General features: G+C 42.0%; 3 protein-coding genes across 8 annotated transcripts in view; 2 read left to right on the top strand and 1 right to left on the bottom strand.

Moving 5' to 3' along the window:
- The window catches only part of cbarpb (CACN subunit beta associated regulatory protein b), a 15748-nt gene extending 14365 nt beyond the window's left edge, over positions 1–1383 (bottom strand). The window contains exons 1-2 of one of the 6 annotated variants that reach the window (XM_080878420.1): positions 1217–1383; positions 147–347 (exon numbers count right to left, since the gene is read on the bottom strand). The gene's annotated coding sequence lies outside the window, so the exon portion shown is untranslated. The other 5 variants (XM_080878421.1, XM_080878425.1, XM_080878422.1 and 2 more) reach the window with 5 other exon arrangements.
- A 1437-nt stretch (positions 1384–2820) lies between these two features.
- On the top strand, positions 2821–12260 carry atp5f1d (ATP synthase F1 subunit delta). The gene is made up of 5 exons (XM_080878427.1): positions 2821–3053; positions 3771–3924; positions 4820–4908; positions 11812–11941; positions 12129–12260. Exons 1-4 carry the CDS (start codon positions 2937–2939, stop codon positions 11932–11934), a joined length of 483 nt encoding a protein of 160 aa, XP_080734553.1. The 5' UTR covers positions 2821–2936; the 3' UTR covers positions 11935–11941; positions 12129–12260.
- A 20054-nt stretch (positions 12261–32314) lies between these two features.
- On the top strand, positions 32315–60903 carry midn (midnolin). The gene is made up of 8 exons (XM_080876895.1): positions 32315–32615; positions 34858–35086; positions 36743–36830; positions 36942–37004; positions 47696–48238; positions 49464–49587; positions 49867–50181; positions 57102–60903. Exons 1-8 carry the CDS (start codon positions 32540–32542, stop codon positions 57362–57364), a joined length of 1701 nt encoding a protein of 566 aa, XP_080733021.1. The 5' UTR covers positions 32315–32539; the 3' UTR covers positions 57365–60903.
- Positions 60904–72089: the final 11186 nt, after the last annotated feature.

Genomic DNA, 72089 nt, shown 5'->3' with positions numbered 1-72089 from the left:
GAGCTCTTTTCTGCCAGCCCATCTAAAGCCCTGCGTCCACTGTCCAAGCATGAATAGTTTTACAGAAAGCACATCAGTCTGTGGTCAGAATGCTTTCCTTTGCAGTACTGTACCACATCCTGCTTCCTATCAGACAGTAATCTTACCCTGGTGGAGGGCAGTACGCAGCAGCAGCAGTAGCAGCTCTGAATGTGTGTGCCAGGCTGTAGCTCAGGAGTCTCCTCCTCAGCTCCCTTGCTGCATCCTCAGCCACCACAGCGCACCCAGCCAACTGAGCCTGAGCAGCGGTGTTCCCCCTCAGGGCCGACCCACTGGCCTCAGAGCAACAGGACGGTAGTGCTGCATGGCTGATAACAAACACACAGAATGATGCACATTGTTCAAGACACAAATAGTAGGGATTTCGTATTAATGAAACATCTTCTTGGGATGTTCCTAAAACATTAAGCATCATCAAAAATTAGTTACAATTTAAAATAAATGCAATGAAAACCTCTCCCAGCACGTCTTTGGTAACAGGAAGTAAACAACAGATATACTACTTTTATTGACCTGCACTCAAAAATTAAGAAATCCATGAAGGTAAGCTGAAAATCAGAGCATCCTCACACTTTACTGAGGACTGCTTACTTTTGCGTTGTTGCAAATCCCGATGATAGCAGTATTCCCATAGCAGATGGCAAGACACAGGTGTCCCAGCAATACCAGTCAGTATCCAGTCATGCTTAACAAAATTCAAGCATTACCAAGTGCAATACTGCTATCATACAGTGCATCGTTTTCACTTTAATATTTTTAATCTTTAAAAAATATTAACTCGTTTCCGTCCTCCATAGAACAAAGCATGGATATCGTTTTATTTAAATCATGTAATAAGTAGTTTATTAAAATAGATTGCCGCAGTAGAAAAAGCATAAAGAATGCTGTCTCTTGTAGCTACAAAGGGCAATATTTTTCCCTGGAACAAATTAATGGGGATTTTCTCTGGCAGATGTTTCCTACTGAAGGTTTGAGCGATAACAATCTCGCTCTCTTTTTTTTCTAAGTGTAATCACATTATCGAAGGAAATGAAGCCCACCCTTAAAAACTGGTTAGAAAACAACAAAGCCGTTTACATAGATCTTGGTGTACAGAGAGGAGAAAGGCAGCTCACGATTTTGAATTGGGTGCACGAGCACACACAAAAGTAGGCACGCGGCGACGGTAAGCACTCACCTACCCAACTATCCTGGTCCATGCGGGAGTGGAGGGGCGAAGTCAATAACGCGGAACTCTTCCGTGATCACTTTAATGTGGACTTTAAGGCTAAAAGTATTTATGAATGAAACCCCACCGCTTAACACACGCCCACCACCCAGTCAGAGGCGCATCACGTGACTAAAGGAGTGAGGTAAAGCCCAAGTGACGGATGTCAGAAATATCCTGAAGCACAGTTTAGTCTCCACAGCTGCGTTAGAGGAGTCAGGGAAGCCCGAGTGTCTCTGCTCTGTGCTAATATAAACCATGTCACACAGTCAAGGAAACGTGTCTCTTATGCTTACTTATTCTTTTTTTTTTCTTTTTTGGCAAATGCACTCACTGAACCTCTAGAGTGAGAAAAATTATTGAAGCATAAGTAGGCTCATATGATCTCATTTACTCGCGCCCGCGTGTGTGTGTGTGTGCTTGCGTTTGTGGAACCCTGCGAGTGGAATACTACAACTAAACTTTATCCCTCGGCCAAGCTACCGGTGGGTTTCGGTGATTTACAGTATTTGCCAAATAATGACTCGTTGGCCTTTAATCGTCAAACATGTGGCTGAGACAGTCATATCTTTCATTTTGAGTCAGTAAGAACTGTCCTCTCACAAGGCAGAAGTTGCAATCAGTTTATAGCAAAGGGACTTTCATATATCCAGATAAAAGTCTCACTGACACTGCAAATATGTTTTTTCTAGAACTACCTGGTCAAGAGGGCAGCACAAATTCCAAAAAATATAACATAACAGTTCTATGAAGATATCATAGTGGCCAAAAAGGACTGGATATATTATAATCAAGGACACAGAGGTAAACTAATGCAGGATCATTAAGATACTTACAAAACGACCGACCCATTTTTATTTAATTTTATGTATAACCCTTCATAAATCATACTGACTACATTCTGTATATCAATATATGTAAATATGTTTGACATTAAAAACACACAGAGACACTGGCAGGCGTTTACTGGCGACACACCGGTTTGCAGGCTTTTTACAGGGGTTTGGCGCCATCTCCTGACGCAATGGGGATTACATTTATTTGTCAATAAATACTGATAGATGCATATATTTAACAATATTGAACGATAAATATATTTATTAATGAGTAAATATGGAAAACACTATTTTTCTCACATTAACCACTCTTCCCCAATCAATCTCGAAATGTTTCCCCGAGTAACTCCAGCAAGAATACCAGCTGAAAGGCTGAAATACACATTTAGCACATTCAAAACAACCTCAGTTTATCCCAGTTCTATACATGTTATGCTAAATATACACCATATTGACTGTGCTAAATCAACAGTAAACAAATATACTACAAAAAAATCAAATAAAACAAACCGAATAAATCTGTTTTACTGTGTGTTACTGCATAGTAAAAGACAGGGTACCTTACCCAACTAGAACTGAAAGCATACGGGACTAAGGAGGTGATTCAAAGTATTTTTAAACGATGGATAAACTGGGAGACCTTTATTTGTTAACGCAATTGGGTTTTTTTTTTTTGTTGTTGTTGTTGTTTTCCCCCCAAGACTACACTACCCTGCATCCTCTACGTCGCAGCAAAGCCTGATGGGTAGCCTCCCGACGTCCTTGTCCTACCAAGCGCACACTGACTGCCTTCACGCAAGGGCTTGGGGATCCCTGTCATTCACTCGTGCTTCACAAAAATAACATTTTCAAGGATGATGGCAGCAAGATTTCTCCGCCGTGCTCTGCCTGTGCTGAGGCAGACTCGCTGCTACGCCGAGGCCGCCTCCGGTGCCCCGCAGATGTCCTTCACGTTCGCCTCACCAACACAGGTACTAGGCTAACGATAACGGCTAGGCTTCTCAGGCCCAGCTAGCTTAATCGGCTCACCGAATGGATTTTTTTTTTTTTTAATGAAATGGCACCTTTGGGGTCGTGTAACAGATTGGTGCCGGTCCTTGGCCTCGCTGTGTCCCCGAGCAGTACATGCACGGTTGCATTTAAATTAGCGTTTGTGTTTGGAGGTTAAGCTGGTGTAGCCTAGCCTAGCCGTCATTCACCGTATTTGACAAGCAGTGTGTGGTCCTTTACAAAGCATTGCTCTCTTCACGGTTACTTAAGACTCCGGATCCATTTTTTAAAAACACATTTACATTTTTTAGGAGTGCAATAAGTTTCAGTGACACTATTAAGGAGCCCTTGTGTTTTAAATACTAAACTGTAACCTTGAAGTGCATGTCGGTGGGACGAGCTTGTCAGTGCAGTTCACTTCACATTCTGAATGTGAATAAACAATGTTTTTGACCCAACAGGTAAAGTCAAGCGCAAAGACAAATTTGTTATATCATGATGCGTTAATATGGATTAAAAAGACTTGTGGTTATTGTGATGCACTGATCGTTTCAAAAGTCTGGTTCTTAGTTTTGCATCTGGATATTTACTTAATTGTTTGCAGTTAATGTGGGTTGAAGCTCTCTGTTAAAGTGGTGGTGTAATGTTTCATTTTATTTATTTTTTTAATTTAAAAGTGTTATTATTGTGTGTTGCAGGTTTATTTCAAAGAGGCCAGTGTGAAACAGGTGGATGTCCCCACGCTTACCGGTGCATTCGGTATCCTCCCTGCCCACGTACCCACCCTGCAGGTGCTCCGGCCTGGTGTTGTCACAGTCTTTAATGATGATGGCTCTTCTGCCAAATACTTCGGTAAGATTTTCCTTTGGAAAAATGAGTGAATGACTGCAGACAGACCCACAAAGAAGGATCAAGATCCTACTTATCCAATTAAAGAGAGAGAGATTGTAGTCATAGTAATAAATTTATTTTGGTTTTAGTCTCATTTTTTGAAGCAGAAAAGAAAATTATCTCAAAAGTACAAAATTAAGAGAATTAACAGATGCCCAGATATAATGACCATTGTTTAATCTTTAGTGGTTTTAAATTAACCATTGTGGCAATAATACAGTTTTATCTCCACTATTGCACCCAGTAACACTGAATCTCTCGGTGGAAGAACTACCATCTTATCGAATTAATATGATGTTATTAATGACTGCTACAGTGAAGGCTTACACTTTATTGTGATTACCCACTGGTCATAGATCACTTGTTTTGTACAGTGTGAGCATTTAACAAAACACTATCAGGCTGTCTACTATGAAGCGGTTTGTAGCCTGCGTCCAGCATAAAGGGAAAGCAACTTGTGCCGCACTACAGTCAACCATGTTCACTTTCTTTTTTTTGGGGGGGGTAAAGATCTGCTTTCCTTTTTTCCTTTTTGGCTGTTGTTGATGCCAAAAACAACAACAAAGTGTTTTATCACATCTAAACAAAATACTATTAATGTGGGAGTGCACTTGGCTGACATTACACCTGAGGAGAACGTTACAATTATAGATAAACCAGCTAATTGTATGATGGGATTAAAAATTTGAGAATCTGGTGAGGTGATTAAAACTGGTCGAGAGAAAATTGTAAGAATCAGGGATGCTATGGGGCTCTTCCACACTGCATTGAGTATAATGGTACATATGTAGTTGAGGTGACTACAAATTCCATGTGGATACTTACACTGTGTGTGTGTGCGTGTATATATTCACAGTGAGCAGTGGGTCCGTAACGGTCAATGCGGATTCTTCTGTGCAACTGCTTGCCGAGGAAGCTTTTCCCCTCGATCAGCTGGACATTGCAGTAAGTATAATGTGAACTTTGAAATTAATGTGTGTGGAGCTGCTACACTGACCCCTCATTATTATCAAATGAGAGAAAACAGGAGGAGATTCCTGACTGGTGGTTTGAATTTGAGCATAATAGTCGTTAGTAGGGATGGGTATCGTTTAGGTTTTATCCGATACCGGTGCCAAACCGGTACTTTTGAAACGGTGCCGGTGCTTAAACGGTGCTCAAACCGGTGCTTAAAGAATGGAGAACACAAAATTGGTCCAAAAACCTCTCATGTTCAGCAGTTTTTTTTTGTAAAAAGATAACAATGTTAGCCTTTTCTGCAGCTAGAGGGCATATATGGTATCACTCTTGGCTGGAAGCAGTGCTTAAACAATGGAAAAAACACAAACTTTGTCCAAAAACCTCTCGTTTTCCACTTTTTCTTTGGTCATTTTAGCCTTTTTGGCCAGGGTGAAGGGAGTATCTGCCATCAAACAAGAAGACCGCAGCATGTAGCTATGATGATGTTTGCTAGTTCACCTTACATGCATTAATTTAATAACATGGTTAGCCTACTCAACGTAAATTATACACGAACAACATTAAGCTACTCACGCAGAGAAGAACGGCTGCTGCTGCCATCATCATCCGTCATCATTTCTGCTACACTGGCAGGGCTAGGGGCCAGGACTGTACTCGTCCGGTTTTTGGGGGATGTTGCTAACTCCGGGTCCGATAACAGTTACCACACCCGCAGTAGATGTGCACGGTGTGAGGTCTCACAGCAAGCTATCAAATACAGCGCATTTTTCGGCTTTTAAAAAAACCGCTATGCGTCGCCGGGTGTTTCATCGGATTCAAGGTGTTACCTCCTTTGACAGTATCACAGTATCAGCTTAAAGCACTTGTTGCAGGCTGCTGAGTTTGCATCTTTTGCTGTGAAGTACAGCCAGACTTTTGACCGCTTCGCCTTGGGCATTTTTAATCTGTAGCTCTGCTCTAAAAGAACGTACGTACCTGGACCCGCCTACTATCCTCGGAAACGTAAAATGATTGGCTAGAATCTAAAGTGTATCACAGCTCAGGAAAAAGAAGCACTGAAATAAAGCACCGAAATGTGCGCTGCTTTTCGGTCTGGTTACTACCGTTTATGTCAGAACCGATACCGGTACCCATCCCTAGTCGTTAGTCTCATCATCTTCAATTTTCCCCCTCTGGAAAAATTCTTTTGTGTGTCGGGAGGGGACGATGCAGCGTGAAGAGGTGCAGGTGAGATGATTTTTATACATGGAAAAGAACTGGATGATGTAGAACTACAGGTCTAAGGTGAAAAAACGGCAAAGAACCAGCAAATGTTAAGATGTGATACTGTTGCAGCTGCTCAGCTTCAATAGTATTAAGTCCATGTATGTTATCTGTTTACTGTAATACTAAATAATTCATCACTCTATGTAAACTTGTTCTATATGTACGTGTGTTTATGCCACATGTGCATTATGGGTACGTTAACCTCCTCTGGCACCCTGGGTGATACCAAGACAATTGGAACATGGAACAGATGGCCAAACGCTGCTATGAACTGTCACTTTCGGGGTTCTTCACATATCTTTTATGAGGTTCAAGTATGAGCTTTGGTTGGGCTTCTCAGTCACTTGTCCTAAATCCACTCTTCTCTCAACTTTTTTGAGTAAGTTGCATCCTGATAGGTGAACCAGTTTCTGTTAGCTCTCTGTAAGGGCCTCTCTATATTTGACTACTTTAATATCGATCTGACTTGGTCTCACTTAGTGTTAGATTTTTATGCTGGACTAAAGCTGTGGGAGCCTTACATACACACAGTTTTGTCCAATCAACAGAAGGCTTATCCTGATTTTTTTTTTATTATATATAAATTTGAAAGGGGGAAAAAACCCTAGAATATTTTGGTATTCTACATTACTGAGTGCAGATTAATGAAGCCAGATTCAATTCTCCTTATATATAATATGCTATAATGCACTAGTTTTCCAAAACTGAACAAGTCTGAATACCGTTACCATTTTTATCCCCATCTCTCAAGCTCTAGCTGCACATCAATGAATGACTATTTTAGCACACAGTGTACACAAATGTACCCAAGAGAAATTACACTTATGCAAGAATGCGTATGATAGAAAGCGTCATGTTAAATGTGACCTTCACTGTGACATTTCATTCACAGTGCAAAGAAAAAGCCTTGAAGGGTATGGTTTGTGCTATTCCACTGAGCTGAGTATCTGCCCTCCATTACTCTGTTTCAGCAGAGTGTTGTGGGAGTTTCCTGCTGTAGCACTGTAAGCTCTTCACTATGCTGTGTAAAGTGCCTCGAGGTGACTCGCATTGTGATTTGGTACTTGAAGAAGATAATGCAATAATTGACTTGAAATTCGATTGGGAAGCTGAGTGAGGATACTTCTGTGTGCACCAAGAAGTCTGCAGAATGAAACAGATAAAGGTAATGTGTTGTATCACGTAGGTGGTCTTTATAATGGGAAAACGTCAGTCAGTGGCTTAATGGGTAAATGTTGTGCTTTGAAATAATAAATGCCACAAAAGCAAGGGTCATTATGAAACTGTCACCACTGCAAACCAGCTCATATTGAGCTTCACAAGATTTCCCAAAGGTCAGTATTTAAAGAAGCTTCATTGATTGATTGTGTGACATTGCACAGGTGATCCTATAATTGCAATCCGCAGCTCTGTATTTACTTTAATGACCAATTATCCAATAGGTGCATTGCTCCCCTCATATCTCAGACTTTTAACAAGTTATAAATAAAAATGATCAATGTTTGTGGCATGTAATGAGTATAAAGTCAGCCTTTGTGTATAAGGACTGAGATTCAGTCCGACACAAATAATTGGTATTCATTAAATTGCCTTCCCATCAAGCTTTTTCACAATTAGGGCTGCCACAAACGATTATTTTGATAGTCGACTAGTCACCGATTATTTTTGCGATTAGTCGACTAATCAGATCATCATCCACTGGACGTAAAACTACAGCTTATATAACTATCATTAGCTTACAGCTTTAAGCTTTTAAGGTGCTAACTAAAAATAAAGACAAGATGATAGTTTATTCAATTTTAATGAAATTTGCAGATTGTTTCGGTAAAGTTTAATAAACTCCTTGCTATCTAAAATATAACAGGACACCGGAGTAAATTCTCCAGCATCTCACACTTCTGATAATCAGCTGTCTGCTTGATGTTTATTCAGCTGTGTAAAAACTATAACTTTAATCTCAGCCAAACCGATTTACTCAGGAACAAATAAAATACTGAAAAAAAAAAAAGCCAAACAACAACATTTTTAATTTATCTAAGTGACTCATATATATTTAACCTGAGTCGCGAAAGACGGCGGTGGGTTTGAAAACAATTTGCCGGGAGTCCGGTGTTCTCACGGCGCTAGTGACCTAGCCCCCGGCTAGCTATCGAGCTAGTGGGTAACAGACGTCTCCGAAAACGTCGGAGCGCTTTTGAAAATATGTGGTGTCCTGATAAACTGAGCCGATATTTGAGGTTTACACAGCTACATTCTCGCCTGAAAATATGTTAAACGTTTATTTTGTGACCCAGAAAGAATAATAAGAGTAATATTAAAACTAACTAGCTACCGCCATTGTTGGAAACTAAGCTGGGCCGCGCTATGAATTCTGGGACACAGCTACTTCTTCTTCTTCGGGGTTTAACGGCAGCTGGAATCCTTGTACGTGCAGTGCTGCCATCTTCTGTTTCAGTCCGTTATTACACTCTTAAATCCTGCTATTATTCCTGCGTCTTTTGCGATCTTACAAAGCTTCAAACGACACGTCGACTATTAAATCAGTCGTCGACGATTTTGATAGTCGACGTAATCGTGACTAGTCGACAAATCGTGGCAGCCCTATTCACAATATAACCCCCCCCCCCCCCCCCCCCCCCCCCACATGTTTGAACTGTATGATCACTCTGTGCTCTGGTGTTAATTCACTCAGTATTTTTTGAAATTGGTTTCATTGAAGACAAATATGTGTGCCTGCTCTAACAGTTTATTTAGATGTTAGAACTTAAATAAGTTGTTTAAATGAACAGGTTGCTGTTTTTGCTATTTCTTTACACTCTGAATTGCTTTTGCACTCTTGAGTTTTGCTTCTGATTTTGTGCAGCAGCTATTTTTGTACCTGAATTGTCTTTGAGCATTGTAATCCTCACCAGCTCTTTTCTGTTTGACTTTGGATTTAGAGCAGGGCGATATGGCCAAAAATATTTATCACGATATATATTTGAAAATTTGCGATAACGATATAACCGACGATATAATTGATGCGAGACAAAATACAACTCCACAACATTACTAGCGCAAAAAGACAACCTTCCATTTATTTTCACTTAAACAAGAAGCTGGTTTTTATGTACATTAAAGCTTTATAAAAATGTAACAGTGCAAATGCAAATTCCTTGCTGAAAGTTTAACCAAAAGGCATTTCCAGTAGAAATGGGCTGACATATCCTGAGCATAACCATGTATAATATCCACTGAAGTGCTTTGCAACATTAAACTGCAGTGTGCAGTATGTATTTTTCGGACCATAAGGTGCACGGGATTATAAGGCACATTAAGCGAAACAAAGCAGTCAGATAAATCAAACTTTATTAAACTCATTCTTCTTGCTTCCTCCACTTCTGTACCATTGATTCATTAATGTTGAATTCTCTGGCAGCTGCTCTATTCCCATGTTGTTGCAGTCTATTAATGACTAACCTCATATTGTGGATGGATTATCTCAGTTGTTCTCCTGACTGAAGTTTGGTCCGTTTACAACATCCTGCCATGCGATTGCATTTGTCTCTAACCATGAAGAACCTTCATGTTAACTTTTATAAGTGGAAAAGTGTTAGTGTTCGTCCTCCAGCTTCACTGCTTATGTTATGCTAACATAGCTGTGTCGCTAGCGATCACGTAGCACATCATTATATACCAGCTAGCCCAACTTCAGTAACCCTACAAACGTCACTGCTGTTTAGTTTCCTGTCTTCATTTATGTTGGAAGTGATAGCAGAACTGTACGTTTGATTTTTTTCAGAAATCTCTCAGTCAGAACATGCTATATCATGCTTAGGTAACTAGCGAAACTAGCGAGCTAACTTCCGCTAGCTTCCTGCTAACGTCTAACTCCGTTAAATGTAATAACTTTAGTTTTCATGGATGCCTGGAAGTTAAACTTCATAGTTACACCTGGTAAAGCAGCAATGCTGATCGTTTTATTAAAGATGAAAGAATTTAGACAGTTTTTAACTCTAAGTGATGCTGCAGTGTTGTTTGACCTGAAGCACACGGAGTTTAGGACCCAGATTACTCCCAGATTTAAGAGCATCTTAGTCCGACAAATATGACAATAACAACGGCTGCTTGCATGTTCTGCAAAAAAATGTGCTTTGTCGTGTATCTGACGGACAAACACCAAACCAGTTCCACATCACGGAAGTTGCACCATTTTTACAAACCAATTCTGGTTCATCTGTTTCACTCAACAATCGGCCATGTGCGTATGAAAACAAAGGCACTGCGCATGCGCGTTTTACTCCCATTCTATCGCGATATTTCATTTTCCTATCGTTGCCTAACATTATACCGGTATTACCGTGAACGGTATAATATGGCCCAGCCCTATTTGGATTTTTACTTTTTTTTTTTTTTTTTTTTTTTTTTATGGAGCTGGATAAATAAAAGATTGTTTTGTTTTTCTTCTCCTTTTGTGTATGAATAAAGTTTGCAGCTGCAAGTCAGGAGACCAGGTGTTACACTGTGAGCTCAAATGGTGGGAGCCAGTCGTTTGTTCTTAAAACGCTGTCAAAAGCTGTGCAAGTGAGAAAGCTTTGAAAGCCTTGTTTTAAAATAGGTTTCCTTTTCTTTTCACACTCTTTACTCTTTAACAGTGTCACCAGTATTGACACAGTGGTATTCATAAGTGGGTTGTCAGTTCTTTGTCTCTTTTATGCTTTAATGAGGTTTTTGTGATGGGTATCTATATATTCGATTTGTTCAGGCTTGTATCATTCCTAATTATCCACCCAGATCGTGCTCTTTGACAGCAGAGACCATCCTTTGATCCCACGCTACATTATTTTCTTCTGATTTGATCTGCTGGGTCATTCGGCACCTCCCAGCTGATGATTATCCATCAGATCGGCGTTTCAGTCGGACGTCAGTGTTGAGTCCTCTTTTAAATGTCAGTCTTGTTAATGCTAGGCTGCGTTATCATGCACTCGCCTCGAAGGTGTCGCGTCTTTGACCTTGGGCAGTGCCAGAGTCACTGTCAAGTTGACTTCATAGCAGTAAATGAGTTAATTTTTCCTCATCGCCTCCCACTCTGGAGTAACAATGCACATGGGTCTGGTCTGTTAATAAGGAGGGAAAGGTCAGTCACTGTTGAGTTAAAGCAGATGTGTCAAATCCCTGCTGGGAGACCTTTAACTTCCAGCTATGTTTGGCATTTCTCGTTTCTAATCGCGACTGTGACAAATGGCGCTTTCAGAGCAAAGAGGCAGTGGGGATTTTCCCTGCTTGTCTTTCTCCTCACTTAAGACTAGCTCTTTTTTTTTCCCCATCTTGATATCCTGACATCCCAGTCATCCTCAAAGGGGTTTGTTGGATGATTTAGAGTTTTGCATACTCTATTATGTTTTTTTTCTTTTTTTTGAGGGTGATGACCTGTCTTGAAGTATTTTCATAGTCACAGATGATGAGGGTGTATTTGATATTGCACACTACTGTAATAATGTGGTATAAGATGGAAAAATAAATAATCTATAACTGTTTCTAAAAATATGCAGCTGGACTTTTGGTTGTTATCTTATAGTGTTGCTTTTTTTTTTTTTTTTTTTTCTTTTTAAATAGTCACACGTTCTATTTTTCTATTTTCAGGCAGCCAGAGCCAACCTAGAGAAGGCCCAGGCTGATTTGGCTGGAACAACTGACGAGGCAGCGAGGGCAGAAGTTCAGATCGGCATAGAGGCCAATGAAGCCATTGTCAAGGCTCTGGAGTAGACTTGTGGTACGACCTTTCAACTCCTCTAACATGAGCTGTTTATTGTCCTGGAATTTGTTTGGTTTAACAGGATAATTATGCAGGACTGCATACAATTAATAATATCAAAAGTGGAAACGTTAACAGGTAATTACTGACCACTAACAGCATTAGGTTTTATTTTCATCAAGCTCTTGTTTATTTTCCCTCCTAGGTAATCTTTTCTGTTGTTTGGATGGAAATCGACAGCCCATCTGTGTTTCCAGCTCAGTCACGTCGGCGTCCAGAAGACTCCATGCTTACTTTGTACAGGGGATGAAATTAAAAATAAATTTATTTGGAATTACTTGCTGGAGGAGTTTGTGGTGGTTTCTCATGCTGCAAAAATGCACATGTGTAGTATTTTTGGTGCACAAAGACAAAGTTAGCAGTGTGTTGCAATTACATGCTATTATTAAATAGTTGTCATGTGTTGTGGAAAGTGCTTCACAAAAGAAGTAGTGTGGGGGTTTTCTAATTCATTTTTATAGTGACTGATGACTGTAATGAATGTATTCTGCCACTTGAGGGCAGCAGACATCATAGGTAGTTCAGTGTTTTGGATAATCAAATTTTTCCTCTACTTCCCAGCAAACCACAGTTTCAGGGAAGGAACTGTCATATTTTTCATATAAGGCTGGAGGAAATTGTTTACCGTAAAGCCTCAAAAGAAAGGGTCTCTTGAAATATTTGTGGTAGCTCCTGGATTTGAAAGTGTAGTCATTTTACTGTTGCATTGCCCATGTGTGGGTTTGAGTTATTTGGAAGCTTCTGTTGCTTCATTTAAATGTGTTGGCAGGGCTTTTTTGTTGTGAGTGATGACTTCAGGCTTACATGACTAAGCCAGGAAAAGTCTGTTTTTTTTTTGGTTTTTTTTGTGTGTCCCTTCATTGGAAAACTGGGCCTTTTTCTTGTTTCATAACCAGACTCACTCCAGGAGGCGCTGACCTCACTCACGTGCCCACTTAAGGCTTTCAGAGCATAAACCACAACCGGTTTATTTTGAATGTCAAAACTCTTGCAGGCTCTCAAGAAGTGTGAGTATGGTGCAAGTAAAAGTATTTACGCAGAAATGTTCTAATAATTACTAATATTTACTAGGTATGTGTGTTTTTAAAGGGATGTCAAATGCTGTCATTTTTCTGTAAAGCAAATTTACCTTGCCTTTAGGTATAAATAAAGTTACCTTACCTTACCTTACCTTACCTGTGCATGGTGAAACTGCTGCGTAAGGTTCAAAAGCAGGAACAGGAAGTTTTATAAATCATTTCCAGTACAGAATAAAAATGAGGAAAGACAAATTACACAATTTTATTTCAAAACTGTCATATATTTGTTTTTAGCAGAGTTGACGTAGGCTGTGAAGACTTTACTTGGCTTGATTAATTATGATATTTTTTTTTTTTTAGAAAAGAAACAGTCAACAAAACCTCACACATCCTGCTCTTTGTTCTCCTTTCTAATCTGCTGTTTTCATCAAAACCTTCTCATCCCAGCTGCAGACACACACACACACACACACACACACACACACACACTCACTCACTCACTCACTCACTCACTCACTCACTCACTCACTCACTCACTCACTCACTCATGAACAATATACAAACTCATCAGTTAGCCTCAGGGCTTGGAGACATCTGAGTAACACTTCAGACAAACAAGATGAATTGGTTATGTCAAAACCACCACTTCTTAATTCCAGATTTATAATAGAGGATGTTGAAACCAAGAGCTGCACCATCATGTCTGTGTTCTGAGATTTTAAGGCTGCTCGTGCTGAAAAGTGAAGCAGAAAAAGACAGTGTGCTTTCCAAGCGAACTCGTTTCTCTTGACGTGTGCTGTCGTGCAGCTAAAACAGCTGGGTGTTCCGTCGTGTCTGGAGAGCTGTGCCCTATAAATGAGGAACCAGTTCTTTTGGTTCATAGTGCTTCCAGTTTTAGTTTTGCTTCAAACTTCTACTGTATGAGTTTGTAGTGAAATATTTTGAGTTTCACAACATTCACTTCTTCCTCAGCTACACACACTACTGAAGTATCTCACAAATGAACTGCCTGACCCAAGTGTTTAAGTGCTGCTTGGTGGTATAGAAACATTAAAGTGCAGCGCACTGACAAAGGACGACGAGTATCCAGTGAGAGCCCTTACTCAAGAGCCATTTGGTGGTGTTTCAGAGCAGATCAGGTTTGTGATAGTAAGTCAGTGCACATCTCCCATGGATCGCCACGTACTGTAATTAAAAGATTGCACTGTCTGCACCCAGGAGCGAATAACATGATACACACTATGACAGTCCACGGTGTCATGTTTGAGTGGTACTCGAACACAAAGCAGCTGGAAGCTTTGGGAGAACTCACTGGGCTGCGTTTACTGAGTCAACCACAGTGGCAATAAAAGGGACCAGCCCATGTGAATCATTGTGTTTAGCAATGATGTAATTTCTAAAGTGCTTGCTCCAATGCAGTGGTGTTGTTTGGAAATACGGCATTGTCAGCTTGATTCATAAAGAATTACTGTGTAACAATCTGTTTAAATAATCAGGACCATTTATCAGGAAAGAATGGCTGCTGCTCTTCATGTGGCTTTTGAATGGAATTACTTCACTTTTGGTTGTTCAAAAAACTTGCACTGCAACTAACTATTGCCGTTGGGAAAATGTAATATCTACAAACCAAATGCAATTCCCATCACCGTCATCCGGTAGCTCTGTTTACTTTTAATTTGCAAACGTTAGCAGGCTATCGTGCAGTCTGATTAGTTGGAGAACATTGTAAACTTTACCTGGAGCATGTTAGCTGAGCAAACCGCTCTCAGCAGTTAATGATACATGCAGCTTTGTAGAGCTGCTAACATGCTGTAGCTGCGAGTGATCTGGTGTCACACTTTATGTCAGACTGCACAGCATTTTTATCTCTTGCCCTCGTCTAATGAAGCGAGTGTCCCAGTTTTCTTTTTTTTTTTTGGCTCAGGCTCAAAAAAGTAAACATGTCTCACAAAGAATGTGTCGATGTAGCCCGTGGATGCATCCCTACTGAAATTTAAAGATCAGCTGAAGTAGCAGTTTTATAAATTAAAGTCATAGTCTCAGTATTAGTAACTTGTCCTTCATTGCCTACGATTTATCCAGGATCTGGTTATCATGTTCTCTTAGGTGGTGTCCACAAGTCACTAGCTTTGTTGAACTGAGTTATGGACTAAATTCACTATCAGAATGTTGCTTTGGACCTTTGGCTGTTTGATCACATGGATACTGCAATTAAAAGAGCAGCTTTAAAGAAGCCCAGAACAAATATAAGATTGAATAACAATGACATAACATAATTACTTTTGAATGTGCCACCCCATAAAACAAGCATGGAATACTTATGCTTGTGTCCAAGCATGTGTCATTGTAGTAATGCGGCTAATAGGGTGAATCACAAAGCAAATGGAAAGAGTCGAAGCGCAAGATTTTCTTTATGTACTGGCACAGGCTCCAGCATGACACACACTGGCTGTGACACGGTGTGAGATTTTCCTTGATGACTTCATGCAGGCTTAGTTCCCGGCTTTGTGGATTGGGACATGAGCGACTTTAACCTCATCAGACTTGAAACGGAGTTGAGAGACTCTCAAACCCAAACCCTCTTCATCTCTCTTTATATCGATGCTCTTATTAGCCTCATGAAATCACGGGACACACTTCACATGCGCCACCATTGACATTTCACTCATCGTGTTAATGATAATTCATGCAGCCGACAGTGCTGGGAGAAATATTAATTTATCAGGCTCGATAATGAAAAAATAAAACAATGTATCAGGTGAATAATAAGGGAGTTATGTGCGTAAGAGGGGGAGTGACAACTGAGACACTATGATAAAGTCCCACAAATGTTGCCTTTATACAAGAGGTATCACATCACAGCTTGAATTATTCATTTACAGGAAGTCATCTTCAGCAGAAGAAACAAACTGCAACAGGCTATTTATAAGTTGTTTTCATGTTGCCTGTGCTGTATAGTTACCAGAAGTCTTATATTAATTAGTACTTAAATTGCAATTTTGATAACTTGGAAAGTAGATCCTTCCCAGCAGCAGGTAGCAGAATACAGGATATTAAGAGCGCCTGATGTGTGGAGGCAAATGAGAGACCTGTGAAGGAACCGAGAGGAAATTAAAGGTCTGGAAAATTTAAACGCTTTGAGCAATGAGCCAGCTACGAGGATGTCAATTTTCCACACACCAAAGTGCACTAAAATTACACATATCATCTAGTGTGCATAATCATCGGCCCTGGAGCTAGCTTTAATATACAGTAGCTGTTAAATGGTACAGATACATAAACACATTCTTGTAAGCGAAACCTGAAAATTTCCACCTGTGAGATATGGTCAAGCATGGCTAAGTGTGTATCAAGGGGGCAGATTGAGGCTTCGCAGCACTAAGAGAGAAAGAGAAGCATCCAGAGAGTGGAGCTGATTGAAGTGCTGACCTTTTGGTGGGTCTGTGTAAAGAGGGGGCCTGCAGACTCTCAGTCAGCTGTCAGATACTGCATCCAGCCTGGTAGTGGGAGTAGGGCCCTGACACCAGCCTCCCACCACTTTGCCCTGTTTGTGTCATCCATTCCTCCATTCTTACAGCCTTCCATTCCACATAAACACCCACCCACCCACAAAACACACACGCAGGCAAGCGCTGCCGCAAACACTCACCCAGACGCAAACATCCACACAAACACAAATATATTTCTGCCTGTGCCAGCTAGGTAACATTTCTACAAATAGAAGTGTGGGCATTTGGGAGAAAAATTGCAAAGCTGCAAACACAGCCTGCTGTAGAGGTGAGATAATCAGCTTTGTGGTAACAGCAAATGGCCCCCTGAGTGGCAAGGCAGGTAATCATTGCACTGAGTATTTCTGTGGGAGAGGGAAAAAGTGCTTTTCTGTTCTCATGCATGTATCTATGCATATTCACACAGAAATGAGCAGCCAACTCAAAGACACGCAGGTATAAAAGTATCACATACACGCACCTAGAAGATTAATTAGTGCGTATACAAAAGGACGATACGGTCGCTGGTCTGCCACTTATGGTTTCTTTTTTCTTTTTAAAGAATTCAAAAAATAACTCAAAACAAGGATGTATTTGCGGAGCCGTGAAACATCCTGGGCCATACCAATGCAACAAGACACAAAAAAGTCTGTTGTGCTCAGAACTGCACTCACTTACTAAAAGCAGACCAGGTGGGGCACATTTACATGAGAGGCAAAAACATGCTGTAGATTTGCTTAAATTGAGCTTGGAGTTCTTCCATATCCCCAGTCTGTTTCGAGTTTAACATCGCTTTGATGATCTTCACTGAATTACTCATTACTGAAAAGAGACATTTACTCTTTCCTTTTTGTCAATTCAAGGCTCTAATTAGCAGATTTGAGTGGTTTCATGCACATTTTACAGCAGTATGCATGAATAAAAACTAAAAGATGCAATAGCTGTCAACAAAAGGCAATGCAAATTTAATCTTCCCTTGAAGAATAAAGAAAAAAGTGAAGGCGGCACATCTGTGCGTGTCTGTACGAGAAAATGTGAAGCTCACTTTCGCTGGGAAAGATGTGTAAAATATCTGCCTTCCTGCTGACAGTGAGGACCGTGGCTGTTTGGCATTCTAACTCGAGGTGTCACATGCTACAAGGGAGTGCATCAGCTGGGTGGGACCCATCTTGTGTGTACAGTACAGTACAGCCTGAACGTGTATACCTGTGCAGATGAAAACGAAAGATTTCAGAATCTCATAGTGAACGGTTGGACCAGGTTAAACCACACACGCACAGACATATATATATTGTTTCTATGATGCTAGTAGTCTGGCCTTTTGTGCCTCTGCTGAAAACAGACAAATCTCAGCGGTTAGTCATGGGGCAAAAAAAAAAGAGCTCCATTTTAGGTCCAGTCTGGCTTTACATTTCTCGTGACTCAATCTAAATCACCGACAAAACCCAGACGTACACATGATGCATGTCTGACTGCTGTTTGAGGAAGTTTGTGGAAGAACCCCAGTAAGTGTACATATATAAGTCACCAAAATTGAAACAAAAATATTAACTAATATGCTTTTCTAGTCAAGCTGCTTCTTTCTCTTTCTGATTTTATGTATGACAAATGGACTCGTGAACGCTGAGTTTATGAGCTGCCAAACCAAAAACTTGAGCCTTTCATGAGGAAACAAATGGTTAGCGGTATCAGCAAGAAGGATGGAAATATTGCAAGGCCAGTGACTGAGCCAAGGAGTGGCCATGGACAGCACTAATGTGTGCCCACCATCTGACCACCCCACACAAATAATGTTGTTACAAAGTTAAAGAGAGTAATTCCTACTTCTCTTGGCTTTATTGTAATTTCTTTAAAACTGCTGTATCCACATGAACACCTCTTAATAGCAAGCCTTCTATTTAAAATTGATTAAACATAATCTTTTTTTTTTTTTAAATGTAGGACTGCATGAAAAGCTTACTGTTGTATACTCCATGGTGTACATGTCTGTCGTACCTGAATAAAAGATGAAAGTAGAAAAGAGTAAGTTTAAAAAAATGACTACTTGGTCAATCAAAGAGACATCAGTTTCTCTGCCACACCAATATAAATTATATTCTCAGTCTGCTAACCACATCAAAATTGTCTGGTTGTATCACTGATACTGAGACTTTAGCCGTTGACAGGACTCACCTCAGTTTTGGGCCACTGTATTATTTATTAAGCTAAAGCTTTATGTCAGTACATAATTTGTATTAGTCTATAGAGGTCTGAGTTATGGTATGCCTTAACTCATATATCTAATATTAGCATTCATCTAGCTAAACATTATCACTATTATAATTATTGCAAAGATTACCACATTACTACAACAAGAATTGTTGGATAATATTACTTTACATGTTCTGGAAGCCTAGTTATTGCACAGTAATTGCCATAGCAGACACACTGATCACCTTTACATTTCATGTAAGAGTAATGATACACCCTAAAACCCCCACAGGGCAGGAGTAGCCATGAACAAGCTACCAGTTACACGCCGCAATCCTAGCCTAGACACTCAGTTCTTCCCAAACATGGGACCAAATACTGATCCCTGAGTGCAAATATCATCAGATCGCTCCACTGTCCTTTTCCATGGTTGGTCACTTCTTTGGTGACTGCAATTTTCCTTTTAGAGAGAATCACACACTTTCCCTTCTCTTAAGATCACTTACTCCCATGTGGTGCGCCAGGCCCTGTCGTGTGCCTCCTGGGGATTTTTCAAGCACATTTTCCTGCAGACTCTCCTCAGCTGGTTTAAACTGCTCTGTTGCCTTTTTCCAAAACATCTAGTGGATGTGCCTGGGCACGTGAGGATGCATTCACACACTGGTGCACATGAGCACACACACACTCATCATGAAAGTGCAGCTAGTTATTTGTTGTCCTTTCAACTGCACAGTTATACTCTTGCGCATTATGTGTGTGTGTGTGTGTGTGCACGCATGTGTGTGCGTGCGAGGCTGCACAACATGCCAAAAGAGGAAATGAGGCAAAGTGTAAATAACACCAGAGGAGCACCTCCGGGTTGCCTTTCCTTCCTCTTGGGCTGTGTTGAAACCTTCATGTCATTGCATCTGCTCTGCCACCTGTGCTGTTGTGAAAGTTTCCATCTAACACTGTATTTCTTTAAACTACACTCATGATGTGACATTTCCTATATGCAGATTTAATGAAAAAAGCTGTGTCATTTTAGCAAGTGGTAACTTGCACTGGCAAGGAAGCTAGCATGTGCCATGTACATGTAAAGAAGGCTAATCCATTGAGTCATATGCAAGTTAGGCTGAAAAGGAAAAACAAACTTTAATTTTTTTTAAAGTTTAGCTAGTTTGTCTACATGCCCTGTGATCTGATGCCACACAGCGAGGATAGTCAAATGTGTTTGGAGTTAAATTCCCCACCATTTTTTTCCTAAAGAATGAACACTTCAGATATGGTGCTCTCTTATTACTTTGGAATGATAACATACTACTTTCCAATCTGTGTTGTCTTCACACATCATACATGTACTATTTTTACCTATCTGGATAAATCACAAGCTTCATGTCCTTGTAAGCTTTGCACAACAAAAGCAGGAATGCAACTGATAGAAATTCGATAACATCTCAAATGCTTTTTTAGATGACACGATGAGTGCGTCTTCCTCGAACCTGGACCAGATCAGCTAATCCATCAGTGCCGGTTGACACTCGCTTCTGTAGCCAATGTGACGGTCACAAGCATGTACACTGAGTCACTGTAGGAAGATATGCCAGCAGGCTAGTTTCCACCTTGAACAACCAGAGAAGCTAGAAATAATCCCCTAACATGCACAGACCAACTTTGGCCCTCAGCACGACCTGTGAGGTGAATGCAACTATAAAACCTGTTATGGTCAGTGAGTAATGACACCACAGACTACAAACAATGTATCTGAGATAGTACAACAGTGTCATGATTATAAAGTACAGTGCTTAAACAGTTTATATTTGAACAGTTTTTGCACAAGACGTGTCATTTTTGACATATGACCCAACATATATTATACTGTTACTGTTACAAATCGAATGATGTCCATGTAAATTCCCTGTGACCCTCTGCTACTCTTCTCTTTCTGCTTTACCTTCCTGTACCCTTTCCCCACTTTAACTCTAGTATCGTTCCTTCTAAGTTTGCGTTTCCAGAGGCATTTGGATCAGCACAACAATGACTGAGAATGTAGACTGCAGAAATCCAAAAACACAACATCCTCTTTTCTAAATGTCACCAAAAACCAATTTATTGTAATCCTGCTTTTGATTTCTGTGTTGTACCTTGCAGCCTATGTAACTCTTACTGCATGAGCATGTTCCACAGGCATTCATCCCAGGTCAGGCATACTCTCAATGTAGCTAGTGACTGATTCCACACGTGGAGGCTTGGGAGGTGTGGTTTTCCATGACTCCAAATAGGCAACGTGCTTTTTGAATCACTATGGAAAGGTCAGAGGGTTTACAGTGCAGAAGCACATACCACGTTTGATGAAAAAGCCTTGAATGATTTAACAAAACATCCCCTAATATTTGTCTGACGAAAAGAGAGAGATTTTTTACCCTGATATCACATATTTACCAGTATGTTAAATGAATAGCTGGACATTTGATAAAATACACTAATCCCCTTTTACAGGTCTTAGACCATGGGTAGCAACTGGTTAGCTTAGAGTGGAAACACTCTAAGCTCTCTGGTTTGGTGCGTGTATTAGTTCATTCATTGCTCATTTACAAACATGTCATATTTAATTTCTTTAATTTTGCAAAAACAGAAGTCATAAAAATGTTAATCTGATGTGTAAACTCCACATTTTTCTGCTTCTTTTCTGTTAATTCCAGTTTTTTGTCTAAGCTAAGCTAATTATCATCTGGTGATACCTTTTGGCAGTAATAAAAAATGCTGGCTGTTTTTTTGTTTCTTTGTTTTTACCACTCCCTTTGGCAGAATTGGCGGAGTTCATTTGAACTGGTTGGTTTCCTGGTATGGCGCTGGCTTTTATGCATAGTCCACAAATTTTCAATACAGTTAAGAGGTATGTTTGGAAAATTAAAGGTGAGGTTTTCAAACCTTACAACACTATACCAAGTGTTAAGCATGGTGGTGGTAGCATCATCCCCTGGGGTTGTTTTGCTGCTAGTGGTATTGGTACATTTCACAAAGTGCCAGGAAGCTAATTATTCTAATATCTGGCAAGCAGAGTGCTTAAATATCCCACTAAAATTACCCCAGAAGCTTACTGATGGCTACCAAAAGCATCTGGCTGAGGTTCAATTTGCTAACCAAGTAATATCGGGTGTGTATGTATACTCTGGATCTTGTGTGGATTAGAGAAAATCCAAAATAAATGTAAACTTGTCCAGCCAACACTTTTTAAAGTCATTAAAGATGTGTGGTGTACAATCATTCCACCTAGGAAAAACAACAGCTCAAGTCATTAAAGTTATTAAAAGGCCCAAATTACTACAACATTTATGCCTATCATAAGCAGATGTAAACTTTTGGTTACAGCTGCATGTACTTGAAATATTTAAGCACTTTCATCAACCTCTAGTTTACTGTTCATTCTGACATCTATGTTTAAATGCAACACCAGCTTGTTAGTTGTGAACACATACACCACTAAAATAAATTATTTTTTATTTTAACATCATATTAAAATATACACTTTACAACAGTCAAAAAACAAACTAGCATTCATTAGAAACTATGAGATAAGCTTATTTACAACAGACTTGTTTTACACTTATTTACTGTGCCTTACTGGAGACTTACAGCTAGAAATGGGAAATTGGTTCCGATATTTATTAATCTATGTGCAAACATGAATTTATAAGGCAAAAACAGAGTTTGTATGACTTCAAAGTAACTATTTGGTATGACCTTTAGTCTTCAATATAACCTGAATTCTTTTAGGCGAGCTTTCTTGTAATTTGTCCAGCAGTCTTCAGGAATAGTTCTTCTGGCTTCTTGAAGAACATTACAAAGCTTGTCTTTGGATAGTGACTGCCTTTTGTTCCACATTACTTCTTGACAGCCACCCTTTCACTTCAGACTTCAGTACACAGTAGATGGATCAACTGAAGGTCCAGATACATCTCTCGGGTCCTGTGTCAGTTGTTTGCTGCATTTTCTTTCCTATTTCTTAAACACACAATCTTCATTATCATCACTTGAGTTATTCTTGAATGATTCATAGTTCATTGTTAAGTGGCTTGAGAAACAACAACAACAAACTAACAATAAAACCCCCAAAACTCTGACTGGAAGAAAAATGTCTAAAAAAGAAAAACATTGAAAGACCTTCTAAATACATACATTACACAAGACAGTCTGGCTATTATTAATAATATATTATAAAGAAATGAGGGATGTGGCAAGACTGTACAATATGGTCAATGATTATGATATTCTTATAATTCAAAGATCAAAATCACTAATAATGTTAGAGTCAGGAAGCTGGAGCAAAGGAAGTTACTAAATGTGTTGTTGCTCTGTCAGTGACAGAGGTTAAACATTTATGAATAGTCATTAAGGTTATTTTCAAAGGGCTACTAATGATACTGATTATCTTTGTCACATCTAGATTTAGACAGTTTCCACTTATTTCTTTCTTTAAATAGCACACAGAGTAACTTGAGTGGAAACAGCTTACAATTTTGTTCATACTACTTGACAAATATTTCACAACCAACAGAACATTCAGAGGCTTGAACTAACTTGCTATCCTGATTATATTAAAAAAAAGAAGAAAAAAAAAAATCTTCATAGGCATGTACTATGTACCAGTCAAGTCCTGCCTCCACCCCCATTTGTAGTCTGAAATTGCCCTTTAAAATGCCACTGAACTTGGCATATCACAGCCAACCCACTATGAAATGTGTCTGATTATATAATTTTTTCACAAACGCTCGTGGAAGCTCAATAAACACATCTTTAACAAGCAGTAGTCAACACTAGACACGTCAGCTGGTATAGTATAAATAGATACAACTGACTAATTAACTGTGAACTCATATTTGGCTGACTGGCTGTATCAAGTAGTATCAAAGAGAAAGAATAGACATGACTAAACACAGACAAGGATGAGGACTGGTGGAGCAAGTGAGGTGAGGCTAGTTGTCATTAGGTTTATCAGATATGCTGATGAAATAAGTTCAGGACTCTGGTGAGAGACAAGACTGCAATAGCAAACAGCGGGGCTCGTATATGACCTAATGAATTCTGTCTGCTCTGCTTATTCCTAGTCCTAAATGGCTATTTCTGACTGCTGCTGGTTGCTGTCATGGAACCAGCAGCAGTCAGTTAGTGCAATGGGCTGGACTAATGCTACTGCCAAGCATTGTCTAGCTGTGTCTTGACAGTGATTTATGATCCCTTGTTTTAGGCAACCAACAAGCTGTGGCTACTGAGCAGCAAATGTAAGAACATGTTCCACTCTTAAAACTCCCACAAACCCAATATAACAGCATTGCTGATGCATGTGATTTAAAATGATATCAGACTGAGGCAGATAGATTGGTTAATAGTGATCGCTTTGGGAAAATCGCATCTCCTCCCCTGTCAGAGTGAAGTGGAAATCGGTTAGTGTGGGAGCAATGTTCAAGTGAAGCTGGAAACTTTTTATAAGTAGTCAAGAGTTCAATGTGATATCAGTAATGTGGTACTGTGCAACATCTTGAGTCACTCTTTAAAACATCTGCAAATATAAATATAAATACAGTATATGAGGTGAAAGGATGGCTTTTAAAGTCCGACAAGCTTGAAAGTATGATCTTCTTTATTGTTCGGTAGAGCCTGTACTCTCTTAGTCAGCTTTCTTATAATTTATTTAAGTAGTCTTCATGAATAGTTCTTCAGGCTTGTTGAAGGACATTCAAAGCTATTCTTTGGATGTTGGCTGCCTTTTGTACTCTTCTCCTTCGTACCCTGTCAAGATGATTCCACACTGTTTCAGCAATGTTGAGGTCTGGGCTCTGGGGAACCTGATTCATGACTGTTTTTCTATCCAGGTATGCTTTTACTGCATTGGCAAGTGTGTTTGGAATCATTTTTATGCAGAAAAATGAAGTACTTGCCAATCAGACTGTTTTGGAATAAGGTATCAAAATCTGATGGTATTTTTTTGGGTGCATAATTCTAATCTATCTATCTATCTATCTATCTATCTATCTATCTATCTATCTATCTATCTATCTATCTATCTATCTATCTATCTATCTATCTATCTATCTATCTATCTATCTATCTATCTATCTATCTATCTATCTATCTATCTATCTGTCTGTCTGTCTGTCTGTCTGTCTGTCTGTCTGTCTGTCGAATGACTGTTGAATAGAACTGCAGTTTTCACCTGCCTTTCAATTTCCTCTTCCTGTTATTGTACCTTGGATTGAAACTGTCAGTGGCCACAGACTGTCAAAGTTTGAAGAAAAAGAACCTTCCTGGTTCTGTAAATTCAGGATACACTGTATATGATAATGACAGTCTCAGGATAGCCAGTGCGTGGGTTGTGGAGCTGTCATGCCTGAACAAATGCTGCCACGGTCCTGTATAGGGTTAAACTGAAACCTCGCCTTTGATCATTAGTTATATACTGTGGATACAAAGGGTCAGAACAACCTTCCCTGTGTGACTCATTTCAGCTTCCAGCTTTCCACCCATACACAGTAAATATTTAACTACACGTCATTGGTGGCATTCTGCAGTCAGTGTCCAAATGCACCTCTTCTCCGAAATGATGCTGGCATTTCATTGATTTCAACAAAGTATGCTTGAATTTTTTCTGGTGGGAAAGTGGGAGGTCATGGTAGCGTCTATTTGCATGTTCATTTTATGATTTTTCAGTAGAAAGTCTGGATGGAGGTTCCCTTCATTGAGATTGTTTGGAACCTGTTTTAAAATTCTAGCCTTAAGTTTACAGAGACCAATCGGGACAAAGTACAGTGACCTTACTTTTATGGAATTAGTGCTGTTATCGTGAAATACAAAGAGAAAGAGAGCAAGAGAGAGAGCGCGAGACGGCCAAGAGGAGGAAGAAAACGGGGCAAGGTGGGGGGGTGGCAAAGCCTGGAAAACTGGGGCGTAGTTGTGGAAAAAAAGGGGGCGGGGGGGATAAAATTGCAGAAAGGGATGAGAGGGAAGGGGGCGGTAGAGCCAGAGGGAGACGGGAATACATGACGTTGTCAGTGGGGTTGGAGGGCTATTTTGAGAATGTAATACGAAGAAAGCTGCTGCGCACATCTCTGGGCTGACGTCACAGATGAGATCAACTCTCTGTGCAGCCTGCCAGCCCGATCATGTGGCCCTTAATGACCTTCGCTATCAGTGCTTAAATTACTGCGTATCAACTGCAAAGCAAAACCAGCTTCAGGGGGCACTGTAGCTGCTGCGTAGAAAACAACAGGAGAAAGTAAAGAAAACTAAAGTAGAAAGAAGAAAAGACAAGAAAGAAGACAAAAGTCCTTTTTATGATAAAACAAGTCGGGTTGGGGGGCGTGGGGGTAAAAGCAGAAGAAGAGAGAGAAAAACTAATTAGCAAGAGTGTGAGTGGAAGGACCAAGGGTGGAGAACAGAAAGACAACGGGAGAGATATAAAACAATGCAGCGCCAGCCAAGATTGAATTAGCCTGCAGCTTTGGCTACCCCTAAGTCTAGGATGGAGGAGGATTAGTGGGCTGGGATTCTAGAGAGTGTGTGGGAGTGTGTGGAAGTTTTCAACCACGTGGGAGGAGAGCAGGGCGATTTGGCAAGTTCGGAACTTGCTTGCACCAACAAAGGAAATGCCTGCATCTGGTATTCATCACCAGTGTGTACTGTACACACACGCACACACACGCACGCACACACACACACAAACACACACAGCTATTATCTCCTATCTGGGGTTTTTTCTGTGTGAAAGTGCTAGGAGTAGTAGTGCACATCATAACAGGTTGCTCTTAAACTGATTTTGTGTCCCCTCTACACACGCTGACCTCAAAGGGTGAAATTTTTACAACTGATACTACTCAGTGAATGGATAGAGCTCTTGCAAAAGTCATATCTTTGTTTTACCAGAAGTAATACGCAAGAAGTCCGTTCTGCATTGCCAAAACCACCTACCCAACCACCCACAATCCCTGCCCCGAGTCTCTCTCTCCTACACTCACTCTCACTCTTGTTTTTTTCCAGTCGCTCTCCCTCCTTTGTTCTGCTCTGTTCTATTTTCTGCACTCCACGCTAACACATAACCTTTGTCGGACCACCAGTCCCTCTAGCGCTACGCCATAGGCTGTCAAACAGACAAATAAACAAACAGATACAACTAACACCCTCCCAGCCTGGCCGAGTTTCACAACTATAAAGGTTCTTATCGTGCCCGGCTTGTGTCCTGTGGGTGGATTTCATTAGCTTATTTAGCACATTCAGCCCAGTTCCAGCCTGTCCTATTGTGGGCCTTTTTAGTGTGAGCAGACCAGCTCTGTAAAAAGCAGCAATTATCAAGTCTACTTTGCGGGGGTGTTGAAGTTACACCATTTGGATGAGGTTGTGCAGTAAGTGGTTGACAGGCCCAGATCTGGGCTTTGGAAGTACAGTACAGCACCACTAGTGTCCTGTGAGTCGTGCAGCATCTCGACACAGGACAGACTGTGAACAAGACTAATGTTTCACTGCACACAGACAGAATATGGAACGAGGTGTGAAGTGTCCTGTTACAAACTTGATAGGCTAAGCCATAACAGTACATCGTATTTTCTCACAGGATCCATGTGGAGGCTCAGATCGCAGCGATATATGATTCACAATAATATGCTACTACAAGGCAATGGTTTGAATTGTTGCATATTGCGTAATAATTGCAGATACAGAACACAGACAGTGCTCCCATATGAGTATTACCTCTTCCTGTTGAGATTTTCTAACTTTGAGGTTAAAAAGAATTTTATTTTTGAACCAAAGCCACCGAATTAACCGTACAAACAGACTCCACAGGAATGAGGAAGACAATTACACTTAACTATCACTTGTTTATTACATGAAATAGTCTGCCAAATCATGCTGATCAACCCACTGTAGTATCAAAGTGTCCCCGTGACAAGATTTAAGGAAGAGTATTCTGGTTACATTACTTTCTACACAAAATATGCCTCATTCGTTTTATGTTTCACTTGGGAATGCACTGACTCGTTATGGGGTGACCAATGTGCTCTTAATGATATACAGAAGCTAAGCACAAAGAGTTCAGAATGTTACTCATCACATATACATGCACTCCATCCTCTCTGTGATTAATGTGCTGTCTTTAGAGAATGAATACGGTGAGTTTGATTGTGAAATGTTTGGATTTTATCCAGTCAGTCTGCCTCTGGGCACTGTTCAGGCTACAGATGTTGCATTTAGTTGTTACTCACTTTCTCACTTACTCACTCACTCAGCAGTGCTATATATTTGATAATACACACCCAAGTTGATATTGTGGTTCTTTTCATCTGGTTTTTTTTCTTTCTGACTAGTCTGCAAGTCAAACTATCAGCTTCCTGAAAAGTTTCAACAAAAAGTTTTTTGGACAAAAGTCGGGAATGTCGTGACTCTGGAAATGGATGTCTGGTTGTTTTGTCCTTGGCCTGGCTGTTCAGAAGTTACTGTAAGCTGTGACTAAATCTGTCTGAAGTGACACTTTCTTTTCTTGTCCCTTGTCATTGCATGTTTTGCACAATTCTTTCTCTCACTCTCATTTTTTCTCCTCACACTCTCTCTGGCATGTTGTCTGCTTATGTGTGGAAAGCAGCAGAGCTCAAGATGTGTCATCAATCATCTGCGCTGTGAGCCGGGAGAGCGAGCGAGCAACACTTCAAACAGGGCTTCTTCTGCAGGTGTGGGATCAGAGACCCCATCCACACCAAAACCCATCCCACTCAACTTCTAACCCCTCTGTTTTTTTTAACCCCACACTATATCTGAAGTACTTGTGTAACAAGAATCTCAATGCATTTAACCACTACTTTGAGTGATCTAGCTATTTTTGTAGCGTAATCCCAGAGGTACTAAAAAGTATCTGTAGCAAAGTCCAACTAGAAATGTGTATTTCAGTGTGTTTTCTGCAGATAAACTATCATTTTAATTACTGCAAAAAATTCCACCCCACAAATGTATCTTGACCTGAATCCATTTTTTTTCAATATAATGCATTTAGTTAAAAATAATACTGAAACTTGTGAACCCTAACATGTTATAAATTACCTCTCATATCAAAGTACTTGGCTTCTTTTTTTGTTGGTTTTTTTTATAGGTCTAACACGTCTTTTGACCCACAAAGGTCGTTATTTGTGCGTGCAATGCACTCACTGGGCCAGTGACAGAAACCGCTCAAACTTATGAGCTATGGTTACTAAGGTTACTAAGTTCCTATTGTGGCCCAGAGTATACAAATATTGTATTGATTGTAATTTCCAGTTAAAAGGAAACAATGAAGTGATATTACACTTCACGGCTTTCATGTGGATAAGTTCAGACTAACTTCCAGGCTTCCAGATGACGTGCAGCTGTGTTCTTGCTAATTCCCTCTTTGAGTCGAATATCGTCAACTAGAAGAGCTCAAAAATGCTTGTAAGTGATTATAAGCAGCTATTAAAAACAAATCCAGTTATTACAATTTTCTCCCACAAGAAGTCGTGTACATTTACGTCCTTGCACCCCCTACAAGTCCAGGGTCAGACTTATCCAGTTCAGGGTGAATGTATGAACTGTTAGTATTCGTTTGTACTATAAAACCTTGGTCAGATTCAAATGTTCACTTCTGACTGCACTGCACTGTAAAGAACAACTGCAGCCTACAAGTGAATGGATAAAAGAAAAAAGGAAAACACATTTTCTCGTCTTTACTTTCTACATCAGTTCAGTAAGTGACAAACAATTGTGCTTATGCAATTTTGCTCACTTCTATTCGACAAAAGATGCACCTCATCAAGAATAACATGTAAATACTTTAATTTTAATTTTTTCTCCCTGATCATATGTAATATTTGTGGCACTGGGGATCAAATAATTTGTACTAATCTGTTTTGTAATTTTTGTACTTCCGAGTGGATGAGTTAGGCATACATTTTTAAGCCATAAGTCATAGACACTCCTTATCGGTAACATTCTTCCCAGCACTATTTGAATCAGCACGTTTACATGCATCCTCGCTGAATGTGTCAGCTTCCGGTGCCACTGTTGCGAATGTAGCATGGGGGTGGGTGGCGGGGTGTGTCTTTCTAACTCACAGCCACTTAGGGTGAATCAGGAGGAAATGGTGGCAGGAGGAGAAGAGCAGCAGCAGGCCGAGTCCGTTGGGCATGGTTCATTTTTCTCCTAAGGCAGAGGGCAGCCCACGGGTGACTTTGATGGATAGGAATGCTGCTCACCCACACACACAGACACACACACACACGCCCACACATGTCCCACACGCTGACTCTCTCACACAACAACTTGCGCGTTTTGGCTTGCACATGACCCACACAGACTCATTGACTTCTACACATACAATCGCACACGGTCTGCTCTGTCCCACTAGATCTGATATTGGATGTGAAATATTTACGACCCACCCACACAGCCTTCCACCCTTGTCAATAAACTCTTCCCAGAAGTACGTGTGATGCATTATCACGGAGATGACCACATGTGGGGGTTGCTCCTGTATCCTTCATCACTGGCTTGTCCATGTGCATCGTAATGCAACATGCGGCATATAGTGTAACAGATTTGGCTTTTAGGCTGCACAATGATAAATTCGTGCATTAATGCATTTTTTTCACTTAATCACATTGTGATTTGTCACATTAGCAAAGATAGAATGAGGAAAGATACTACACTAGTTGATGCAGATCAAAATAAATGACATACTCAACGAATGATCTGCTCTAGATACTAAAGAAAAACAAAACATGCCCTTTAATTTTTTTAAGAACAAAAAACACCTCCCATTTTATAAAACAAAGCCAAGATCCAGATTGGAGAGAGAGCTGCACCTTTGTCACCAAACATGTCAGATTGTGAGCTCAACTGCCAGGGCTAATTTGGGCAAAGAGGTCAGAATGTTCTGCATCACCTGAGCTGTGTTGACAGCCAGACCTGCTGACGAGCACAGCCGAGCCATCTCATGCCTGAAAGAAGGACTTAAACTCCCAAGCGGCCACAGTGACAAACATCAGCGCACATTAGCTCCTTCTCACCAAAAGTCATGTACAAACAGATCCATTAATGTGCAGCTGCCATCAAGTCCAGCGTAAAAGCAAGCTGAAAAGTGAAGCGTTTGACCCAAACAAAGGGTTGTGTTTCAAGTTAGTGAGGGAGTTTAACCAACTCCTTTCACTTTGCTCTACTGAGTCAGCATCTTCCAAAGAGAAAGAACAAGATGGAGACAGATAAGGAAGAAGAGGGAGCTGTTGGGGCCAAGCAAAGACAGGCCCCTTTGTCTGCTCATGTAGCCTCTCGGAGATAATACCAGTGTTTCTTTTGAACACAACAGCCTTTTCTATCTCTATCACACACACACACACACACACACACACACACACACACACACACGATGATGATTCAGGTCTCAGACGTTGTGATAATATGCTGGTGGGGCGCAGCCTCCCCTGCACAGTGGGAGTGTGTCTCTGTAATCAGACAGACAATCTGTGCTGGTCCTGAAGCAGAAAAGAAGGACAGTTCTAGATTGGTGCATTTAGGTATTTTCTGATGGCAGAGTCAGGCTTTTTCTTTTCGCTTCTTTTCCTTTTTCCGTGTCAGTGAAACATTGCAAAACATGTCTTGTCCTTGAGGTGGACCACATTGTGATCATTATCACAGTTCTAACCATAGGGACGTAATCACTGCGCAGACATATTAAAGCAGACTGTCCTAATCTACCAATATCAACATCCACTAGTGGAAAGTAAATTTACACACGTACTTAAAAACTAATTTGTCTACTTCCTTCTTTTTCACTTCAAACAGACTTCAATTCCTTTATCTTAAAAGCCATAGCCAACCTAGACTTTAAATATGTTTTTTAAGTTACCTATGTAAAATTATATCAATAGATTTAGAGTTAGATCCAATAATTACAAGCAACAATAGCCTATAAAACCTAATAAGATACCATTATGAAAGAGGCAGTTATGAATAATGAGTTTCAATAGTTGTTAAAAAGCAACTAGATAAATGGATAGTTACCAATTTGAATACACTTAGTTTATTATTACACTTTAGCCGATTTTACGTCTTAGTGTCTCTGCTCCAAAGAGCAGCAGCCCGTAGAATAAACTTCCTACATTCTTGTATAAAACAGTCATTTTGTACATTGTGCGCTTCAAGAATCCGCATTAGGTTATCAGCAGGGCATTAATTCCTCAAACGGGACCAGTGGTGTTTGTTTATCGGCGTACGTGTGTCGTATCCAGGGAGCGTGTTTACCTGTTGCCCGGTGACATTTTCTCTATGTCGTCAAAGGTTGGCAACACCTCCAATATCGCCAAAGATTTAATTTCATTGACTCTTTTTTTAAGGTGGTAGGTCAGTGGCTGTCCGGGTTTCGTGTCTCTGTCGGTGTATGCTACCTTTAAAAGTCGTTCCTGCTGCTGGGAGCCGCTGTGCTTGACACAGTTGGATAGCTTTATCGGTTAAGAATTGCGTTATAGACGCATTCTTTCCCACAGACGACAGCAAGTTGGACTTGGTGGCAGCAGGGAAACGAGGCCACCTTAAATGACATGCTGACATAAGAAGAACATTACTCTCCACCCATATCCGAGAAGCGTCAGTTAAGAGGAGTCTCACCTTTCCGACTACGCTCTTATCGCCAAGTAAGACACCGGTGATCTGACTATACACGAAAGCATCTCGGGACCTGACTGTTCCCATTATTGGCCAGGACTGACGAGCCCGGGTCTGCAGCGTAACGACGCGCACGGGGCCACCAGAGAATTTACTGAGACGTTATTGTGGATATTCAAGTGTCTGGATTTATCTCAGAGTTTTGTCGCTGTGTGGGTTTACTTTACATGCCAAAACTGGGGCAAGAGACGGGAACGCAGCAGACTTTTCCGCGAAGCTTTACAGTTTTCGCCACAGTTCTTGGTGAGTTCACTTTATTTTTTATTACGACTGATCTGTACGTTATGTTACGGGTGATGTGTTAGTAAAGTTTGACACGCGCTTTATGTGTTGGCGAGAAATTGATTAGAGACGAGTCAATTGCGGATCGATAGAAGCGTGTCAGCTGCTTGTATGAGACAATTGGGCGTAAATTCTGAGGGACAGCCTAATGTCGTGTTTATTGACGATAGCAGAATGTCATTGTTCCTGTAAATTATAATTAGTAGAAGACAGCAAGTCGTTGGTAATTATCTCAGATTAGAAGGAGAACGACAAATCTTATCAAACGTTGCTTTATGGTGACTGTCGTACTCAATACGAGTAAAAGCTGCCATACTTTAATGCATAAGGTTTTAAAAACTGCATGTTCCAAATGTAACCTATTTATACATATATTTATATATATATGCCAGGGGTAAACTATGAATCGTTTGCATGCTTTCATTGTGAAAACTGATTCCGTTGCCACTGGGTGGCGACCGAGTATTTTTAATGTTTTTTTTTTATGGTAAAGTGCCTACTTAGGTTTGAAGAAACTGCAGAGGTAAGCTCGCTGTGTAGGCTTTATGGTCATTTAAATATTCTTAGTCAGTCTCTCTTTGTGAGTTGCTCTGGTTACTTCTCTCAGGGATATTGCTCTCAGGGCGCTTATTGGTCACCTCAGACTTGAGAACTCGTGCAGCAGCAGTCCGAAGTCTGTGTTACATGCATATACTGCAGCTTACCTGACGAGAATAACCTACTCGTGTCCAGCGTGGATTAGCGTAAGATTCGCGATCACTTGAAGGGTTCCTGCTTGCTTCTGAGGTCAAGGGGGAAAGAGGGTGGCGTCAGCACTATTAATGTCGTTACAGTACATCTGATAACTTGGAGCAGAGGGATCTGGTCTTTATGCCAAGGGTTTAAAAATAGCCACGTCCAAGTTGGTGTTGTTGGTTAAGTAACCCGGGAAATATAAGGGAAATAAAGCGAGTCCTGATCAAAAATCTACTCTCACGGTGTCGAAAGTTGATGATGAGCTACATATGCTTAAATTAAGCAATCAGTTATATATTCACACTGTGTGCTGCTGTCAAACATCTCTTCAAAAAAGGCGTTTTTGGGATTAATGATGATCGCTATTTTCAGCCTGTTGCACAGTTCCCACACGATGAGACCCTTTAAACAGGCGGTACTTCCAGAGATGATGCACTCATCATCATATTTGTCTCTAAATATTATCTATAATTGGTGTATCTCGTGAAACGAGAATTCAGGAATGATTCAGCCGTGATTAACTTAAAAAACAAGTCATTTTTACGGGGACTGTCTTTAAAGCTTCCAGTAAGCTGTAGAGGCACACGGCCCTCGGTGTAGCCCTTTATTTGAGTATACTGTGATACTGTTGCATATTTTGCACTGTGCTGTAATTTATTATGAATGGCCTAAACTCGCTTGGCCTCCACGTGGGTGTCGAGCTCATCTTCCTATTGGCTGAGGTCATCGGCGTCCTGAAGGAGCTCTCCTGTGATTGGTCGGACGGCCTCGGGGGCTGTGGGCGTACTTTATCGATGGTGGAAGTGGGATACTTTGTGACAATGTTCATTGTCGATATTTCAGTGGGGCTGCCGTGGGTATGAGTGCGCAGCGGAGAGCCTTTTACTACAGCCGCAAGAGGCTTTGCAGCTCCGGATCGCGTGTCCCATCATCCAAAGCCCGAAAAAGCTCATAAAACATCCGAGAGGAATTTGTTGTTATACATTTTTTTTCTTTCTCAGACATTTTTTTGTTTGTTTGGTTGTTTTTTTTTTTAAAGGTAACTGCCTGCGTAAATGAGCGTCCGTGCCATTTTTTGCTGACAACATACTTGCGTTTCTGTGTGGCATTTGCCCGTCTATGTAGCATTTCGAAAGACTTGCTTGCACGCTGGAAAGCGCAACAAAGACAAAGATCACACAAAGGGAAACGCGACGCTTGTGTAGTTAAATTTCCTCGGGGGATATTCTCATGATATTGACCGGAGAGACGACGGACTGGGTTTTATTCTGACTCTCGGAGAGCGAGAGAAAAAAAGGGGGCACCAAGAGGAAGGAAAAAAAAGAGAGAGAGAGCTCTGAATGCTGCCTTTGATTTGCAAGGAGATCAAGGGACTTTAGTGGAAGCGACGGATCTGCTTCACTATTCTTTTCACCCTTTTCACTCCCCGGCTCTGCTCGTCTTGTCTCCCCCCCTTCTCTGAGCACAGGTTATCGGATGGACCAGCATCCCAGCGCCCGAAGCTGCACCAGTCGCGGGGCTTCGTCCTGCGAGGCCGTCCCGACGGAACCCTCCATGAATCTGTACATCCACTCCACCACCGGCACACGCTTCGAGCTCTCCTTGCCACTGGAGGAGACCGTGGAGGGACTGAAGAGGAGACTGTCGCAAAGACTCAAAGTCCCAAAAGAGAGACTCGCTCTGCTACACAAAGAAACGTGAGTAAACACGAAAGAAATGCATTGCAGTTGAACGTGTTTAGTAAACGTGGTGTTTTCGGATAGGGACAATAATTACGCATACTTATTTCTTAAAGAGCCAACCGGTACTTGAGACGCTGACATCATAAGCCGTAATGTCTAGGATAGTCCGCAGTTCAAAATGTGCACAAACCGACTTTAGGTGCGCCCACCCTCCTGGGTTGAGGTAATATTTTCCAAACTGCACTTTAACTGGTTAAGCTCACGGGAGGCAAAGGTATGCCCGCTTTGGTGATCAATACGTTCAAGGAAACTATTGACCATGGGGGTGGACAATATTGGAATTATGGGCTGGGACTCACCAGTCACTGGAACAGTATTGACATGCAATCTGCAGACTTGCATTGATTCGTCCCCCCTTCTTATAAAAACTGAAGCATGACTGAATTGCTAATGCTGTGTGAGTCAAACATGTTACACATTAATGAATAAAGTCACACAGAAGTGCTAACCTTGACTGTATTTATACTGCTACTGCACAGGTGTGCATTATTCATGCGTGACTTGGTACTGAACCGAAGGTGGATATGTCTTGTGGTTGGATGTGAATGTGAGCGTGCAGTTGCATGACAATAGCCAGCAGATTCAGGAGAATAACAGCAGTTTGTTTGCGTGAGGTATCAGACGGCCAGTTTCGCGAGGGCTTGAAAAACGCTGCTGTTTAAGCAGAGCTGCATGTGTGAGAGAATAGATAAACTCTTTATTATTCAAAACGAACCAGAACCTGAAGCATTATGAAGCTATGAAATGAATCAGGCACAGGTTAAACGAGCTCACAATAGTGCAGGTGGTGCTATGCAAAAAAGAAAGGGGGGGCTTTAGTACATGCGAACAGTCAGCATTGTTTTCAGCCCCCATCTCCTCCCACCCGTTGTAATCACCCAATAAATCACATCATCCTTTAAAACCTGAAAACCCCATTTTTAATCCCCTCCTGCGCCTTAAACTGTAGACCTACAGCAAGTCGGGGCTGACTGCCTTTGTTCAGCTGCGTGGCATAAGATTTGGGTCATGCCTACAGACCAGACTGCCCTAAACATCCTTCACTAACATAAAGCAGGCAAACGGGCAGAAACGGGTGTGAATGCTTGCATAGCATTTGGCTCTGAGATGCAAGCATTCCTCTTCTGTACCGGACATCAAGCAGTAAAGCCCTGGAAATGTGATGTGTTCTGTATCACATGATTTAACTTTCATAATCACTGACAGAGCCGTAACAGTTTGGCTAAGAACGGCGTCCATGCAATTCTAGTACTTGCCATTCTTTTCATTTATAAATTTAATATGCTGTGGTTTTGGTTTCAGCATGAAGTTTTTCTTCCTCATTTGTGCAACTGATATTGTCAAGGAAAAAAAAAATTCTTACCTCCACTTAGGCAAGTGCCAGTGGTGCCAAATATCCACTGCAAGCACTTGTCAAGCTCCACTATACTCGAAATTGAAATATGACAGTGCAATCAATACTTCTCTTTCATGGAGCTTTACACCCACAGCTCTTTTCCAAAATAGTTTTGATGTCCGTCTGCACCCCCTGGCTGAAGGGTGTTTGTATGTCTGAAGAGAGAATATATTGTCAGCACAGTCTAATTATCTTGTTCTCCCCAATCCCTGCAGGCGACTAAGTTCAGGCAAACTCCAGGATCTAGGCATCTCGGATGGGAGCAAGTTAACACTTGTGCCAACAGTTGAAGCAGGATTAATGGTATGGATTCAGCTTGCTGTGAATTTATTTTAGTTTGGAGTTCAAATCTAAAGAATGAACTTAAAAAAAAATTACACATATTAAATTTTTTATTTTATTTCTGTCATGCAGTCTCAAGCATCAAGACCAGAACAGTCAGTAATGCAAGCTTTGGAGAGCCTAACAGAAACTCAGGTAAGGATCTATGTGTGCCTGTGCATGTGTGTGTCCGATGAGCCTAAATCAAGGCTGATAAAGCAAAGTTGGAATCCTGCAACTTAAACTGAGCTCCAAATTTTTTGTGTGCATATTTGCATTACGGCTAAAGAAGGTGGAAGCTTCAGTTAAGCACAGAGCAACACCCAGATATGGCAGAGATGAGCCGGCTGCGCAAGCCTCTTTGCTTGTCTAATCTCAGCCTCTTAAACAAGCCAAGCCAAGCTAGACAACCAGTGTGAGCTGCTAGAACATAATAAGCAACAACACCCTCCTGTATCCTAGTAACGTGTGTGTGTGTGTGTGTGTGTGTGTGTGTGTGTGTGTGTGTGTGTGTGTGTGTGTGTGTGTGTGTGTGTGTGTGTGTGTGTGTGTGTGTGTGTGTGTGTGTGTGTGTGTGTGTGTGTGTGTGTGTGTGTGTGTGCAAGCATGCACAGCCCTGTAGGAAGCTAGTGCGAACACCACTCAAGAAGAGCTTATGTGCTGTTGAGAGGGCCAGCACTTACTTCCATCTTTCTGTTTACGCCTTTATCTATAATCTCTCTCCGCTCCTTCTGTATTTCACGGTCTTGACTGACAGGCACATATACACGAGCGCACAAGGCGAGTTTCCAGGAAGTGTGCTGTGGCTGCATGGAGACTGATTGTAGTCTCACTCACTCATAAACAGAGTGCTGGATCATCAGATGACAGTCTTCTCACTCAGTATTAGCACAGGGTTCCTGGAAGCCTAGTGTGCATGCACAGGCCAAGCGAGGCCTACACCCTGTGCTTGCAGTGAAACAGTTCTGTGGGCCTGCTTAAGTACAGTATGTATTTGAGTCAGAGCGGCATGACTCACCAAAATGATCAATAGTGAGTGTGAAGTTTAAAAAAGACTCCGTGCCGGCCACAGAGAGAAACCGAGCGAGAAGAGAGGCGATAAGGCTGAGCGCTCGCAGACAACAGTGTGACGTATGACACACTTTGCAGCTGACTGACTGACTCAGATCCACTTCCTTTTGTACAGTTGGGCAACACTGAGATGTACGTAAGTGTATCACTGATGCACTACTGTCTGATGTCAGAACGGTACAAGACGGTGAAACAATAACACTGATGTAAGGAGTTAACTGAACTCTTAACAGCGGTTACATCCTGAAGAATTTGCCCGACGCTGTTTAGTGGAATAATTATCCGATGATGTGGGCTGCTCAGTGATAGCAGAGTGTGGTTCAGTATGGCTTCTTGCCCTGCTGATAATTTTATGGTGGAAATCCTAGCCTTGGTGTGTGTGCGTGTGTGACAGAGAGAACTCAGCATGCATCTCGTAGCACTGACAGCAGATGACTGCATGTGTGTAGGTGTGTGTAAGTGGATGTGTGCGTGTCTGTTACTGGATGTGTGTGTGTATGTCACACTGTAAGTAGGCTGGAAGCAAGCTTTGCCCATCATGTGGTATGCCTTTGCTGGGTAGCCAAGAGTGACTGTCATTTTCACTAGAGGCAGATGATAATTCAACCGCCGACCCAGAGGAACCGATCTCTCACTCTGCCTGTCTTCCTGTGTATCTCCCTGTCCACGTAACCTTATTATACTTAGATTCGTTATGAGTCAAGTGCTTGCGTTTTTCTCACGAAATGCTTACCACACGTTACCACATACACCACTTTTGCATACATGTTTATTTCACTGTAAATGGTAATCTGACGCCGGGGTACGGAACGAATAATGGGTAACAGGAGATTGATGTCACAGTAAAACACAAAAAAGGCGTAAAGCTGCTTTAGTGTGTTTATATCCACAGAAATTGATTCTTCTTTATAATTCATGAAACGAAATGGAATGATATAGATTGCGGAGAGATTACAGATCTTTGTAAGATTAGAAAAATAGGAACACAAAAGCTTTGCCTCATTTCCTATCTCCTCTCTAACTCTGGGGCTATCAAAAATCAATCAATGCACTTAGCCCTTAAAAGTGTCTGACAGGATAACTGATATGCCCATGCAACCAAAAATAGCCTGAGGGAGGTATGGGTTAGTTCTTAGAAAAAGGCATACAAGAGTTGGTTGTTAACCCCTGGACCCCTAATAAGCCATCACCCCTTCAAATATTTTGGTCATGCAAGGTCTTATTTCCAGATTGGATTCCGAGCTGCACTGAGCAGATCACCGTATGTCTTCTCCTTTATCGGGATTATGAAGAAGTCTTCAGCTACCAGGTTGTTAGTCAACAAATCATGCAGCGCATGCCAGCTTCCAAGGGCTGTTTCAGTCTCTTGTGGCATGAGTTTGGGGTGGGGGGCATTTAATGGAAGTTCTTACCCAGCAATGATTAAAATGCTATTTTTTTCCAATCTCCTATGTTTCACCTCCCTCTCTTGTTTCTGCTTAGCAGCTCTCCTAGGGATCTATAATTTAAATGTGCTGTGGTTTGCAAGTCCGGCGAGCTGCCTCACTTTGACCGTGATGGCTGACTTCTTTAGCAAGGACAATCATAGCTGCCTTAATTCCTCCTCTGGCATCCTCCTAGACTTTTTTTTGCATGACATCTAAGCTGATTTAAGCCACTGCTTCCTGACAGCCCATCAAAATACAGTTGCCTGCACTACTCACTACTCTTTTCTTATTCTGTCTGCTAAATAGCGGCTGTGTGTACAGCTTATATTTGCAGTCATACATGGGAACACACACATACACACACCAAATTGAAAGGATATATTTAAGAGGATTTATGGTCATGATGAGAGAATGAGAAACTGTCTGAGCCTAGTTGTAAAATAAATGTATATTTCTATGACAAGTAGTGAAAGCAATATTTACCATTTCTAGTCACATTTAGGCAGTAACATCAGCTCTTGATCTATTTTAGAATTTGATTATGTGGCCATTTAACACACAGGGACTATTTGCTCATTGATGCACATTGACGGTAGAATAAAGCCAACCAGACGTCACCCTTACCATCCCTACCCCCACCCCCAATGCCCTTCCCCCCCCTATGCAGCCACCTCTTTGTTCCCATCCTAAAGCATGAACACCACACCGGCTCAGCTGACAAACATAAGACAATGATTAGTCACCTTTCCACTTCAAAAAGTCATGTTAGGCACAAGGTAGGACAATCGTTTACTCAAACCTTCTCCCTAATCAGTCCTTCCAGTGCCGTTTGGGCTCCATCGGACTCTTGGAAGTGACATAATAATTTTGTGTAAGCTTCAGAATGTCAATTCTGAGTGTTCCAAAACAATATAAGTTATGTAACTATGGATCGGTGACACCAAAACGGTGACCTCATTGGAGCAAGCCAAGGTAGTTGTTGCTGTTTGTTCTGTAAGGTGAATTTTTAGATTGCTGATGGTGATGTTTGAGAGATCAGCTTTTAAGTGGCTTGTTTTTGAATTTAGCCAAGTTTGCATTAAGCTCAGAAAATTTTCAGGACTGTGCCCACCTACTTTTCAACCCCTCTCAAAAATTGAAAGCTCTAAAGGAGCAGTTCCTGTGGGACAGACACATCCTAGGATGACTAGTTCCTTTAGTGGTAGTACTGAGGTGGGGGGGTAAAGAAGGGCCTAATAGGCTTCAAACTCCAAAATCCTGTTAAGTGCAGCTACAGTGGTGCATACTGGTTTTTAAAATCGATGCGCAACCCAGCTGGAGCGAGGCTCAGCAGGCTTCAGATTGACAAATTTTGCCTTGAACACTAACACAGACTGCTTCAGGAGGAGGCTGTGTTGCCATTCCACGTGTCCCAGGAGAATACGCTGTTACATATCTGCTCTACTTTTCTCGCTCCCAGCGACAAGCACCTCCTGTCCTCATGCACTACCCCCCCCCCCCCTCCTCCCCCTCACTTATTCCTCCTCTTCCTCTGGCCGGGATACAGCACGGTTTTGTCTTTGTGTCTACAAGCAGACAGACGCAAACTTAACAGGCTCTAACAATCTGTGGGGAGTCACCTCAGGGTCACCCTTTCCTTATTTCCTCTGCTATCCCTCCCTCAGGGGTTGCCACAGTGGGCCTGACAGGTGGAGGAGAAAAGAAAGGGGGAGCTTTGCACAAGTCAGTCAGTAATGTGTATTTGTGTTTGTGTAGTTAAGTGCTATTGGTTGGGGACAGTGGGCAGGAAGGCTAACATGGTTGAGAGATTACAGGGAAGATGAGATGATAGAAGAAAAATGGAGATAAGAGGAGAGGTGCTACTAGAAAAGGAGGATTTAAGAAGTAGTGCTTTTTTTTTTTGCTTTTTTTTTGCTTTTTTTTTTTTTAAAAAGACAAATGAACTTTGGACCTGTGTGTGTCTATGTACACAATTGTTTGTAAAACAGCTCAATGCAAATGGTCAATATGTTTCTCTTTGCAGTCCTGCGCCCTGCACATCACCTTATATTGATGTCAGTTAATCAGTAGGATTGATAATACTGGAAATCATTGGAGAGTAACTGTATTGAGGATTTGGGAGCGCAAGGAATTGAAGAATGACCAAGTCTGCCTGTTGGTCAATATGAAGGGTTTCCTCCCCTTTTACATCCCCCAGCGCTCTCTGTCCTTCTCACTACTATTGAGATTAAGGCTTTTTATATGCATGCAGCTTAAGAGACAGAATCTTTGCTCTTTAGAATGGAAATTTCCTTTATTGTAACCTAAAATGAAAGCTACAGAAATTAATTTTGTTGCTGAATGTGTAAATCAAATCGTGCATGGAATAAAAAAACAATGCTGATCTAAAGGCCTTTTCAGTCCCTGCTCATGTAAATCCTGGCCTTGAAAATTGCATTAATAGGCTGATCATGCAGTATTTTTGCACCTGTGTAATCCCCTTTGTGATGCTTAAAATGCATAGTGGGAGGGGAAGTGCTGGGATGGGTGGAGGGAATCAAGGTGTGTTGTGGGGCAGTCAAAAGGGAGCTGGATTTGCAGGGAATTTCATTGTCCTATTATGTATATTCATCTCGATGCATGTGTTTCTGTGGGTGTGCGCATGTGCCAACATCCATTTTTAATGTTTCTCTTTGTATGTTTCCTCACTGAGCGACCAGGGGAGACTTACTTCTCCATTTTGGAGTCGTGACCGTCATTGTTTTCCATTCCCTGGCGATACAGTGCTTTTGTGATTCAAGTAGCAGGCATCGTGACTAGTGGGGCTACTGTGTGGGAGGATGGAGGCCATGTATATCACATTCGATAGCCACTACCAAGACTAATGAAGCCAGTGCTACTAGGGATATGGTGCTGCTGGCAGAGGTGCAGGGTTCAAAAGAGCCAGGTCATTTCAGTCTTTCCTATAAAAACGTAATGAGGAAATGAGAAACGTCTTTAAAAAAAAAAAGGCATCATTTTTGCACGATCACCGTTGCAATTACTTACCGTCTTTCTGTTAACGTTCCTCCATCTGTCACAGAATTTCTATACCTATCTCTCAATTTCCCCACACCCACTTCATTTATCTCAGAAACATGTGATGCTGTTTCTTCTTTCATTTGCCGCTGCTTCGTATGATGTTGTTTTTCCCAACTATCCACAAATTTGTCTCACCGGGTACAGAAAATGCTGTGAAGTCATTCTCTGCCAGAACAGGATCCTGATTAAATTGTATTAATCAGCTGGTGTAAATGGCTTTCAAGAGAGTGAGAGGAAAGTGAACAGCGGGGGAAACGAGTAAGTGAAGATTGCTTTGGTGTTGCTTGCCTGATTTAAACCGGATCTTGATAGCTGGGGACTAAGAGGTGAATATGCTCAGTTTTTCTGGCTAGTTGTAAGGAGTGGCTTTTGCAGGAACCCGATCGTCTTGACTTTGCCATTTTGATCTCTCCTTTCATGGAGCCGATCATATTCTATGATGGCCAGCTGTTCCTTTTTTACTCCACTTACCCCCCCCTCTGTTTCTTATCAGGTACTGTTACAGATGCCTATCTTTCTAATGGTGCCTTTGAAGATTCAACCCCCTCTGCCTTTAGGATTTGGGGATGATGCAAGTCATTGATTTTTTTTTCTTTCTCCTTCTCTCTTTTGAGAGCCTTTCATTGCATCTTTAGCTGGTGCGTGTCTACCCAAAGACTATCAATAGCGTCCTGGTGCGATCAAAACATTTAGGTCGATAGGAGGGTTAATAAGCAGTTTTTGAACCATACCTTTCCACCTCGCTGTCCGGCAGGTGAGCAGCTGCACTGGAACCAGAATATGGCTGGAGGAGTGACTTCCTCCTCTCGCAGCTTCTCCTTCTCCTCCCCCGCCCGTCCCGCCTTCCAATCCTCTATCCTCTATCCTCTTTTCCCCAGCACAAAGCTGCTCAGTTGTTCATGAATGTCAGCTCAGTGCTGGCAGCACTCTCTATCTTTCCCTCCCTCTCCCTCTTCACCCGTCCTTAGACTCTCAGCCTCTCTCTTCCTCCCTCACTCCTTATCTCCCTTCCTTAGTTCGCTTAGTGTGCAAAGGAAGAACGACTGCAAATGAGTTCCTTGAACCACAGGGACCCCAATAAATAAAACTGTCAGCCAGAGATGTCGAAAGGGAAAAAAAAAAAAAAAAAAAAAAAAAAAAAGAAGGAAGGAGCCAGAGGCGCACTCTCACTGAATATTTCATCACCCACCACCACCACCACTACTACTCTGACACCTTACCCTCATTGCCAGCATCCCCATCCCCCCTTACCATCCTTGTTCCCTCCTTTTTTCATGCCATCCCCCCCTTCTCCTTCTCCTCCATCTTGTCTCCACCCCTCCTCGCCCAGCTGCCCCTTATCATATTCTCTCCCATTACTGCATAGCAACCAAAGTATCATACAAACCCCACCTCCTGGACACCCAACAACTAAAACAAAATGGCTGAGAGCACTGTTTCTGGGGTCACTTGTTAGAGAGGTGGGTCTGACGGCTACTAGATGGAAGAGCCATTTTTCAGTACCTGTATATTGCTAAATAAGCTTATCCGTGCAGTTTTTGGTGAGTATAATCAACTATGTTTGCGGTCAGGAAATGCACACCTTATTTGTTAGGCATGAACTCCTCATACTGCTCCTTCAATATAATGAAAACACTGGAGTGCTGGTTTCTTTCTGTCTGCCTTGACAAAACCCGGGGTCTCCATTCTCCTTGTCCTATGACTCTCCTTCATAAGTTGCTGTCATAAAGGACTGGAATTTGTACAGCGTCCTTCAAAGACCAAGGTGGAAATAGAATTGGAGGTCTGTTGCAGACTTAAAGACAAGCTATGAAGCGCTTTTTTGTTTTCCTGTGATGTTCCACAAAGCGCTATCTGGTGTTTGTACTGACGTCAATGGTAGCCAGCCACGTTGGCTGTCTTGACTGTGCTCCTGAGAGCAGACAGGCATGTTTGGACTGGAGCTGAGCTTCTAGCCGAGACCTCTGGGATTGATTTGCTAGCCAGCTTTCTAGCAAATCAGTGCCCCTTTTCCTCTCCACCCCCCCATCACACACACACACACACACACATATATATATATATATATATATATATATATATATATATATATATATATATATGCACTCTCTAACGCTCTCCCCTTGTTTCTCTCATAGTCTCTGTCCGTCTGGAAAAGGCTTGTTGTTACATGATCACTCTCGCCAATCTAGCCTCTGGCAGGCAGGGCGCACTGTATCATCCTCCGCCTCCTCCCTTCCCTTAGGAAACGGGCCCTATTTCAGGTGTTCCACTCCACAGCTCCCGGCTCCCAGCTACACAAGCTGTTCGCCCTCCTTTTCGGGAATTGTCAGGGAGACGGCGTGTCAGATGAAAGTGATGTAGCTGTTTGGTTTGGACGAGTGGAATTCCACACCTGAACGTTTAATTTGGGTCTTTCTCAAAGCTAACCGCAAATATATGAGAGTGTCCAATGGAATTATAGTAGTTGAGATGTCCCCTGTCATTTTCCCTGCAAATGAGATGTCTGTGTTTGTGTGGGTTTGTGGCCTTTTAATTTCTTGCCTAAAAGAAGAGGTTCTGGTGGGTGGTGTATGCATGGAGACCCCATATGAGTCACATGGTCACACACATTTTTAGCTCTCATATACATGTGAAGGTTTGTGTGAGCAACTTCTAAATTGACTTTATGAGTCAACGACTGAGACTCTGAGACCTGGAGTGACAAAAATCAACTGGAGGCGGGAAAGAAGGAAAAAAGGTGTGAGGAAGCGAGCTTGCTTCTTTCGCAGGCTAATTTAAAACCTGCTATGTGGTGTTGGGAAGTAGGAGTACATGAATTCTGTCTTGTGGTTTTGAATAATCCACCCCAGTCATTATAAAGGTAATCAAGCCTCCTCTCTGTTTGTCTTGCTGTCATCACAGTTGGTCTTTTTCTCTCACTTTTTCTTGCATGTGCTTGTATACAAAGAAAAACATTGATAAAGCAAAGATCCTGTTCATACTTGGCTCTTGGCGTCTTGGATGTTCCTTTCTTGGAAAGAAATAGAAGTACAGCTTTGCAGTCTCCTTTGGTTTCATGCAAATTTTGACCCTATGACATTCACTCTGACCAGCTGTGGAGGTACCCAGAAGTCATGGTGGTCGTTCCCTCCCCCTCCATGTCACAGCGTAAATTTGAGCAACATGTATCCGTTTAGCAGCAGTTGCATTTTCTCTGCAGATAAAATCAGATCTGTGCAGGGAGGTAAAAACTGATCTCACATGGTTCCTGGAAACAGGATTCTGACGCAAAGTGTGAAATGTAACCTGTTTGAACTGGACGTCGACTCAGCCCGAATATATTTGGATCTAGGATCAGAGGTCTATAACGGATACCCACAGGGGTGTGTGTGTGTCCCCCCCCCCCCCCCCCCCCCCCCCCCCCACCTTCTAAACATTGGGTTGACGATCTCCCTTGGGGCTTTCGATTTGTATGCATGCCGCTCTGCGTGTTGTGGGTTGACAAACTGTCGACACTTACTCTTGACAGCTGTCAGTCACAGACACAGTCATTGTCTCCTCCCCCTCCTCTGGTCTTTTCTTCATCTCTGTCTCTCCCCCCACCCACCTTTTGGAGCAGGCCTCCCCATTAGGTCTCAAACACATGCACACCTCTTCTCCTGACCTTTTATGTACGGAGTTTCCTAGCGATGTCACATGTAGCCCCCTGCGCTGTTCTCCTCCTCACTTCACACCCCACCTTGCGCCTGCTGAGCGTATCGCCTCACCACGTTGGGGTAATCATGGTGAGTGTGGATTGTCAATAAATCATTAGTGGCTGACTTTACATTCTGAGAAGTTTGAGTTTCTCTTTATCCAGCAGCGTATTTTATTCCGATTTTTGCTCTAGCCATCAGATCATCCCAACCCCTTAGTTCTTTCACCTGCCCCTCCTCTCCCTTCATCCTCTTTTTCCACATCATGTCAATACCAATGTCCAAAGGTCACCCTGGCAACAGAGAGGCAGCGGTCGATAGAGAAATAAATAAGCAGAAGAAAAGAGAGAGATGTGATGGAGGGCAGAGCCTGGTGATTCAGAGGGTTAACTACAGGCGAGCATCTTACAAGGACACTCCAAATATAAGCCCTTTGCTCAGAAATTTTTTTTCTTTTTATATATTATTTTCTGTGCTTTGTTATTTAGATACATCTATCCCTGTGCTCTGTTCTGCTTTTCTGTCCGTCCTCCCTCTCTCTCTGGGGACTAAAATCACACATGCGGTAGTGATTGTTGAAATCTTTTTGGACAGGAGCGCCACTTTGTATTTGCTAGTGCTGGCCATTTCTGCTTGTTTCCTTTTAGGGAGAACCTGAGTCATTATTGCTGAGTCTTCAAGACCCACTGAAGCTTTGTGACTCCTGAATCACACTCACTTGGGGGGGGAAAAAAAGTAAATAAATACATGTCAGACTCTCGTTGCTTGGACTTCAGCAGCAAGTCACAATACACAGCATGAGAGCCACAGGCATACAGGAGGATGACAAGAGAGGTTTTGTTATTTAGCACGAATATTCCAGCCGAGTCGTGACAACTCTGTACTTGTTAGTGTGTGTGTGTGTGTGTGTGTGTGTGTGTGTGTCCATCCAGGCCTTGGGTGGGTCACTGAAGGCCCCCGACACTTGGCTCCAGTTAGCTGTTGCCAGTGCTCCAAACATGGGCATCCTTTCCTGATCTGCTGCAGATTCACAGACAATTGACTATTCTGTGTTTGAGATGCAGGCGGGGTGGATTTCCTAAACGTGGGACTGATTTTTCAGGCCATGGGCCAAACAGAAGGGTGGCCTTTGTCTTTGAGCTGAATAACCCTGCTGACTAAGAACGGACTGAGTGGCAATGGGAAGCAAGGAATAGTGGGTTCTATTTGTGTGTATGTGTGCGTTTTCCAGTAGGCCTCCCTATCCATTCCCCGCCAACAGAAGTAAATAGATGACTATTACAGACTAGTGTTTGACTGCACGATGAGCTTATGTGGTGTGTCTGTGTCTCTGTGAGAGGGGTAGCTCAAAGAGCTGTTGTGTGCACTGTAACTGGCATCCATGGCCCAGATTGTTCATTTACTAAGAAGGAAGTCTGTATGCATGGGGAGCCTTTCTAGTTCCATAGTTTTTTACAGTGAACAGTTGTAAATGCCAGAGTGTCATTAAATCTGGATATAGAGCATCATATATTAAGTTAGACTTTGTCATCTGGCTAAGCTGTGTTGATACCTTGCATAAAAGCAAAGACATTGAATCACTTAACCCTTTTTCCCCTTTCTTTATCAATAGGTCAGTGACTTCCTGTCTGGTCGCTCTCCCCTCACCTTGGCGCTGCGTGTAGGTGATCACATGATGTTTGTCCAGCTCCAGCTGGCAGCGCAGCAGTCCGGTGGTCCCCAACTCCAGCACAGGCACCTCATCACCCGGGGAAATTCGGAGGGACAGCCCCGGGTTCCCCACACTCACCCGCACTCTCATCAACACCCCCAGCATCCACATAATCACCCCAGCCCCCACTTGTCCCATCCTCACCCTATCCCCTCCTCCCCTTCTTCCCCAGGATCCCCTTCTTTTCCCCTGCCCTCCACACACCTCCAGTCCCTTCCTCCCATGTACCACCAGTCACCCTCCTCTGCTCACTGTAGCCCCCCTACTCCTCCACCACACTCCCCTCGCCCATCCCATGTCCCTGGGGGTCTTTTCCGCTCGCCCGCTCATCATCACCACCACCCCCACCACCACCATCATCACCACTACCACCAGCCTTCCTCAGGCCAACCCAGCCACGAGATCGGCCAGGTCAGCCCTGTAGCCCCAGTCCTCTGCCCTGAGGTAAGCCTCAAGAAAATATTCTTATAATTCTTCCAAGTAGTGTTTTGTTTTTTTTTTCTTTAATAATAGCCAATCACAGCATAGGATTGGTAAGATATTGTCTTATATTATTTTCTCAAATAAAAGGGTTCAGTGGTAAAAGTAGGTACATCTTTACAATACATAAGAAAGACACAGGCACTTGGGCTGCCATGAGAACGATAGAGTGGATGGGTTATGACCATTTGACCCAAGTGCCATCCTCACAACTAAATCATTCTCCATTAAATCAATTAGATTAATGGGACATCCTTGTAGCACGAGGGTGAACCCGTGGTTTAGTCAGCTCTGGAGAAGCGTTACACGTGATTTTGCGTGTGTGTGTGTGTCCAAACCACAGTACATTTGTTCATCACTGGAGTACACTGTGCTCCCCAAATGCATGCAAACAAGCCAGCACATGCGTACACCATGAGAACACAGCATTCATATGACCTCAGTCTTCCCAGGGTAAAGAGCAGTGGGCTAAAATTATAGGAGCAAAAGTGTGCAGGTGTTGTCATTTAACTTTCAGCGTTATGCTCATTTGTTTACCTTAGGATAACTTCATGAACAGCTGCACACACATGCAGAAACACACTTACTTCTGTTCTTCAACCCAATGTGCTGTTTATATTTTCTGTACCTCCTTGAATAGTGAATGGTAACCAAATATCAGCGAACTGTGTGGGAGAGATGGTTCACTACAGGAAAAACAAGGAGACAGGCCAGTTTAGTAGTGAGAAAACGGATATGGCTATTCCTCATCAGGCTTTCACATGCATGACAAAAAGACATGCATACGCACACAACGCGCTTTCTTGGGGTTTCAGTTTCGCTTTCAGATGTCAGTTGAGCAATCCATGTTAAGCCAAAGTGAAGTTGTGAGGTGACCATCTTTAGTTTGATCACAGTAAAGTAACCAAATACCTTAAGTCTTAAGCTATATGGCATGGCAGCAAGCTTAAATTTCATGTTGTCTGAGGTTTCTTATAACCATCAGCCTTAACTGCAGAGGTTAATTACACTGTGCAAATGGTAGTTACACCCAGAGGTAAAGGGTAAAGGTCACTGAGGGAGCTCCTGAAACAGTGATTTTGAGTTTTCACAGCTTTTACTGTAATAGATCATATGCCCTTGTATCCTCAAACATGCTTTGGTCTCACTTTATGCTCTTTTAATAACACTTTTCTTTTCCCCCCTTCAGGCTAACTGCAGTACCAACACCTCCAACAGTGGCACCAGTTCCTCACCACGCTCCCGTAAACCCGGCGCCATCATTGAAAGCTTTGTCAACCATGCTCCCGGAGTCTTCTCAGGGACTTTTTCAGGTAAGAAAACAGAGCTGCCATTACTGACTTATGACTTATTGCTACTTTAAGCATCAACTGTGCACATAGTGAGATCCAGTTCTAAGATGCCTCTAAGTAGAACTTGACAAAATTTAACATTTTCTTCTCTGTTGGGCCTTTGTTTTAGACTTGTACGCATGCCAGTTTTAAATGTTTTAATTTTTTTTAAAAAATCAAATGATATACAAACATTATACAAAGAAATATAACACGCAAAAATTATAATATTATTTTGGTCTGTTTTGCTTCCTCTCACAGGCACTTTGCACCCAAACTGCCAGGACAGCAATGGGCGTCCCAGACGGGATATTGGGACCATCTTGCAAATCCTCAATGACCTCCTGAGCGCCACACGCCACTACCAGGGCATGCCCCCCTCCCTCACCCAGCTCCGCTACCAGACGCAGTGTGGTTCGCCCACTTCCCCATCCCCCTCGCCGCCTCCTTCCCCTCCAGTTGCTGGCATGACGGGCCTCTCTGCCAAAGCTACCTCTGTGCCCGCCAGCAGCCCTCCTCCAGCTCTGCATCCACTTGTGCAGTGCGAGAGCCAGATTCGCATGTGCAAACCCCCTGGTGAGTGACTCCACTCCACTCCCCTTCTGCACATGCAAACATGTCATGAGCACAAACAAAAACACCCCCTCACACATTAAGTCATTGTGCATCCCTTGAAGCCCTTATGAAGCAGATGTTCCTGCAGTTGCCACAGCTTTGGAGGAATGTGTGTGTGTGCATATGTGTGTAAAATTGCATGCAATTTAGAACCCTGTCAGTGAGTTCTGCATTTGCCTTGCAACCTACTGAAGAGTTCATTGTTATCTTTGTCTCTGTTTCTGTTCTCATATCACATCATGTTTAGCTCAGTTCTGTTGGGATGCTTTTACATCATTGTTTTCAAGTGCTTATTTTCATCTCTAAAATACTGACAAAGCGAGAACAGAAAAGTCAGATTAAAGAACAAAAACAGTCATGCATATGTGTCTCTGGAGGTTTTGAAGCAGATGAGAGAAGAGGAAGAAAGCGGAGGGGGAGGGGGGTCTTCTTAGTAATGCAATACTAGCTTCTCCAGACCTGTTCAGTCAGGCTTCACTTGTCAGGCAATGCAGTTGCCTTTTTGTCTTTGTGAGCTGAGGGGATAGGTTTTACCCCTTCAAGCCTGGGCTGGGCTGTGTTTATATTAGAACAGGTTTGGGGTGATGTAGCCTACCTCCTAAATACGGGCTGCAGCTTGGGCATGTATAGACCTCAACATACCCACGAGAGTTTGGTCGAGGCAGGTGTAGAGTTCAGATGATGCCATTTAAGGACTGGGCTGGGATGTTTTAAAACCTCCTTTCCTTACAGCGACACAGGATGTTGTGTGTCAAACAGATGTCCAGCGCTGATAACATCCAGTCAGCATTGTAAGCTTGGCGTGAGTGCACTGAGGAAAACATCATTGTCCTCTGCCTCCTTATCTCAAGCTAGTCTTCAATGAGCTGCTAAATTTGCACAAAATTTACCAGCGTAAGTAGAATTGTCTTGTGGGAAGGATTGTAGAAATTATTAATTAATGTTTAATGTTTTCTTCTGTTTGGAAAAAGCAAGAGCATACATACCTATTGTTGTAGGCTGGCTTTGTTCCTTGTTTTCTGACCTTTAGTTGTGAGCAGAATGAAGGATTTCAGTTGTCGCTTCTAAACACTGACTCGCTGGGAATGTCCAGTATTTCACTGCATCACCCTTAGTGCATTTACAAGTGTTCAGTGAACAGTTGGAATAACACAAGCTTATTTTCCTAACTCAGGAAAGACCATTCCTTTACTGCCCCCACCTATTGACTCACCCCCATCCTACCCCTCTTCTCCCTCTTCAGTCTTGTCATTTCTCGTCATCTCCGCTCAGCCCAATGCCACTGCCCCCACCCCGATTTGCTATCCAAAAACAGTCTGTAAAATCCATCTCTCTGTGTTCCTCCTAATCACCCCCTTCTTTTTCCATGTCTGTGTTGTGCATCAATACATTGTCTGTGTTCATTTGGCCTTTAAATAGATTTATTCCAAAATGCAGCTCTGAAAAGAATTTGCTTTGTGAACTTGAGGCCAGAGAGAGGAGGAGGGGGACAACACGGAAGATGGGGGTTGTTAAAACCACAACACTAAGCCTCCATTCATTCATCATATGGGTGTTTATATCCTGTCCGTCAGTCCACCAACTGTCCACTCATTAACCAAAGGCAAAGAGTGAAAGAATAGCCTGTCTACTGCCATTTTCCAATTTAACTGGCCTGAACCAACTTCCTGCTCACAATATGCACTTCCAGAAAGCCTTGAATGGTGACCTGTCCAACTAAGCCTGGTTAAGACAATGATTGTCCTGGTGTGTTGTGTGAACAGGGGCTATGTGCCTGTTTGTATCCTGCTCTAGTTGGTGTTCTAAATATGCCGATGACTAAGCGGTCTCAGTCGGTCTTATCAGCCGACACCTGATGCAAGACTTACTGGACTTAACACCACAGCTTAACTCTGCTTCACAGAAACCTGCCTTCATTCAGCTACAGGAAAAAAGCCTGCGCTTCCCAGCTGCCTGAATATGTGTGCGCAATCAAACTTGGGTTGAGAGAGCCTCTTGAAAATGTCACAAAGCTTTTCTGTCTCCTGAGAGCCTTTACCTTTTGGTGAAGAAGAGGAACGTAAATAAAAAAAAAAAAAAAATGCACACACACTCCATCACAAATTTCCTGGTTAAAGGCTGTGACGACTAGCTTGGTTTCATGGTTTTGCTATATAGTATTGCTGAGTTCTAGGGCTTTTTTTAGACCAGGACTTGTGTTGAATTTGAACAGGAGGGTTTTAGAATGGCCTGACAGGTTGATTGTTAGCTAAATTCCTTTGCTGAGTAGGCTGGACTTCCCCAGCATCCCCCCTACATCCCACTAGCCCCCTGCCCAGTCTAACCCTTTGTGTGGGGGCCAGGGACAGGGGCAGTATAGAGGGCACCAGCCTGAACCATTGTGGGACAAAAGAGGGGAGGGCTATGGGATTATAGGGTTGCCTTTTAGTCTCACTCCCACTGCAGCTGGCTTAGCTCAGGCACACAGAGAGGGGCAAAGCGGGGGCAAAGTTGGCTCTGGAAGCTTCTCCGAACCCCCTTCCTCTCTTGTGTCTCTTCCACATCCCTTCACCACCTCCTAACCCCTTTCGATTTGACATGTCAGGTCATGTTAGCTTTGTGCAGGCTGGGACTGCGCAAGCCAAAGGAAGAGGGAGGGTGGCAGAGAATGAGGGACACGCATAGAAGGAGTCTTTGCCCTTAACCCCACTGCGTCCTGTATTTAAACCCTGACCTGCTTAGCCGAGGCATGGTGCATTATCCACTGGCAGGCTTTAGCTCCTCTCGTCACAAACAGACATTTGCCGGGACACACGTGCACCAGTAACGCAACAAATGCCCCAGCGATGCAGCACAGCACAGAGATACCTAGCAAAGCCAGCCAAGCACATCAGGTGCCCTTTCATTGTCGACAAGGAGAGCAAGAGGGAGAGAGAGAGAATGCAAATGAAGTCTAAAAGTCATTGAAGAGCTTGCGTCCCTGCAGGGCTGTCAGTGCCCTTTCAGCAGCTGTCAAAGTGCTCATATTAGCTCCACTTTGATTGGTTGGTTAAGAATATGTCCGATTTGTTTAATTTTTGCTTTCTAGTAAGTAGAGCTGGGTGGGTTATTTCCAGATGGGTTGGGTTTTACGGCTGAACTTTGCTCTGCAGACTTTGAGCTACTGCTTGACTTTGTTAGGTCAGGGAGATGCGGAGCATTTAATCTGAATACATATGTTAGAAGCACTAATTTATACCCTCTCCAGGTAAAAGAGGAAGAAAAAGTGCAACATTAGTGATGTTCAATAGTGGCAGAGTGGCACTATTCAATAGAATAGAATTCAATCTTCCAGTTGAATTCTATTCTAGTTTATTAATATATTATTTCCACACAATAAAAGGGTTAAGGCAAATTTACTTTCTGATTCAGGATCGTTACAGTATTTTTGCATGTTAAATGTGCCACTATTATTCCCACTTGTAATGAAGACTGGCTTCAAACAAGCACAGAGGGATGCTAAAAGAAACCAAGAGTGATTTTGCTGCAATGTGATTTTCTTTCTCTTTGTCTCCCTCCTCTTTCTTTCTGTGTCCGTCCACCCCTCCTTCTCTACCCTGGTTCCCTGGATGCTGAGCAAACACAATGTTCTCTCTGCAAGATCACAAGACTTATCAAGACAAACAAACAAACAACAGCAATAAGACAACTGCAAATGAAGGCCAATCTTTATACAATCAATAAAAGGAGAAGCTCCTTTAATCTCCCTCTCCGTCCTGCACACTGCAGCCCCTCCTCTCTTTTTCTCTTTCTCCATCCTCTGCCTCTCCTCCTCCACCCACCTACTCCTCCCACCCTCCCTCCTGTTTGCTCCCTATCTCAGTCCTTGCTGTGTTGCTGGGCTGGGCTCAAAGGCAAGGAAAACTGACGCATCGATTATTCATAGATCACCCCTTCTTTCTCTATCTCTCTGTCTTTTTTTCTGCCTTTCTCTGCAGTGCCCACTCTATTTACTACAAGGCTTATGTCAAAGTCTTTGGAGATGAGTTTGGGGAGGGCGAAATGTGCTGCTTCAGGTTGAGTTTTAGTGTGAAAGGCAGGCAGGGGAGTGGTTAAAAACAGAGAGGAGGGGGGAAAAAAAAGAGCCTGGTGTTTCCTTCCTCTGGGTGCCCTTGACCCATCTTCTGTTTGAAATCTTCCACTGTGTCTAAGAAAAGATCTGTAGTTGCTTCCTCATCCGTCTTTTCTGTGCCACGGTGGGTTGTGTACGAGAGTGGATTCTCTCTCTTGCTCTACAATTCATTCCCTATGTCTTTTAGTCACCTCTTTGGGTTCTCCAAGGTTATTGTGCTCACGTCAAGCTCTAGTCTTTGCAGTGAGGCTCCAGGCCAGCCTTTGTGTGTGTGTGTGTGTGTGTGTGTGTGTGTATAGTCTGTCCTTCTTAGCCAGCCCTAATAATAGCCCTAGTGTCATAAACATAGTCTGGAGATCCCTGCGGCCAGCTGTGTCCGGCCTAGCCGCCCAGGGCTCCGGTAGTGACGCTGATGAATGGCTACACACACACACTTAGTGTAGCTCCAAGCACATTCCCAGAGCTCTTGCCAAGCCAAAGGCCAAGACCTCCTGCCTCACCACCAAACTGCCCTTTATTCTCTGTGTGTGAGTGTGTGCGTGCACGCACGTGTTTTTGTTTTTTTTGTTTTTTCTTTCATATTGTTGAGCCGTTTTGGTAAATTACCCCTTTTAGAAAAAACAAAATCATGACTGAGGAACTACCTTGGTGAAATACAGGCAGGATTTAAACAGAGACACTCCAGACAAACAGATTTTCTATGTGGGCATGTGTTGGCTTTCTGCCATTTCATTGTTTAAGGCCATATTTTGACAAAGCTGAAGGGCGGTTTCACTTTTGACTAGTCAGAGCAGGGGAAGAAGGTGTAGAAGGGGGACCAGAAAGGTAACAAAGCCTTGTGGCAGAATATATGGATGTCACATGGAGCTGAGGCAGCAGAACAATGGCTTTAATGTAGAAGACCACCCCCCATATCCCCCACCCACCCTGTGGTGTACCCCCCCCCCCGTTCTCTGCTGATGACACATTGCCCTCACGCACAGCATACAGAGCATCTGGATGCACACATACATTTATATCAGGACAGAACATATTGACAGGAAGTGGAAAAACCAAGTCTGCCTGTGTGGCTGTGTGAAGACGTTCATGTTTCTGTTAACTCTGAGCCGCTATTCACATCCTTTGTTTTCAAAAAGCACCATTGAGGCTGCTTAGTGGCAGTTTACTTTAGTATGCACTGGTAGACAGTGGTGAATATTTATTGCTGGAGAAAAGGCTCTGGGCTGCTCGATCCGATAAGCAAATGAGAGAAAGAGGTAAATTAAGCCCACACAGAGTCCGGAATTCATTCCGATGAAGGGGGTGGGGGGGGAAGCAGAGGAGGGCACAATCGATTTGGAAAACTGACACCTACGGCTGATCCTTTACCCTCCACCCTCTTCCTCTGCCCTTTTCTCTATCCCCCTTGCCCCTGGGGTAGGAATTCCTTAACCCACACCACCAACCCCCACCTCCACCGCCAGTCCCCTGCCTGTCCCCTCCTCCTTTTTCTTCTTCACACTGCCCCACCTAGCTGTCTCTAGGGAGATATGGGGCAAGAACTGGAAGAGGGAGGGGCAGAAAAGGGGCTTTCTGTGTGCTTGTGTGTAAAGGGTGAAGGGGTAGAATAGATGGAGTGGGGGGGTAAGGTCAATGAGTGGAGAGTAGGAAGCTAAAGCCATAATAAAGAAAAAATGGAAGGGGGGGGGGGGAGAAAAAAAAACAATCTTTGCTTTCCTCTCGTCTCTCTCCCTGCTTACAATTTCCATTCGCTTGCATTTTCTATTGAAAGCCAATAGCGTTGTCCTGGACCCGAGATGGATGGCTGCACTAGAGCTAAGGTTTAATCAATAGGTCTTTTTAATTTGCCATCGATCCACGTTAAAAGCTACTGCGGCTGTTGGGGTGTGTGTGTGTGTGTGTGTGTGTGTGTGTGTGTGTGTGTGTGTGTGTGTGTGTGTCTGTCTGTGCACCTGTGACTGTGTGTAGTTCAGTGCACGGGTGTGCACATTGTGTATGTATTTTTGTGTGAATACATGATGTACCCAAATACGGATGTGAACGTGTGTGTGTGTGTGTTGCGGTGCATGCAGCAGGCGCAGGGATGGCCACTGTGCTTCGGTTTATTGACATTCTAGCCCATTATTTAATTATTTAATTCCCAGACAGATACTAATGGAGCTAGCTAATAGATTGCGGTTGCTTTCCCCTCCTTCTGAGGCCCTGAATATACGTATAAATGGAATTAGACTCGACTTGGCTGGTGTAGGAAAGCATTCACGGTGCAATGCAAGGCCGCTCCCTTGAGACTAGACTCTCCTATAGGCACATCAACAGCTAGAAATGCACTTAGGAGCAAATCCAGTCACTGAAGCATGCCATGGGTAATTACGTTTGTAAATATCATAGGCAGCTATCAGAAAGTATCATGTCTGTCAGGGGTTTGCATCTTTTTTGACCCTAGTAGGTATTTCAGCCTTGAGAAGGTCTCCCCCATTCACTGATAAGGGGATGAAATAGCACTGTGGAGGCTAATTATACTCTGTGGGGGAGGTTAACCACCAGATTCCAATGTTACATTGTGTGAATGGTGGATGTGTGTTTGTGTGCATTTGTGAGCCAAGGTTAAGAGCCTAGCATGTTTTAGCATTATCATCAGCTACACAGGCACACATATTAACACCCCCCCCCCCCCCCCCCCCCATTCCTCCAGAGCTGTTAAGAGAGAAGACAATTAAAAAAAAACAAAAAAACATTTGCTATGTAAAGAAAAATACCTGACTGTCTTTCTACTCTTCTCTCCTGTGTCCAGGTGATCGTATACGTCAGACAGAGAACCGCGCAACCAGGTGTAAGGTGGAACGTCTGCAGCTCTTGATGCAGCAGAAGCGTCTGCGCAGGAAGGCCAGGCGGGACCAACGGGCTCCTTATCAGTGGCTGCCCAACCGCAAGGCGGGACGCAGCAATAGCAACAGCAGCATGTCCAGCGAGGGCTCCCTGGACCTGGACTTTGACGATTCAGTGTGGAAGCCCGATGTAAAGGCTGACTTGAAGTCCGAGTTCGTCATGGCCTGAACCATCTGCTCCCACATACGCATTCAAAGATGTGCAAAGCATTGCTTGGGATTTCCTTAGAGATAATTTTGAGGGAGCGGATTTGCAGGAGATGACATGTAACTTCAGAGAGGAAATCACAGTTGTCCTTGCGACAGTCATCTGTCACATGAAAACAGGCTCCCTGCAGACTCTAATCTCATTCTGCCCTTTGTGGGTGACCTTGTGAAAAAAATAATAATACAGCAACATTAGCAAAAGAACTTTCTTGTGATGCTTGGATTTGGACAGGCAACTACTGGACTTAACAGTGTGCAAGACCTTTTTTGGGGGGTTTGATTACAGAGACCATACCTGTACTTGAGTATAGCAGAATTCAGTGGGTGGTGGTGGTGGTGGTATTTTCAGAATTTTTGTTTTTGTTTTTTTCTTTTTAAATGCACTCTGGGGAGAAATGAAGAGATCCACACTGGACATAACAGGACAGGAGCACCAGAGGCTTCAGTGTTTCCTAATCAGAAGAAGGGCAGAACTGCCGGACTATGGATTATTTCAGTGGGCATTCTAATTGATCTCAAAACTCATAAACAAGAGTCCAGTTTTTACCTGTTACGGGGTGGTTAAACCTTTTCTTTTTCCACTTTTAAGCATATTATTATATTTTATAAACAAAAAAAATATGTAGCATTGTTCACAAAGCATTCAGGTTTTCATATAACAGTTCAAAGTAGTTTGCACATATTCTTGATTTATAACAGCTGGTCAAAATGTGCGAGGAGGAGGTGGGGCCTGAAATAGAATAAATAATAAATATGGAAGTATTGATATCAACCTCAGTGACATAGGGTATTGATAGGAATGATTAATGAATACACAAAATAAATGAATATTAACAGAAAGTGCTTTAGAGGATTTTAAAATCTTTAAAATGTATATGAAAAAAAATCTATTTTTATTTCTCTTCCTATCTGCTGTTTTCAAAAAACAGCAGCCCTTTGTGGCTTTAGTCAGATCGTTGACTACCAACAAATATGTGCATCCATTCAATCATTCATTAGCTCATTCATGCCTTTTTTTTGTCTGGCCACAACAAAAGTTACAGAAAGATCATTTTTCATGCAGCCAACCTCATGTGTTACAAACCTGAAGAGACTGAGGGATTTCGAGTTTGTGTACATAAATGTGACAATTGGCAAATGCTTGTTAGGGCGTGTGTGTGTGTAAGTTTGTTGTAAATTGATTTTTAGAATATCCTATGTTTTTGTCCAGTTGTCTTCTCTCAAACGACCCCATACGTTCTCAAATTTGTGAAGTTCAGCTGCCGTGAGCACATGGCCCACTACTTTGCAACATGACTGTATGAAAAAGCAAATTGGCTCCCAGTTTGATGCCCAATTGATGTGTACCTGTTATCACAAGTTCTCATAATGATGCCTCCATTTTTTTATTTTTTTTATTTTATTTTTTTTATTACTGGCCAAGAGGGAGGCGAAATGGGATCTTTATCCGGCATCATTATCTAGTGCCTCCACCAGTACATTCATTGACATATCAGGTTAGGCCTTTCACAGTTTTGCTGCTACACATGGGGACTTAAAATGTGGGGGGAAAAAAACAAACACGGGAGGGAAAAGTGACTTTCCTTTGCATGCAGAAGTGTGTAATTATGCTGATCTTTTTTCTATTGATGGAAGAAAAAAACGAAACTGGTGCTGTGGAAATGAAGGTTAACAACATGCATGAATTTGTGAAGAAAATAAACAATGCTGCTTTTGTTGGCAAGGTTCTTTTGTAACGTTTAATTTGTTTCAATGTTAGAACAACCGTGTCCTGCTTAAGTATTACGACGCAAAACCAAAACGGATGAAGTTAAGTGTGGGCTAAGCTTTGTTGCTCGGCACTGAATATTTCAGTGAAGATGAGGATGTGATGATGAGCAAAGAGCAACTGACTCTCTCTCTCAACTCCTTAAAAGCTGGTTCTTATCCCCAATGACTTTCAAGGACCCAAACAGCCTGCAAACTGTTAAACCGCCTCCCCTCCTCCCAGCCTGAATGCCAACAGAGGCTCATGTGGATGCATTCTCACAGGGAACCAACAGACCTGAGGATTTGCAGTACTGTCTATCAAACCTACTCAAGAGAAGCGTCTGGTCTGTCTGTCTGATTGACCACCCAACCACGATTGCACTCCCAGAGATTGCAGTGAGAGATTACCTTTTTGGTGAACCTCATCTATATTTTTTTTTTTTTTTTTTTTTTTTTTTTTTTTTAAGTGGCCTTACCTTTCACTAAAAAAATGAGACACTTGGGGACAAATGGGGGTGGGAATGTTTCCTGTTTGTTTTTTAAACTTTCTGTGCATATCGATGTTGGACACCGTTTTTGTCACAGAGGACACTGGGCATCTGTCGTTTAGTGCTTTTAGCTGGTGGAGTCTCTATTATGTCAAGGCTTCTGTGCCTTAAAATGTTGCCCTTGCAGTGTCAGTGTCAGATTTGAGCTTGTTATTCATTTTTTTCCCCACTTTGTTGGTTGATACACATGACTGCAGTATTTTGCAGCAATGAGAGTCGTAGATTTTCTGGGTTAAAGCTTGTTTGAGTGAATCAAATACTTTTCAAAAGTAGGTTTTGTTCCTCAGATATGGTCTTTGTCCCATTTCATTGTGTTGCCATGCTTGTTGGTCTCTGTTATTCAAACCACACATCCCTCTTAACCCAGTCCCCAGCTGCCAACAAGCTGCAAAAAAGCTATAAATCTGTGTAACTTTTATCTGAGGAAGTTTACAGCACAGAACGTAGATGACAAGAAACAGCCCAGATTCAAAATAAAAGGTCCTATAAGGACTTCCAAGACTACATGCACTTCCTGTTTCCTTGGATCCATCATTTTTAAAGGACAATTAAACCCCTGCCCCTCCCAAATGTTCATTTTGGGTTGTTTTTATTTTTATTTTTATTTTGGTTTTTTTGTACATGTATGAACTATACTCTGTGTGTGCCTCACTTCTGTGTAAAACTCAAAGATGAAACAAAACAAAAAAGATGACAAAAGCATTACAGAGAGGATTAAAAACAGTATGTTGGTGGAATTCTGATCACGTCATTTAAGTTGCCTGTTCTTTCTTGTAGCCAACTATTGAAAATAACAGGATTCAAGAATACAATTTACAATGTTCTAGCTCTAGACCGGTGTAGCACATGTGTGACTGTATTAATTTATAAAACCAAAATGGTAACTGTGAATTATGTATTTCTTTGTGCATTTTTAAAAACAAACAAACAAAAAAACGACAAAAAAACGACAAAAAAAAAATCAGTGGAAAAGGTTGTTGGGACGTGGAAGCAGCTGATGTTCATGTCCGAGAAAGGGAAACTTTTTTTTTTTCTGGTGGAGTATAATGGAAACAGAATGTGTTTCTGAAAAAGAAAAAAAATGGAAAAAGCAAAAAAAATATATGAATATATTTTTTTTTCTTAAGCAATACATTTCAGTGTGACTTGTGATAGAACATTTTCTTTTTTTAGGTAATAAATAAATAACAAAATGAGTACATCACATTGTCTCCATGAGTATTCATTACTTACTCTTTTAATATGACTCAGTGATTTTCATCTGAGATCTGTTTCATGATGTATTTTGATAATAATAATAATAATAATAATAATACTTTCAAAACACTCAAGGACACTGTACACAGCAGAATAATAAAAGCAACATTAAAGCAAGCAGTTTACACAATCGTAAAAGCACAAGACATAAAACAAATGTAAAATAGCAGAGTGGAGAGGTTATGTGGGATAAGCTATTTCGAGCAAGTGAGTTTTGAGTTGGGACTTAAAGAGAGAGAAGGGAGTGATATTTCTTAAATCAGGAGGGTGGGAATTCCAGAGTCGAGGAGCAGAGCAGCTGAATGCCCTGCTCCCCATGGTGGCAAGACGGGGAGAGAGAGAGAAGATCTGAGACACCGAGATGGGATGGTGATCTGAACCCGATCAGAGAGATATGGAGGGGAGAGATGATGAATAGCCTTAAATGTATACAGGAGTATTTTGATGTGAGTGAAATATGAAAAACTTGAAATTTCATTGGTAAAATATTGCTACCGGTGTATCCAAATGCATTTCTACGTGTTTATCTGAGTTTTTAGTGGGGGAATTCCCCTTATAGTCTTAAACCACCTTGAGTGTGTAAGTAAAAGTAGAAAACCCTTATATAAATACTAGTCTATTTATTGTGTTGTATACATAACAAGCTGACTGGCTATGAAGTGGTAATACTGGAACTACTAGCTTCTATGTTCTAGGCTGCACTGCTTAATGCTATCATCAAAGTAAACAAAAGAAATCATGTGATGCTAGTGGAAGTTGTGTTATTCAAGCATCTCTTCCCCTTACAGCTCAAATTGATTTAGATATTTATATTTGATTTTTATTACCTGCTTCAATCGTCATGACCTTACTTTTTCCTCCTCTTTCTCTTGTTTCTTAGTTCTTTGTTAACTCCCAGAAGCAAGTTAACTTTCCATAGCAAGTTCAGCTCTCGATTGCTGCCTATACTACAAACTTTGCATATTGCCACTGCTGTAGTATAAAGTTTGTCAGTCCTCAGGGGCTCCCCACTGACCTGAGAGCTGACCATATGTAGATGAGAAATTGGAGTGCAACTAGTGCTATCTAGCAAGCTTGTTTAACTACATTAATGGACATTACGGGGGAAATCACACATCCTAAATAAGTGCTGCTGAAATTGGAACACCGACTTTTTAAACTTGCTGTTTAACCACAGTGGAAGCCATATTATTTATCAGGTAAATATATGCTCCAGAACCAACATGACAAACACCTCAAGAGGCCCCGTTCAGTGACTTAAATAAGCAAAGGTGAAGTCGAGCTGACCAGTCACAGGTATACACAATTGTCTTGCCATCCATCAAAGCAATAACATTATTTAAAAACAACTAATATTAAGTGTTAATTATGTTTAAATAAAAATAAAAATAAAAATGAACTCCTGTAGTTGCTATGCTTATCTATAGAGACCAAAACTCCTTTACATTTCAGGGTGTAGGTATGTTCATTTCTACTATAAGGCTATGCAAACTAACACGAGACAGTCTCAAGTAGCCAGTTAAGACATCATAGGTTTCTGGGCTTTGCATTGGCTTCATTTTTTCACTGTTCACTGTTAAAGGCAGTGGAACCAAGGGTCTGAATTTGTGGCTGGAAGGCAGCTGAAGTGGTGAGGAGGTTCAGTAAGGGAGCCTACAGAAATGTTCCCCACATCTGTGAGTATCGCCCAGCTCAAGATGAGACAGAATATGGAAGTACAGTGACAGACTGGAGAAGGAGACTTGCCTCGTGTGAAGCCTTCTTCTTGACACATGTACTAACAACAAAAGGTGTTCTGAAGCAGCTTCCTGCTTATGTAAACAGTGAGGCTGAGAACCGAGCTTGACTTGGAGCATTAAGAAAAAGCTGAAAGAGGAAAGGAAGATGAAAGAACAAACCGATTGTCAGTCAAAGCCCCAATAACACGGCATACTGCTGTGAAATGTTGCAACATAGCATGGTGGCATCTTCTGTTGTTTCTTTTCAGATGCTATAACGAACTTAATGAGTCAGCATGACTGAAATGAAATTGGGGTAACTCATATTTGTACATTTATGCTTGCTGAGGCAAAATGGATCTTTGTGCGAAAGACTGATGCTTATCTCTGATCTCTAATACACAAAACCAGTAATTCCATTTTTTTCCAGTCAGAGAAAGGATGCTTTGTGTTGTTTACACCTTCATTCTAAAAGTGATAAGGACTAAAAATCTGTCCCTTGACCTTTTCTAATTCTCTGCCTCCCTTCCTCTTTCTGCAGATATGTTTCTCGTAACGAAAAAAAACCCCTCCTACTTAGTGTCCTTCCGAGTAAAAGCCAACACTTCTACGGCACGTCTATGGCTTGGGGTGAAATGCAAGGACAGCATAGTTTGATAAAATAAGACTTAAAAGTCGATCCAAGCATTGTCTTGAATCCACAAAGCTATTATAAAGCAAACTATTTTGTGAGCGTCACAGAAGTCTACATAGCTTTTTAACTTCAAAGTGACAAACCCGAACTCTCTCACTCAGCCTGTTTTGGGAAATAGAAACCACAATTATCTTTAAGCAGTGAATGCTTTTTCAGCACTGAGTCAACACAGTTAACATGAATCTGTCTGCAATTCTTAAGAAATATGTAACTAGCAAAGACACTGTAAGCTTTATTACAAACCTTTGTACAACAGTGTATTCATGCAATCAGCCAGTCGTGCTGCAGCAGTGCAGTATATAAGCTGGTTTCATACATGCAACCCTGAACTCTTCTAGGACTCACCCAACAGAGTAGTATGTGAGAATGCAAATATCTGAGTCAGCCTGGTCAGATAAAAGCCAGTCTTAAACCTGCCAGCTTCCTAGTACAAAGTCCGTGTGAGGCTGGATTGCTGTCACATGGTGGGAACAGACCACGTAATAGTCTGGTACACTTTTCACAGGTAAATCCATGCTACGTTTTGCTTCCTGCATATTATAATCAGGAAGCTCCCGTTCCTAAACTATAGACAGCATTTTCAGAAGCATGAATACTTCTTAACCTGAGAACCTCAATTCTACCAGTATTGGGGTTCACAGGGGAAACATCTGCTTTCACCGGCTATGCCGCCAGGTCTGCTATTTGAAAATAGACATCCATGGTATATCACAGAAACATCAGAATCTTAGCCAAAAGCCCACAGGACATTTCCACGACCACTAAACACAGCTAAAACAACAAACAATTAAAGAGCAGGTACACAGATTAAGCGAAAAGTTGTGAACACAAAGTACAGATTCCCACTTAATGGCGTGCACAAGGCAAAAAATAGTTTCTGCTGAAAACACAGATCTCACAGATTCTCAAACTGCAAGTTTCATCATAAAATAACCAGCTCCCCTTCCTAGAGGTTTAAAACCCAAATGTTACTTAACATTTTATTGGGGTAATTTCCACCAGAAGGAAATGTGGACAGAATATCTAAATCCCATTTGTAAATCTGTGACTTTATAGCAGTAGCTTCACCCACTTGACATCAGGGGTTCCAAGTTTGGGGTGAGCAATTTGTGGCTAAAAACTTGAAGAAATTACTGATGCAGTCATGTTGCCATGGAGCTGAATGTCACTGTGTGGAATCCACAAAACAAAGGCATCCACCCTAACCATTGTTACTGCATGCTGAGGTGTGGGTAGGTTCACAAATATTCAGGGGTCAATCATTTTTTTTCAAAAGAAACGGACAGCTTTAAGTAGGTGTTACTTCACATATGAGTAAGCAACCCATTCGCTGGATACCATCTCCAGCACTGTGTTAATATATTTTCTGCCCTGCCTGGATTAGATCGCAGAGAGACAGCGGGGTGGTACACTATATGTGCCTTTGACTCATTTATGACGACAGTATAACCAGATGCTTTCGATAAAGGTGTCAGTTTCAAGTTTTAGTTTAATGATTGACAAATAATCTGTGAGTCAGGGCTATTTGTGTAACAAAAGTATACAAAAATAGCATTTAAAAAGTTCTATGAGCTTCTTAACCCATGTGTTACAATAAAGCTTCTGGGGTATTATTAAAGACAGCAACAGTTTTCATATTCATGGTAAAAGTAAGGAACAACAGTACAACAGTCAGTGTGGCTTATCTCAGATTTTGATGCTTTTATTGGGTTCTGGCATTGGGTTTGAGCTTTGCATAAAAGGGTCGATGTGTTATTTCCTCATAGCTGCTAAAAATAAAGCAAGATAGAAAGAACCAAACTTTATAATTGCCGAGTGCAACTTTGACGCGAAGGTTATCCTGCCATCTGTCAGTTAGGTGAGACAAACAAAACAAACCGCAAGTGAGAATGTTGACACAAATTTACAGAGAATATTGCAGGTGTAGCTAACAGACTCTTCATACTGATTCTGCTCTTTCTGACTGTTTACTGATTTACATCTTACTGGATATAACATGAGCAAGAAGTGTGGCAGCGCACTGATAAATTCTCATGGCTTCCAGTCATACTGCAACTATCAGGAGCCTCTTCTGAGAAGTCACTGCCTTTTTCTGACTGCATCTGACTGTCAGTCTCAGCCTCCACACCTTTCTGCTGCTATGTGCAAGTTTGCTGTCTGTGGATGTCACTCTTTTTTGAGGTAGAAAAGAACAGAGAGAGAGAGAGAGAGGCAGAGGCAGACAGAAAGAGGAGAGGTAGGGCCTCAGCTGCCACCGCAAACTGAAACCTTGTGGCTCTGGGATTGAGAGGAGTTCCGCAGAGTTGGGGTTTCACACGTTTTTCTGTGATCTAAGATAAGACATGCTCAGCTGTATCCTCCCTTCACTTAAAAAAAGTTATACACACTCACACATATGGACATAAAAAGAAACGTACACACACACGCAAACACACACACACTCACACACACACACACACAGAAGCATAACGGAAAATATTCCAGGATGTCGTGCTGTAAGAAAGCAAGTATCATATAGTCTGCAGTCATAATGAAAGTTCATACTATATGTGTGTTCTTATCTTCGCAAGTGTTGCAAGCATTCACTTCCATACGTACGACTTTAAGATCTTGTAGACATTTTGAATTTCATGATTAGAGCTTGATGAAGAGATTGTGAATTGGAAACGGGTTTAAATATCTATCCTGTTCTGACATTGACTCAATCCACCGACCTGTAGCCCTAAACCTAACCTATGCCACATACATGCCACATCTAGTTTGAGTTATCCAGAAAGTGAAATGTAAAAACTCAGTTTTCTTTCTTTTTTTCTCTGTGCGATTAGTGTAAATCATATTAAGATGCCTGGACAAAACAACAGGATGAAAGCTGAACTGGAATAAATTTCAAAGCTAATTGTTCCCCCAATCTTCTCTTTCTACTCTCTCAGTTTAGTTTTCATGCATTTTGCTGTCTCGTTTAAGTGCATGCTTTTATCATTTCTACATAAGGAAAACAAACAACCTCTTTGCTCTGCTGAAAGCACCATCTGCACACAAGAGTAATGGAACAAACACACTGAAGATGCATTTTTCGTCAGGTCAGGGCACAAACATCAGAGCTCGTCACTATGTCTCCTCCGCAGTAAGACCCAGAGCTGTTCACATGGTCAGCAGGGACCTTGTTGTCTTTTGTCTATTTTTGTTTGTTCCCTGCACAGTTGAAAGAGAAGAATGGCTTTCTGTTTGGAACATTACCTGATGGATATTTATGCAGCTGTGAGGCTGTGAAGAGGACCTTTGATATCTTGTTCAGCATTTGCGCGTGCACATACATACATACACACGCACACACTAAAACACAATGGATTCATCTGCATAGCAAACCATACTGACATATGTACATTTTAATGTCAGGAAAACTTCAAAATTTACATGGAGACTTGTGCTATTTCCCGTAAGTTACGTCCCACAGTGCTACTGTGTAAACAAATTTACGTCCCCACAATATGAGTAATATCCACCCACACACACACACATACATGCACAATGATTACTCTGTGAAACTCCGAAGAAGCCGTAACTGCCTTGCACATGCAGACTTTACTCTAAAAAGCATTCAGCTGTTTTTCCTCATCGCTGTGGAGTCAGCCTAAGAGTTAGACCTCGTGACCCCGGGGGACTCCTGGCACAGAGGTCATGGTTGAAACAAACCCTGGAAACTGTGTAAACAGGATGTGTACACCCAGCCAGGCATATGGTACAACTTGTGCTCAATCCTACGGGAACAGTCTAAGACCCCCCAGCATGGGACTGGCACTTGTTTGATTGGAACTGGGACCTTTGTCGCCATCAAAATATGTCTTGAGAAAATGTCATTTTGTTTATTTTTTGTCCACAAGTCTTCTTCTCCAAAAATTTCATGTTCTTAAAACTGTTTTGAAAAGCTATACTTAACATTAGCCACTAGACACACTGCAGTAAAACTTACACATAAATGTGAAATTATTAAAATGTTAAAATAACAAACATTTTTCATAATAATGCATGATTTTTAAAATTTATCCAAAAATATGCAAACAACGGATTTACCAGTAACTTCAATAGAAAAAAAAATAAACTACTGCAAATTGTTGATCTATCTATTGTGGATCAAGCTGCTTAACTACAAAACCAGCTCCCTTAGCTCAGGGAGGACACTCTCTTATCAAATGTCTATGCAATTTATTCAAAGACTATCAGAGGACTTAGTGTAAGTGAGTGAATTAGGTATTAAATGCAGAGTGGAGTTCCTGTCACCAACCACAGATAATGAGATGGAAGAAATAGATCTGTTGATCACTTATCAGTGATATCCCTTGCATTTTTTTCCATTCTCAATCCTGTTAAATTGTTTCTCTGCCAAGGGAAAACCCAAATCAAGCACTAAATATATTTAAATCAAAGCTCAAGACCAAGCAGGAGACATCTGCATTGGTCTGTAATTATTTAAATCAAGCACATTTTCTTTTCTTTCCCAGAGTTGAGCTGGGCAATCCCACATAAGCTCTGTTCACCTTGAACATTGCTATTACTCACAGATTTAGGGGGGGGGGGGGGGGGGGGGGGGTTCTGGCAGGTGTCATATGTCAAATGCTCCTTTTTGTTGGTGTCCTCCACCTCTCTTTCTTCTAAGATGACGATCACATACATTTCAGCAGTTGCTCTAGTGACCTTTAGCAGCTGTGGGGGTGAAATTGGCTCAACTTCTAGTTTTTTCTAGTTCTGCTTCTAGTTCTCACTTGTATCTGCATTGCAAATGACTGTAGCTTATACAGTAAAATACAACATATGTACCATAATGCATGCACATGTTCCTTCCTTAGCAAGTCTGTTCATGTGATGGTAAAAAACATTGCACAGCATATCCTAAAACATCTTAACAGGTATGACATTGGCTGTGTAATTGGCATGCAAAGCATTAATATGTACAAACTAGGTCTCCTCTGTGGCTCAGCATGCTTCTCCAGACCCTCACATGTTGTAGATGCCCGGGCTGGCTGCCTAATTAGACCTGTGTCTGAGTTAATTGTAAAAGGTATACTGTTGTTGCTCTGTGGCCATGCTTCCTGTACAAACATGGGGATTTCTCATGCTAAGCACTCAACGAAAAAGGGCAGGTCAGTGGTTTGGATGCCCTCCAACAGGTATTCACTGCAGCAGAGCAGGCTGGGCATTTTTGCATCTTTCTCTTTGCAATGCACCCTCGATTCCTCTTGCCCCATTTATTGAACCACCATCCCATCCATCCACCCTTGGCCCCCATTAGTGAATGTGGCCCTATGAGTTATGGGATGGCTTTACAGTGCGCTGAAACAGCTGAGGTCATGGATACAGCCAGAGTGCGTGCAGCCTCGTGCGTTGAATGTAAATGAGTTGGCCTTTCTCCAGCCAAAAGCTAAGCAGATCTTGTTTACCCTTTCCTTTGAGACAACAGCCAAGGCAGGGATCCTGCTAATCACTCTAAAGTATATGGGACAGCAGTGAACATGTAGAAAAGGACTCTTCCGAGGGATTCAAGCTTCTTCTTAAACCCAAATACTTTTTGACAGCCATCTCTCTAACCCCAATCATGTTTTGATACCTTGCAGAGCATGTAGTGAGGAAACACCGGTTGTATGCGTGGGTTCAAGACAGTTTCCACTGAGAAAAGGTGAACTGCAAACCTCCCCCAAAGAGCAACAAACTCAACTTCAGGAGCGACAATGAAACGGGAGGAGAAAAGCTGACATTATGGTTGTTTATTGGGTGCTAGTGGCAGAAAAATAGATTGCCCTGATGCAGTGTAGTGCCGGTTACAAAAAGCTCTGGATAATTAACATTAAGATTGGGCCACTTTGGAGGTGGGGTGCCCCCGGCCTCTCGGCCTGGGGCTCGGGTCACTCAGGCACAGCTGGCTGCCGGCGGAGCTCACGGGCGCGTCACTACAACTCCCCCTGGCTTCTGCTCCGCGGCTGCTGAATGAGCTCTCATCTGGGACTCTCCTTAGCTCTTACTGGGACAGTGGCGCGGCTGCCCCTCTGTGGGTCTTCCTTGGTCTCTTGTGTTCTGGGGGCCTCTGGATGTCTGGAGTTTTGATCTCCTCCATACCTGCTTGATACCATAGAGGACAGGGCTGTGGCTCCCCACACTCTCTAGCAGATCATTACATGGAGAAACCTTTGGAATGCAAGCATGCTGATCTACACAGGTATGCACACAGGTGTACACATGGGTATTCACAGATGCGGACTACAGCTTTCTTGGTTGCTGCCTCAAAGCACACTGTGCGCTGTCTATCTTGCGTGCTGCACAATATCGTTTATTATTTAGTAACTATTGATATCTATGACTAGCTAGTTTATTGTGATGGTGCTTTTTTTTTATTTTTTTTTTTATTATGTTGCTCTTTGTTGTTTGCTGTCTCCCCTGTTTTTTTTGTTTTTCTTTCTCTCCATACAGGTGACCCAGGAGTTTTTTTTTTTTTTTTTTCTCTCTTCCCCCCCTTCTCACCGTCTCTTCTCCCCTTTGGTTTTCTTTCTTCCTCTCCCCCTCTTTCTTTCATTCTTTCCCCCTGTCCTATTAAAAAAAAAAAAAAAAAAAAGGATGACAAAGGATGAACTGAAGCTCCGCCATCACGTGATGTCACATGCTGCTGTTTCTGATGTCACTTCCAGAAAAAAAACAAAAAAAAACAAAAAACAAAAAAAACAAAAAAAACATTAAGATCAAATAACAGACTCTAACCCAACCTAAACTGCTTTATGCTTTAGTTTTAGTTTCACAGTCCCTTGAAATACCATGTCAAGTAGGATACACATTTACATTCCATTTAGCTCTAAGTGGAGATAATTGTGCACAAATGGGTGCAGTTTTGAATGCCTGATAAGGAGCATGCAAAAGGCTATTAGTGTGTGTATGTGTGTGCACACCATTGAGCATGCATATGTGTTCTGAAGGTGTATTTGTGTGGATGCAGTTTATGGTGTTTATTTAGCTTTGGGGGAAGCCCTGTGCCCATTGTTCATAAAACCCCATATATGGTAATGTAAACACTGTGCTTCGTAACGCCTCTGGAGCATACACACAAAAATGAATGAACACAGGAAGACTCACTCTGGCAGGAAGTGGCAGCTGCTGCCATGGTAACAAACTGAAACCCGAATCAGAGAGGGAGATTCGCCTCTTTCACTGTCTTGACGTCATTTCTAGTACACTACGACTATAACGCTGCAGCTGCAAAGCAGACACAGTGCAAAAGAAAAATACAGAGAACTTTCGAATGCTCACAGAAAAAAAAAAGAACACAAGCACCCCCACCCCCAGCACCCTCAAAAACGCAAAAAAAAAAAAAAAAAAAGTAAAAAAACCCCAAAAACGTTTGGCCTATGCCCTTTTAAGAAAGTCATTGCACTGGAAAATCCCCATATGTTCACCCCCTATCAAGGACAATGATTATAAAGCAGCACTGACATCACTGGCTGTAACAATGGCACATTATCAAAAGTGCGACCATATGGTTCACGTGCAAGTGGCAAAGTTATAGTTACAACTCCTTTGTAAACTCCAGCATCTCTCACTTTTACAGATTAGTGGTGTGTGAAGCAAACTGATTCTTTTTTCTTATTGTTTACAAAAGTAGTAGCTCAGTAAGCATTTGCTTCTCAGTTCATGCTGATGGTGCCAGCATGTCTTTATCACAATGAGAAGAGAGACTGTGAAAACAGTCAGATAAATATAAAAATAAAGAGAATAAAAACTAACAAGGGAAAAAGCAGTTTAACGATGATGCAAAGTAGGAAAATGTGGGTGTGCATGTACACTTTATGGACAAAGTTAAAAAAAAATGTCAGAAGCACACATGCTGCCAGTTTTCAGGTCATGACACAAATGCAGTATGTCATAGTCCTCAATGCCCTCCAGGCTTAAACATTTATCCTATTTTTTCAACCATCTCTGCTGGTGAGCAATTTTTAAATTATTTATAGCAGTAACTATCTTGTTACTCACTCTGCTGACCCATTTGGCTTCAGCAGTCATTGTTGTTCCTAAAATGAACCTCAGAAATAAAAACACTATAAAACCGGGAAAACTTCAAGGCAACAACAAAGGCCACCCACTGTCAAAGCAGGTGATTTGTTGCCAATCAAAGAATCCCGAGCCCTCATGGCCTCGTTCATTTTCCTCTCTTTGTCCCCCTCGCCACCTAATTAAAGACTCTGCATCCATACAGATTTCTAGAGCTCCATTCGTCTGTACAACTGAGCTGTGACCTTATCCTTTGTAATTAGCTGTTGCTTTTTAATGCTGCTGGCGTTTATTAGGTTGGAGGTTTAAAGAAAAGGTGGGGGTCTGATTTCACTTGGCCCTCAATGCTAAATCCACAGATGACTTTTAAGAAGGAAAAGGGGAGGGGACACAAGTGTGTGTCTGTGGGGGTGTTTATAGAAAATAAAGAGGCTTGAGAGAAGATATGTGTGAGTGCAAATACGGGTGGCTTGTATAATGGGAAGCTGAGCTCCAGTTACATATGCATTCACTCCTCCTGACAAACATCTGCCTATAATCATCCAAACCATTCACCCTCCTTCCTATAGTTCTCCAAAAGGTGACAGACAGGTGTTGGAGCCTTGTGCAGTATTATTATTCCATGTTTGTCAAAGGTTATGATTTATGATGGTAAATCTCTGAAAAGAGCCATACGTTGAAACATCTGTCTCTGTG

The sequence above is a fragment of the Rhamphochromis sp. 'chilingali' genome (genome assembly GCF_963969265.1).
Source record: "Rhamphochromis sp. 'chilingali' genome assembly, chromosome: 3".
Classification (NCBI taxonomy): domain Eukaryota; kingdom Metazoa; phylum Chordata; class Actinopteri; order Cichliformes; family Cichlidae; genus Rhamphochromis; species Rhamphochromis sp. 'chilingali'.
This window is presented reverse-complemented; position numbering and strand designations above follow the sequence as displayed.

Excerpts from the sequence above, each read along its gene's own strand:
- atp5f1d (XM_080878427.1), top strand. The coding sequence starts at position 2,937 with ATGATGGCAGCAAGATTTCTCCGCCGTGCTCTGCCTGTGCTGAGGCAG. Across the intron at positions 3,925-4,819 it reads CTCTTCTGCCAAATACTTCG|TGAGCAGTGGGTCCGTAACG; the intron begins GTAAGATTTTCC and ends ATATATTCACAG. Across the intron at positions 4,909-11,811 it reads TCGATCAGCTGGACATTGCA|GCAGCCAGAGCCAACCTAGA; the intron begins GTAAGTATAATG and ends TTCTATTTTCAG.
- midn (XM_080876895.1), top strand. The coding sequence starts at position 32,540 with ATGCCAAAACTGGGGCAAGAGACGGGAACGCAGCAGACTTTTCCGCGA. Across the intron at positions 35,087-36,742 it reads GCTCTGCTACACAAAGAAAC|GCGACTAAGTTCAGGCAAAC; the intron begins GTGAGTAAACAC and ends CAATCCCTGCAG. Across the intron at positions 48,239-49,463 it reads CCCCAGTCCTCTGCCCTGAG|GCTAACTGCAGTACCAACAC; the intron begins GTAAGCCTCAAG and ends TCCCCCCTTCAG.